The sequence below is a fragment of the Phaseolus vulgaris genome, chromosome 8 (genome assembly GCF_051622355.1).
Source record: "Phaseolus vulgaris cultivar YP4 chromosome 8, ASM5162235v1, whole genome shotgun sequence".
NCBI lineage: Eukaryota > Viridiplantae > Streptophyta > Magnoliopsida > Fabales > Fabaceae > Phaseolus > Phaseolus vulgaris.
The window spans coordinates 28,300,191-28,372,279 of record NC_143505.1 but is presented as its reverse complement, the minus strand read 5'-3'; the positions used below and the strand labels follow the sequence as shown (position 1 = coordinate 28,372,279).

Genomic DNA, 72,089 nt, shown 5'->3' with positions numbered 1-72,089 from the left:
AGCTTCAACAGGCTATAACTGAACAGCTTTTCAAGACTGCAGAGCTGATCGATGCCGGTAATCTGGAACTCGCGCACGGGATATTGGCGCGGCTCAATCACCAACTTTCCCCCTTTGGGAAGCCTTTTCAGAGGGCTGCTTTTTATTTCAAAGAGGCCTTGCAATTAGGACTTCATTCAAATGCCAACAACAGTTCTATGACCTTCTCACCCACTGGCCTTCTGCTCAAAATTGGTGCCTACAAATCATTCTCAGAAATCTCCCCAGTTCTGCAGTTCGCCAATTTCACTTGTAATCAAGCACTGCTTGAAGCTGTGGAAGGGTTTGATCGCATTCACATAATAGATTTTGATATTGGGTTTGGTGGGCAGTGGTCTTCTTTCATGCAAGAGTTAGCACTGAGAAATGGAGGTGCACCTGAACTCAGGATCACAGCATTTTTGTCACCCTCCCACCATGATGAAATTGAGCTCAGTTTCACTCAGGAGAATTTGAAGCAATATGCTGGCGAGATAAACATGTCCTTTGAGCTTGAGATTTTGAGCTTTGAGTCTTTAAATTCTGCTTCCTGGCCCCAGCCACTTCGTGATTGTGAAGCTGTAGTGGTTAACATGCCTATTGGCTCATTCTCAAGCTACCCATCATATCTTCCTTTGGCCCTTCGCTTTGTGAAGCAGCTCATGCCAAAAGTTGTGGTTACATTGGATAGAAGTTGTGATCGAACTGATGCACCATTTCCTCAGCATCTGATTTTTGCACTTCAATCTTATTCGGGGCTTCTTGAATCACTTGATGCCGTTAATGTTCACCCAGATGTCCTTCAGATGATTGAGAAGTATTATCTTCAACCAGCAATGGAGAAGCTTGTTTTGGGCCGACATGGTTTTCAGGAAAGAATACTTTCTTGGAAAAACCTTCTCATGTCATCTGGGTTTTCACCATTGGCCTTTAGTAACTTTACAGAATCTCAAGCAGAGTGTTTGGTGCAGAGGACTCCAGGTAAGGGATTCCATGTTGAGAAAAGACAATCTTCCCTGGTTCTTTGCTGGCAAAGGAAGGATCTCATCTCAGTTTCAACCTGGAGATGCTGACGAGAGCCTTTTTGCACCTTTGAACTACCAATTAATTTTTAAATTCAAAGGTGCTTCAAAACTTACTGCTTTTTATGATCTTTCTTGCTTCAATTTGCCTTGGCCATGGTTCTATGCTAATGAACTGTTTTTAGGATTTATTTTTCAGTAAAGCAAGTGAACATATTAATTAGCAACTGAATGCCAATTTATGAATTATGATATTTAGTGTATTTCTATAAATATGGGCATTTTATTTATGCATTTTGCCCCATTTTTATTGCCTAAAGTGATGGACTTTTCTTGTATGCTTGACAAGTAACACTAATTAGCCTGTAAAGTTGAGGCTTTGTTTGATCCTTGATAAAGTCTCTCTTTCTCTCTACTAGGTCAATTTGCTCTATGAAACTACTCATGTAGTTTTAGATAGCTCATGAACAGCACCCTATATTATTCACTGTGACTTCTTCTGTTAATTTGGTAGTTTGCAAAATTTCCATTTGATATACATTTTGTCTGCATACCCTTCCCCTAGAAGAATTCATATGAATACTTATTGTGGTTGCTGAATACTGATCTGATCACCCGTTCATCACAACTTAGTTATGAACCGAATCTGGTATTAGTGTTTCTATTCTACATTTCATAGCATTGACACTTTTCCCATTTGCACTTGCATCATTACCCTTATGTCTCGTTAAGAGCCTGCTACTTCAATCAAATGCCTTAATTTGTTTATTATTACTTAGTAAATCTGCACAAAGAAGTCATAGTTAATTGCCATTTGTCACGGCTGATCTCAGGAGATTGAAAATTACTCTAGATACTAGTGTAGTGTTTGGTTGCGGCAATACTTTTGGATCATCTTTTCTCTCTCATATAACGATGGAAAGAGTGAGGATCCCAAATCTATGCTAAAATCTAATTGAAAATGAATCTGATCTAAAATTCTGTAACTGCTGGAGTTTTGAATTCCTCGTTATTTTTACTCTTATGAATAATTACGAAGGATAGCCTGAATTTTTTTTGTAGGATCGTGTCACCTAAATTCTCTCAAACACATGTATCTATAGGGTATAACTAATCTTCATTTTATAATTCTCCTATGGTCAATCATAATGGGTTAAGTAAGTTGCTGGATTCATTACTCTTTTATTACCATTATTAGTATTATGATTATTAATATTATTAATAATAATATTATTATATATGTACGTCGCTGAATATTTAAGACATTGTGTATCATTTTATTTGGGCATGCCAACGCTTGTATTATAAATTTATAATAATACTTTGAACTAGAAGTTGTTGGACTAATTGTATTTTAATGAATCCCCTAATGAAATCACATGGGTGTAGTGTGACTGGACCCCACTTGAAATTAGTTTAAACTCTTCATTTAACTATGCTTTCATCAAACACAATCATAATATTTAATGATTGAGGCCATGTTGCATGAGAGAGATGTTTGGCTTCTCATTGTGATTATAATTATTCTTGTCTTTAGTTTTTTTGATAAAAAAAAAAAGAATGGCAAACACGTCATTTTCCTGAACAATAAGGTACTTTGCTAGCCCAGAACAGATTTGCAAAATGCATTTTTTTAATACTATAATCAATTTTCAGTACTGTGATATAACCAAATATGGTACTTGTTATGGGGCATTACTTGTTTTTCTTAAGCAGGTTGCAAATATTTAAACTATGGCTCACAAATAGAAGATGAATACTCATTTTGTTAGCTTTGTGGTCCTTCAGAGTGTCCCACGTAAAATAAATAAATAAAAGAAAATGGAGAGGACCACCCTTCAATCTTGGGCAAGTCATCACTATAATAATTAAAAAGGGGGAATGGTGGTGGTGGGTTCCTTTATCATTTTGTTTCTTTCTTTCTTATTTATTTATTTTTTAAGTAAAAGAAACATGGTGGATAATTAAAAGAGTGGTACATGAATAAAAAGAAATATGGATAATGACATGAAAGGAGAATAAAAGGAGAGATGGCAATAGGGAAGAGTTATTCAAGGATTCGTTACAAAAAGTTTGAAAGGAAAAAAGAAATATTATGCAGAGTTGTTTTTTATAACGGATATTAAAAATAGATTCAATAATAAAAGGTTAATCTTTTATTTTAATTTTAACTTTGCTTAGGGTATGCCTTTCAAAAGAACAATAGTTTTGTTATGAGATCTCTTGAATTTTTAAAGGTTCTATTTAGTTTGTTAAAAAATTGGTTTTGCGTTATGGTGTCAATGTTGACAACGTCACCTTTTTTGGTACTTTGTTACGTATCATTAAGTTGAAAAAATGAGAATGATAAATGCAAGATTTGACTAATTTAGTTCAAGATGTGCACTTAAGTGGTTAAAGTTAAAATTTTAAATTTAGGAAATTAAACTATAAAAACAGAATGAGGCGCACATATTTTTAATTTAACAACAATAACAAAAAATAATTCAATGTCAAAATAAATTAATGTTTTCACTTAATATATTTTCACTTTTATTTCACGAGCTAAAAATATTCATGTGTTAAGATGATTTTGTGGAGATAAATATTAAATATAAGTATATTTTGATCTTATTTTTATTTATATTTGGATATTATTGTTATTTTATTTTTAGTGATTTTTATTTTAGATTCAATTTTTATTATGATTTTACGTTATGTTTTGTTTATTTTCTGGGAAAACTAGTCCCACGCACGGGTTTTGTTTTTCTTTTGTAAAATTTAGATCATAAAAGTAATATGATTTGTTATATTTGAATTATGAAATCCAGAGTAGTATGCTAATTATATTTATATATATGGATTATGTAATTCGTTACGTTGACATTCATGATGTATAATTTGTAGATATAACAATCAAATCATACATTTAATAATTAAAAAAAAACTAAATAACAAAATAAAATTATACTTAAAGATATTTTCAGGTTATGGTTTTAAATGAAGGTGTAGTTAATTCTAGATAGCGGTTGAATAGAGATTTAAATGTCAACAAATTCTCTAGTAAGTAATAGATGATATAGTATGATGGTCTAACATATTGTCAAACAGTAAGAATTAAAATACAAACAACAAAATAATGAGAAACATAAAAATTATCCTGGTTCACTCAAGTATAGATTATGTTTAATCATTTTAAACAACTATTTAAGAGTTTTCACTAACCAACTCGTTACAAATATTCTCACATCTTCAAGTTACAACAAATATTATATCTCTCTAGGTGAATATTCTTAATTTTCATATCAAATTAGGAAATGAATGGATTGTATGTAAAATATCATGAAAAGGATGCCTTTTTACACAATAATCATGCTTGACCAAAAGGAGATAAAGGAATGTATTAATTGAAGGAAACATTAAGGAAAATGAAGAAAACTGCAACAAAACAAAGGAGTAGCAGAATGACCAATTCCCTTAGCCTAGCGTATTAGAAACAAAGAACAATGAAATAACGAATCTCTAAAGCGTTGAGTGTCAAGGAAAGTGTTGAGCGTGGAGGAATGCGCTGAGCGAATCTAAGCTAGAGAATAATCTCATTTGTAGAGTTTGGGAGGTTGATTGAATTCAAGAGGCACTAAGAGAAAAGAATCCTTCAAGTGCAAGAAAGTCTAAATTCGATTAGGCTTGGCTTTAAGCTAATCCAGAGCAAAAAAGGTTTCTTCAAGAGTAGGAAAAATCCAAATCGCTTGAGTTTAGCTTGAAGCGGATCCAAAGCCAAAAAGTTTCTTCATGCTTAAGAAAGATGATTTCGCTGAATCAAACTTGAAGCGAAACCTTAGATTTTGTTGAGCCCATCACAGACTTTGAGCCAAAAGGTTTATTAAAAGTGTAGAAATCCAATTCGCTGAGTGGATCGGCTTGATGCTGAGCGAAAGGTTGATTTGAAGGAACTCCTCACTAAAATTCTATAAATACAAAGGTCTTGGTACTTCATTTGGAGGTTCAAACATATGTGTACTAAAGTCAGGAAAACTACCTCAACTGGCAAGCAATAATCAAGGCTCCTTGTCCTTTGTTACAAGTTACTCATGTATGAGTTTCTGTGTATACTTTATCATGAGTAACTAAATTTATCTTGTTGGGATTGAATAACAATATAATATTTCTTAAGTTGTTTTTATTTATGAATGTTTGTTTAAATTCAATTCTTATGATTTGATTGAATGCTTAATGCTTATATGTGAGGAATCACCATTCATGATTTTGGAAATTGGATGATGTTAGGAAACACATTCATTTTCTTAACTATTTCAAATCAACCATGTATGTCAATGTATGGGAAGAAAATTGAGTATTTGGCTTGAATTGTTCTATCTTAATGCAAAAACGGGCTAATTGTAAGGCAGGGGATTGATTATGATAGTTTGTTGTTCTAGATAATCATGATTAAGGGATTAACTTGGTTTGGCCATAAGGAATAGTGAACTTGAAGAACAAAGCATTTGTAAATAACAATAGCAAAAGATATTTACAAAGTGATTCAATCCCAACATGTGTTGTGAATATCTAAACTTCTCCTTTTTGCATCTAGTTTCAATCTCGTTACTAATATTATTTATAGTTAATTTATTATATCTACTACATATCTCATATGTACCCATAAATAATCATATTTTTGTGAAGACTTTAGATGATCCCTTGACTCCCTAGATGATCTCATGATAAGATACTTTAAGTATGTATTGATGATAACAGAAAACTATAAAGATGTGATATGATATCCAACAATATTAAGAGAAAAGTTACCAAAACAACAGATGTTGTCCAAGAAAGAAAAAGATTATCTTACCCAAGTATTTAACATTGTCAAATACTATATATCCATGAGAGATAATGAAAAGAGTAAACATAGTCTTAGTTGAAAACGTCATACGAAGTCAAATAAACTCACTAGACAAATCACATAGAAGAATTCATAAAGCAAGGCTAAGCAATACAAATGAAAAACGATGTCTCAAAGGACTCATTAGACGTTGAGCAAACGATGAAAGAGTTATACGAAGGTCTCACCAAGCATGGTAGAAGATCTCTACAGAAGAACTCCATGGACCAATACACAAGTATTAGAAAGAGTTAACACTCAAGTTCTAGACGATGAAAACTCTGTAATGTGATAGACGATGATCAAGTCATTATGACAGACGATCACGTGTTGGATAATCATTTGATAGGGAAGTTTCCATACTCAATAATTTAATTACTTACATGATCAAATGCTTATCAAATGTTTTCTAAACTCGTTTTGATACCGTGAGTTCATTGAAAATAAATTAAATCAAAATGAATTGTTCAAATCAAGAATAGAATGTGTTTGCAAATTAATTTGAAATACAATACATAACCGATTTTATGAAAATACATGTGCTTTAATGTTTCAAGGAAGAAATATAATTCCGAGAGTGATTATAAACTGATTTCGAATATTAGCTATACATTAATGATTAAACTTTGTATTTAGAATTATATTTATATAAACCAAATTAAATCTAATTGTTCTCCAATGTTTTGATTTGAGTTAAACCAAGAACATCTTGATAATTCTTTTGAATTTATATCTAGGAATAGAAAGACTTGATAATTCATATATATTTGAAGATATTGTTTGTCTGAGATACTCATGCTTTAATATAAAGATTATATTAATTAGTGATATTTATTATATTTGGATTATGTAATCCAATATAAAATGTATGTTAATTATATTTATGGATTATATAATTTGTTACATTAGTAATTGACATTCTTGATGTATAATTTGTAGTTATAACAATGAAATCATAATTTAATAATGTAAAATAAAGAACTAAATAAAAAAATAAAATTATTTGTAAGATATATTAAGGTTTTGGTTTTAAATGAATGTACACTGGACTCTAGAAAGGGTTGAATAAAGTCTTAAACGTCTAAAAAATTGTCTAGTATGATTGTTTAATAGATCATTTAGTATGATTTCCTAACAAATTTTCAAACAGTAAGAATTAAAACACAAGCAACAACAAAAGTAATGAGAGATCAACACAAAATTTATCCTAGTTCGTCCAAATTCAAACTACATCCAGTCTCCTTAAGCAATTGTTTAAAAGCTTTCGCTAACCAACTCGTTATTACAAGTATTATCATCTCTTCAAGTTTCAACAAGTATTTACACCTTTTTATACCTTCTTAACCTCCTTCCAAGATTAAGAACTCATAAGAAAAACACAGAAAAATACAAAGAAAAGCTCACACTAATATAACTTCACAAAATGAATAATTGAAAAGATTTCACACTCAACCCAAAAGACTAAATGCTCTAACAACTAGATTAGGCGCTCATTGCAACTTTAATATTTTTAATAAGATCATGAATAGATTGAATGTAGGTACAATTGGCTCCAGAAAGGGGGAGAGTCTTGAATGGAGCCTGAAATCAAATTGTTTTTTTATCAAACACGATAAAACAAGTATAAGTGATACAAATCAAGTCCACAAAGAGATGACCAAGGATGCTAAAGTACTTAAAGAGAAGTCATCTCAAAGTAGAGACCTCACTAGAGGGAGAATTGAACGGATGACCAGAGCATCTAAAGTTCTTCCTGCTGGTCTTCTTAATGATTACAAATATGTTGTAAATAATTGAGCTCACTTTGGGGGTCCAAATAGCAAATATAGGCTAGAATAAAGTACCTTTAGCATAATAGGGGGTGTGAGTAGCATTTTAGCTTGTTTCTAGCCCATTTGAAGACATTTTGACCTAGTTTCTAGAAGGACAAGCCTAGGACGCGGGATTGACTTAGTCAAATCCTAAGGCTGCCCATTTTTTCCATTTTCCCATCCTACCCCTTTAGCTTGTTCTCTAAGACTCCTTCACCTATAAATAGGAGGCCTACCTAGTGTATTTTACAAGTTAAATGAAATAGAGAAAAGTTACTCTACACATTTTGTGTGAGATGCTAGTGAGACTTGTTTCTCTTAGTCATTAGTCTTATCTTGTGAGAATTTGAGAGCTCTTAAGTGGTGGCTTCCAACACTTATCTTGGAGTCATTGCATCATCCAAGTGGCGTGTTCATCTTCTCAAACTCCATTTCTCATAAGCTTCATTTTCCTTCATCTTTTCCATTCCATTATCATTCCATTTCAATTCATAAATATGTTCTTGTTTTGCTTCCTTGTTTCTATTCGGTAATTTCCTTTTGTTATTGCTTTCCTTGCTTAATTCCGCACCATATATTGTCATCATCATCACCTTATAATTGTCTTTTCCTTTTGTCTTTGTGAAATGAACTTTCACATCTACTTAACCACTTGGTTAAGTTAATGTCCAGTGGGGATTTTCCTTAGGTTTTCACTATTAATTGCTTAACAATCTCAATCATAAATCTAAAGTGTCACCTAAATGAACAATCGTAAAATCAACTCACATCAATAAAGGATAGAGAAAAATACACACAGAGATTTATATTGGTTCACCCAAACATAAGGACTACGTCCAGTCGCCTTAAGTACACAAATATTCTCCACCTATTTAAGTACACAAGTATTCTCCACCTCTTCAAGTACACAAGTATTCTCCATCTCTCTCTGCAAAGAATTAAACACCTCTCAAGGAGCAAGTATTGAACACCTCTCCAAGAAGCTATATCGACTAAAGTGGATGGATTTGATGTGCTCATAGCTCAACCTTGAAGTTTTCAAAGTTGTGGATGTGTATGTGTGTGTTTATGATGGAGATCAAGCTCAAGTGGACATGGAGGCCAATCAACAAGATCAAGAAGAGGTAGAGGCTCAAATGGAGGACGCCCATCGAGGTCAAAGCCCACCTCAAAGGCTTACAAGAAGCATGTTCAAAGCTTTAGGAGCTAGGGGACAATTATTTTCTCTTTTTGTAATTTCTTTGGTTGAAGGTGCTTAGAGGGAAACATTAGAAACCTCTATTGTTAAAGCATCTTTTAGTCTTTAGTTAGGAGCTTTAGGAGGGGGGTGCGTTAGTAGATAGTTGTAGGTGTAAATAAGGAGGTGCCAAAGTGAAGGAAGAGGTCACACCTTCCTCATGCATGGGTTTAGGCGTCGGTTCTAGTAGCTTTTAGGAGGGAATTTTGAATTCTTTTAGTTTGATTTTCAGCACCTCTAGGCTATAAATATAGGTGCTTCCCTTGTACATTTCAGATTTGAATTTAGACTAAAGAAACTATACTCAAATTTTGAGAGAGCATTGGAGAGCTTTGTGCCTTCTTCACTAGTCTTATCTTGATGGTTCCATGGTTACCTCAAGTGGCGGCTTGCACACTCATCTAGGAGTCTCCATCCTTCTAGTGGTGTGATCATCCAACCATACATCCATCTTGATGAGCTTTCTCTTCTCCTTCCTTCCTTCTTTTTCATTTGTTCATGTTTAGCTTGTTGTTCTTGAAATTCTGTTCGGCAGTTTTCAGTTCTTATGTGTTTTGGTTCAGTTCCTTGGTTTCTTTGCTGTTCATTGTTGTTCTTCTTCATTTCTAGCCTTTATGTTCGGTTCATTTCAGTTCTAAGCTAATTCTATTCGGTGCATTTGCTTCTTCTTTCATTTTAATCGGTTCAATTTGACAATATTTGGAACTTCCATATGAGTTTGGATTTGGTGCTAGTTTTGGTGAGTTCTTGACTTAGAACATTGATCCAATTCTAAGAAAAAGTGCCTAACTATTGTCCAACTCAAGTTGATTCCTAAGAATGTCAAGAATCATTCTCTTCTTTGCTATTGGAATCACATCATGTGGTATCAAGAGTTTAGGTGTGTTCTTGTTTAATTTTTGAGTTGTGTAGCACTTTAATTTCAAGAGCTCTTTAATTTCTTGCAATTTTTGGTTCTGTTTTTAGGCTTATTTGAGTTTGCTTGTTGTTTTAATTCTTTTGCCTATCATATGTTTGAGTATTTTCCTTTTTGAATCCATACAAGTTTTGTCTTAGTCTTGTTTTTCCATAATTGTCATCACTTCTTGTAGTACTTTTATTGATTTTTGTTGTTTCTTGCTTTGGTGTCATATAATTTTTCTGAGTTTGATATTTGATCCTTTGTGCATTTTCTGTTTTAGAATTGAGTTCATACTTGTATTCTAGACCTATACAAGTTCCTATACATCATTTTCCATTATGTCTTTGCTAGTTCATAATTCTGTTTTTCATTCCTATTAGGATTCCTCTGTTTCTGAAAACGTGCTTACTGTTTTTCCTTATTGCAATTGATTTACTCACTGGAAAATTCTGAAATTCTGGATTTGTGATATTCAAAGTGTTAGAAAAGAGTAGATAAAAGAATTACTCAAAAATTCAAAGTACACAAAAAATGATAAATAAAATAAAAAAAAGTGTACAATTCTGCCGAAAAGAATACGGTAATCTGGCAGCGATTTTGAAAAATTTATCTCAATTAATTGGCTTACTGTTTTTAAGTGATTCCAGTGCCATTATTGAGTTAACATCTTGAAGTTTCTGTGGTTTAAATTTCATAATCCAGTTCGCTCTATATCATTCCAGTTAAATCAGTGAACATCAAGCACAATTTGCATAAAAAAAAATATTATATTTTCCAGTAGCTATTTTTTTTGTTTTCTTCATCTACTCTAGTACTTTTCTTTAGGTATTCTTTTGTGTGCCTACTTTCTCATTGAGTTCTTTAATTTTCTTGCTTGTCTTTTGTTAATTAATCTTTGAGTTTGTCAAACATCTAGTTTTCCTTTTGTTCCAGCCTTTCTTTGATTATACTTTTTCTTGTTTGTCTTTATTGCTTCATTGGTTTTGTTGTGGTTGGCTTTGAGATTGGTGTGCTTGCTTTGACATCTTTCATTTGAGGATTCCAAGGCCTCAAGATCAGATTGGTGCAAGGACATTATTTCTTTGAGAGTGACCTAAATTTTTCTGCCTAAATTCACTTCGGCATTTTGCTTGAAACACTCACTATTTTTGCTAATTTTGTTTCTTGACTTGTTTGCTGTTTTGTGTGTTTGCTGTTTTTAATTTCAAATGGCTGGATTTTCAAGTGATGCATCCTACAAGCAGAATTCTCCTTCCAAAGCTTCAATCCTTGGTGAATTACATGAAGCACAAAGAACTATTAGACGCTTGGAAGAGAAAATGCAAAAGATGGAGGTCCAACAAGCTAAACCATCTCCTTCAATCCATGATGAGCATCATTCACATAGACCTTCAACAAGAGCCTCTTCAAATGATTTTGGCCGTGAAGAAGAGCATAGGAGAAGGAGAAATCCACCCCAATTTCATGGACAAAGACATCATCACCAAGGGGAAAGACAACACTACGGCAATGGCTTCTATCAAGATGCAAAGTCTAGGCTTCCTTCGGTTAAGCTTCCTTGTTTTAATGGTTCTAGTGATCCTAATGTATATTTAGATTGGGAGGCTAAGTGTGAACAAATTTTTGAGATCCATGAGATCCAAGATGAGCATAAGCTTAAGCTAGCCACCTTAGAGTTTAGTGATTATGCCATGAAATGGTGGCATGGTGTTGTAAAGGACATTATCTATCACAAGGGTCCTCCCGTGGACTCTTGGAACTCTTTAAAGGATCACATGCGCGCTAGATTTGTGCCCCCACATTTTAGGAAAGACCTCATGTTGAGACTCCAACGGTTTCAACAAGGCACGCTAAATGTGGATGAATATTATAAGGAGCTAGAGACGCTTGTGCTTAAAATTGAATTAGAAGAAAGTGAGGAAGCTATGATTGCTAGGTTTGTGAGTGGACTTAGGAAGGATATTCAAGACATTGTTGAGTTACAAGAGTATTCATCATTGGGTTCTTTAGTTCATCTTGCAATGAAGGTGGAAGCCCAACTTGCTAAGAAAAATTCTTTCAAAAATGCTCCCAATGATGGTTACTACAACAAGTCTTGGAGAAACAAAAAGTCTTTTTCTAAATTTCCTTCCAAAGAGTCTTCTTTCAAACCCAAGGAAACTAAGCCATCTACCTCTAGGCCTAAATCACCCACTAGAACGTCCAATACTAAATGTTTTAAATGCATGGGTTATGGTCATATAGCTGCTAATTGCCCTTCCAAACGAAGTATGTACATGCATGAAGGCATTGTAGTGAGTGAGCATGATTCGGATTCTCCTAAGCATTCATTGCATTCTAGTGCATCTAGTGAGGAAGAGAGTGAATGTCCACTTGAAGGGGATTTGTTAGTTGTGAGAAGACTTCTTGGACAAGTTTCACAACCTTTTGATGAAAGTCAAAGGGAAAATATTTTCCATACAAGATGTCTTATTCAAAACAACATTTGCTCTTTGATAGTGGATGGGGGTAGTTGTGCAAATGTGGCTAGTACAAGAGTAGTAAATAAGCTTGGATTGCCTACTATCTCTCATACAAAGCCCTACAAATTACAATGGCTTAGTGAAGTAGGAGAAATAGTTGTCAATAAACAAGTCCTCATCCATTTCTCCATTGGAAAATACAAAGATGAGGTATTATGTGATGTTGTGCCCATCGAAGCCACTCATATTCTTTTGGGAAGGCCTTGGCAATTTGATAGAAAAGTTTTACATGATGGCTTTACCAACAAACTTTCTTTTGAATTCCATGGTCACAAGGTTACTTTAAAATCTCTCTCTCCAAGAGAAGTCCATGAGGACCAAGTTATCATGAAGAAAAAGAGGGAGAGTGAAAAAGATCAAAAAAATAAAAAGGATAAGAGTTCTAAGCCTACACTCCTTGTGTCTAGGCGTGACATTGAAAGGGAAATAGTGGCTCATCATCCTCTTTTCTTAGCCATCCCTAGAACTCTTGGAGTAGAATCACTTGTTGATAGTCCTCATTGCTTGGAAAATTTGGTAGAAGAGTTTCAAGATGTGTTTCAAGATCCTCCAAATGGACTTCCACCTTTGAGAGGGATTGAACACCAAATTGATTTGATACTGGGCTCTTCTTTACCAAACCGTCCAGCATATAGGACCAATCCAAGCGAAACCAAGGAAATTCGCCAACAAGTTGAGGCTTTGATTGAGAAAGGGTGGGTGCAAGATAGCATGAGTCCTTGTGCTATGCCTATCATCTTAGTGCCAAAAAAGGATGGCACATGGCGAATGTGTTCGGATTGTAGGGCCATCAATAACATAACAATTAAGTATAGGCATCCCATACCTAGACTAGATGATTTGTTGGATGAATTACATGGTTCAAAAATCTTTTCAAAGATTGATCTTAAAAGCGGCTACAATCAAATCCGTATCAAACCGGGTGATGAATGGAAGACGGCTTTTAAGACCAACTTTGGTTTATATGAGTGGTTAGTTATGCCCTTTGGTCTAACTAATGCACCAAGTACCTTCATGCGCCTCATGCATCATGTTCTTAGACCATTCATTGGTAAGTTTGTTGTTGTTTACTTTGATGATATTCTCATTTATAGCTTATCTTTGAATGACCATAGGATGCATGTTAGGCAAGTTTTTGAAACCCTTAGGAAGGAACATTTGTATGCTAATCTTGCTAAATGTATGTTTGCTCTTGATCATATAGAATTCCTAGGGTTTGTTGTGAGTTGCAAAGGGGTCCATGTGGACAAAACAAAGGTGATGGTCATTCAAAATTGGCCTACACCGAAATCTTTGAATGAGGTCCGAAGTTTTCATGGACTTGCTTCTTTTTATAGAAGATTTGTCCCAAACTTTGGTACCATTGCCGCACCACTCAATGACATAGTGAAAAAGGATGTGGTCTTTCAATGGGGAGAAGCACAACAAAAAGCTTTTGAAACTTTGAAAGAAAAATTGACTAATGCTCCCATCTTGGCCCTTCCTAATTTCACTAAAACCTTTGAGATTGAGTGTGATGCTTCAAGCATAGGTATTGGGGTTGTTCTCCTTCAAGAGGGCCACCCCATAGCCTATTTTAGTGAGAAATTTAAGGGAAGTCATCTCAATTATTCCACCTATGATAAAGAATTATATGCACTTGTTAGGGCTTTGTTTACTTGGCAACACTATCTTTTTCCCAAAGAGTTTGTGATACATAGTGATCATGAATCTCTTAAATATTTGAAAAGCCAAAACAAGCTTAACAAGAGGCATGCTAAGTGGGTGGAATTCATTGAGCAATTTCCTTATGTGATCAAACACAAGCAAGGCAAAGTAAATATTGTGGCGGATGCTCTTTCTAGAAGATACACTTTGCTAAATCTTTTAACCTCTCAATATCTTGGTTTTGATCACATTAAGGAACTCTATCATGATGACCTTGATTTTTCTCTCATCTATCAAGAGTGTCTTAAGGGAGGACACAAAGATTTTTTTATACAAGATGGCTTTCTTTTTAAAGAAAAACGTCTTTGTGTTCCTCAATGCTCTATTAGATTATCTCTTGTTAGAGAAGCTCATGGGGGGGGTTTAATGGGACATTTTGGGGTTGCTAAAACTTTGGATGTGTTGCATGAACATTTCTTTTCGCCTCATATGCATAAACATGTTCATAGTTTGTGTGATAAATGCATAGCTTGCCGCAAAGCTAAGTCTAAGATGCATCCCCATGGTTTATATACTCCTCTTCCTATCCCTTCAATGCCTTGGGTAGATATATCTATGGATTTCATCTTAGGATTACCCAAGACATCAAAGGGAAAGGACTCCATTTTTGTGGTAGTGGATCGTTTTTCAAAGATGGCTCACTTTATTCCTTGCCACAAAGTGGATGATGCATGCCACATTGCAAACCTCTTCTTCCAAGAAGTGGTTCGCTTGCATGGGATCCCTAGATCTATAGTGTCCGATAGAGATTCCAAGTTCTTGAGTCACTTTTGGAAGACCTTGTGGGGCAAGCTTGGGACTAAGCTTTTATTTTCTACCACTTGCCACCCACAAACTGATGATCAAACCGAGGTGGTGAATAGAACTTTGGGACAACTATTGAGATGTTTTTATTTCGGGGAATCCTAGAGTGTGGGAGAATTTACTACCCCATGTTGAGTTTGTATATAATCGTGTAGTAAATTCTACCACCTCACATTCTCCTTTTGAGGTTGTCTATGGGTTTAACCCCTTAACACCTCTTGATCTTCTTCCTATTCCCCTTCTTGGAGATGTCTTGTGCAAAGATGGGGATGAAAAGGCTTCTTTTGTGAAAACTTTGCATAAAGACATCAAGAAGAGAATTGAGAAGAAGGTTGGCAAGTATGCTGAACTTGCCAATAAAAGGAGAAAAGCATTGTTGTTTGATGAGGGCGATTGGGTTTGGCTTCACTTGAGCAAGGATCGTTTTCCTACTCAAAGGAAGTCCAAACTAATGCCTCGAGGGGATGGACCTTTCCAAATCCTCAAGAGGATTAATGACAATGCTTATGAGTTAGATTTGCCTGATACATTCTTAGGTAGTCATACTTTTAATGTCAGCGATCTAACTCCTTTTTCTGTAGGTCTTCAGAATTCGTGGTCGAATTCTCTCCAACTCGGGGAGTATGATGGAGATCAAGCTCAAGTGGACATGGAGGCCAATCAACAAGATCAAGAAGAGGTAGAGGCTCAAATGGAGGACGCCCATGGAGGTCAAAGCCCACCTCAAAGGCTTACAAGAAGCATGTTCAAAGCTTTAGGAGCTAGGGGACAATTATTTTCTCTTTTTGTAATTTCTTTGGTTGAAGGTGCTTAGAGGGAAACATTAGAAACCTCTATTGTTAAAGCATCTTTTAGTCTTTAGTTAGGAGCTTTAGGAGGGGGGGTGCGTTAGTAGATAGGTGTAGGAGTAAATAAGGAGGTGCCAAAGTGAAGGAAGAGGTCACACCTTCCTCATGCATGGGTTTAGGCGCCGGTTCTAGTAGCTTTTAGGAGGGAATTTTGAATTCTTTTAGTTTGATTTTCAGCACCTCTAGGCTATAAATATAGGTGCTTCCCTTGTACATTTCAGATTTGAATTTAGACTAAAGAAACTATACTCAAATTTTGAGAGAGCATTAGATAGCTTTGTGCCTTCTTCACTAGTCTTATCTTGATGGTTCCATGGTTACCTCAAGTGGCGGCTTGCACACTCATCTAGGAGTCTCCATCCTTCTAGTGGCGTGATCATCCAACCATACATCCATCTTCATGAGCTTTCTCTTCTCCTTCCTTCCTTCTTTTTCATTTGTTCATGTTTAGCTTGTTGTTCTTGAAATTCTGTTCGGCAGTTTTCAGTTCTTATGTGTTTTGGTTCGGTTCCTTGGTTTCTTTGTTGTTCATTGTTGTTCTTCTTCATTTCTAGCCTTTATGTTCGGTTCATTTCAGTTCTAAGCTAATTCTATTCGGTGCAATTGCTTCTTCTTTCATTTTAATCGGTTCAATTTGACAATATTTGGAACTTCCATATGAGTTTGGATTTGGTGCTAGTTTTGGTGAGTTCTTGACTTAGAACATTGATCCAATTCTAAGAAAAAGTGCCTAACTATTGTCCAACTCAAGTTGATTCCTAAGAATGTCAAGAATCATTCTCTTCTTTGCTATTGGAATCACATCAGTTTAGGTAGATTTTGTTGTATATTCATCACTATGCATTATGGTTCAAGACATCTCCAAGAAATCATTTTTAAAACTTGTTATGTTTTTAAATCAGTTGATTCAAGTTTTTAATCAGTTAAAATCAATTAAACTGAAGCCTTATGATTTTAGTAAAGTAATTTTAGAATCGTAACTTTAATCAAATACAAGACTCAAGGACAAAATACATTGAGATCGAATATCATTTCATTAGGGATTATGTAAGTAATGGTAATTGTGAAATTCAGTTTGTTGAAGAAAAAAAAACAATTGCCTAATATTTTTCTCTATCCTTTATCTCTTAAAAAATTAATTGGGTATTCTTGATTAAAGAAATTTATCTTAAATCTAAAAATTCTCCTTATTTCTTAATTTTTTTTTTTGTGTCTTATTTTGTTGCTTGTCTTTTCTTCTATCTTCTTTGAGTATTGTCATTTTTCCCCTATCACTTTATGTTTGCCTTTCTAATTTGAAACTCACCACTTTTAAGATAACATCTTAGGTGTTTATGGAGAGATAGTGGAAAGTTCCTTGCATACAAGACTGTGGAGGAAAAAGAGTACTTCTGTGAGAGGCTTAAACACTTGACAGAAGGCTTGACCAAATTTTCTTGGTGTTCATTTTGTGCTTGTCATGAAATTTTGAAGTTTTATCTTTGATTCCTTTGTAATATTTCTTTTACTTTGATGTTTGGGAAAACTCCTTTAATGCAATTCCATTGAAACTTTGTAATAGCTATCACATGTTAGTTGTGAAAATGTGTCAATGGACTCTAGGTGTCACATGCATTTTCACTTAGGAATTCGTTTAGTTTATTTGTTTTCTTTACCTTGCAAATTTTATTATGTTTCTTTGTTATTTTTAGGTCTCCGTGACAACTAGGGTAAGTTTCTTAAATAGTACCTTTCTTTGGTCAATATAACACTTTGTACATATTATGAATTTTTATTTTTTTTGAAGTTTTTAGGAAGGAAAATTTGAAAAGAAATCTAAATCGATCTTATCTTGTGAGAAATTAGCTCTCAAGTGGCGGCCTCCCATGCACTCATCTTGGTGATTCCATCCCATCAAGTGGCGTGTTTCATCATAGCTTCACTTCCATAAGTTCTTCTTTCATATTCTCTTCCATTAATCCATTACATTTTGATTGTGTCAATTCGGTTTTCTACTTTTGTTAATTGTTTTGTTTTCTTGCTTACAATTCGGTCCATGTTCTTGCTCATCTAGTGTTTGTTAAATTGCCGCACCATATTGTCATTATTCTCACCACTGAATTGTGTTTTTCCTTTACTTTATGGAAATGAACATTCATATCTACTTAACCACTTGGTTAAGTTAATGTCCAGTGGGAATTTTCCTTAGGTTCTCACCTATAATTCTCTTAAAATCTAAATCTATGTAAAGTGTCACCATACAAATGAACAATCCTAAAATCAACTCACATCATGTGGTTATCAGAGCTTAGGTTCTTGAGCTTGTTTTGCTTTGAGTTGATTGACACTTTACATTCTTTACATTCAAGTACCTTTAATTTCTTGTCTTTAAATTCAAGTACCTTTAATTTCTTTCTTTTACATTCAAGCAACTTTAAAATTCAGCCCTTACTTTCTTGCTTTTATTTTTCAACACCTCTTTTATTCATTAACACTTCTATTTCGCTTTTGAATGTTTAAATTGTTGTCCAATTTTTTTTTCTTACCTCTTGTGATTGTGTCATATGTTCTTAGTGTTCTAGGTGTCATTACTTTGATTCTACTTATTTTGCTTTAAATTTTGAAGTCTAAAAATCACTAGAAGTTTGTTTAAAGTAGAGGTAGATCTTTGTTCCACACATAAGATTTCAAGTGATCAATTAATTTGAATCCAACACTTTTTGTGAGAAATTGGTAGTAAATAAATATGCATGAAAAGAATTGTGGACATCTTATTTCCATAAACATCCAATTAGTATAAAAAAAAAACAAAGAAAACAAAAGTAGACGCCGCCATATTTTTTTGGTCAAATCACTATTTCTCAAAGCGGATTCATGTTATTTGGCAAATTGATTTCAACATTGTGGAATTGATCCTTTTGCTTTTACATTTTTCTAGCAATAGTAAAACTTCATTATTCAAGGCTAAGTAAGTATCTTAGAGTCTTTTTGTGTGTGTTTTTCTTGCTTGTCTTCCTTTTCAAGTTTTGTCATAATCTCTTTCTCCAATTTGGTTTAGTTTTTCTTGCTTAAGCTTTTCTTGTTTGTCTTTTTATTTTCTTTTCCTTAATTTTTGTGGTGGTTTCCTTTAAGATCAAGTGTTGAAGACTTTGTACTTTTTCATTTGAGAGTATTTCAACCTCAAGAAAGACCTTTGTTAAGGGAAGAAAATTTTCTTTGAAGTGCTTTGAGTGTTCTCTTCTTGAATTTCACCAAAAGTGACGCAAACGTAAGGAGTGTTTAAATTGTTTTCACTAATTGTTTGTTCCTTTGTGCAAAAAGTATGGGTCATTTGTCTTTAGGTAAATCTTCAAAACCGCAATCGTATCACAAAGCTCATCTTTTGGGAGAACTTGTGGAGATTAAGAAGCGACTTGTCCACAAAGACGAGAAAATAAGCCAACTAGCGAAAAGATTGCAAAGACTAGAATAAGCTCAAGCGAGGCAAAATCAAGAAGAAGAGGAAGAATGGAGATTGAACAATTTTGACAAACGACACCATCAACACCAACCACAACCATAACATTCGTTTTATTTTGTAAAGTTACCTAGTTTTAGTGGTCCAATGACCCTACTTTGTATTTAGAATGGGAAGCTAAGGTTGAACATCTCTTTAATGTGTATAAGGTCATCGAGGACCAAAAGGTTAGGTTAGCTTCCCTAGTTTTTTTAGACTATGCCATCCAATGGTGGCAACAAACTGTAATGGACATTATGCTAAACAAGAGATCAATCATGGTCTCTTGGTATGATTTGAAAGCATGTATGCGCGCGCGGTTTGTTCCTCCTCCTTATAGGAAGGAACTCTTGTTAAGGCTCCAACAACTTTATCAAGGACCTAGGACGGTAGATGAATACTTTAAAGACTTTGAAACAACTTTGCCTAAAATTAATATGCATGATAATGAAGAGTCAAAGATAGATAGGTTTGTGAGTGGTTTGAGGAGAGAAATTCAAGATATTGTAGAATTCTATGAGTACTCTTCTTTAAAGAAAGTGGTTCACTTGTCCATCAAGGTGGAATCACAACTTTTGAAGAAAACAACTTTCAAAAATACTCATAATGATGGCTTCTACAAATCTTCATGGAAGGATACAAACAAAAATTCTACAAAAACTTCTCCTTCCATTTTTTTCAAAAGAAACCACTTCTCACCAAAAAGTTTCTAACCACAATCCTTCTACCTCTACCCCTAAGTCACCCACCAAAACTTCAAGCACAAAATGTTTTAAATATTTAGGTTTTGGGAACATAGCTGCCAATTGTCCAAATAAAAGAACCACAATGTTACAAGAAGTAAAACAAGACCAACTTACAACAAAAACCAAAAGTGAAAATGAAAGAGAAAAAGAAGGACAAGATAACATGGGTTTCATCCCTTCACCTCCAAGGTATTTTTATTTCTTGTCTTTTCATTACCTAAACATTCTAAATACTTGACATATTTGATTAAGAAGTTTAGGGATGATATTCCAAAACCTCCTAAAGGTTATCATATGAACCTTCTAAGAGGATTTTCCAAAAATCATTTCATCCCCAAATATTCTTTCCAAACACGTCCTGTAGCTAGAATTCACACATGTTATCTCCCTAAGCTTCATGAACATAAGTTTGATTCACACCTACCATATACAAATCATGTGAACAAATTCACTATGTTATTTGCAGGAGTACTAAATTCGAGGACGAATTCTTTCACACCTGGGGAGCATGATACAAACCAACAGATGACTCAAGCCACAACGAGCAAATCCCAAAAGGGTCGGTCATCTCAACATCCAAAGTCGGGCCCCACCAAACCTCGAGACAACATCAGCAGAAGAAGAAGCTATAAACTAGAGCACATAAAGTTCTTCCTGCTAGTTTTCTTAAATGTTTAGAATATGTTTGTAAATAATTTTGGCTCACTTTAGGGGTCCAAATAGTAAATATAGGCTAGAATTAGGTACCATTAGCATAATAGGGGGTGTGGGTAGCATTTTAGCTTGTTCCTAACCCATTTGGAGGCATTTTGACCTAGTTTCTAGAAGGACAAGCCTAGGATGCGGGATTGACTTAGTAAAACCCTAAGGCTACCCATTTTTTCCCTTTTCCCATCCTACCCCTTTAGCTTGTTATCCAAGGCTCCTTCGCCTATAAATAGGAGGTCTACCTAGTGTATTTGACAAGTTGAAGTTATGCCCAATTTTTGTGTGATTTGTGAGTGAGTGAACCTCCTCCTAAATTGGTCTTATCTTGTGAGAAATGAGCTCTCAAGTGGCAGCCTCCCATGTACTCATCTTGGTGATTCCATCCCATCAAGTGATGTGTTTCATCATAGCTTCACTTTCATAAGTTCTTCTTTCATATTCTCTTCCATTAATCCATTCCATTTTGATTGTGTCAATTCGGTTTTCTACTTTTGTTAATTGTTTTGTTTCATTGCTTACAATTCGGTCCATGTTCTTGCTCATCTAGTGTTTGTTAAATTACCGCACCATACTGTCACCATTTTCACCATTGAATTGTGTTTTTCCTTTGCCTTGGTTAAGTTAATGTCCAGTGAGAATTTTCCTTAGGTTCTCACCTACAATTGTCTTAAAATCCAAATCTAAGTAAAGTGTCACCATACAAATGAACAATCCTTAAATCAACTCACATCACCAAGGGATCTCTAGCTAGGAAAATTTTGATATTTAAGAGTGTTTGTTAGAACCCGCATCTTTTTTCTCTGGGAGTGAACTAGGAAAAGTTTAACACTTGAGCCTTGTGAGAAGCTTCTCCCTTTAAAACCTTTTGTGAAAACATTTCTCATTAAATTTTTGTGAAATTTTTTTACTCATAAAAAATTAGTGATCGTACACATCTTTCGAATGTGCATGGGATTCTTAGGGATAAAGAGGGAGAACATATGAGGGACGAAATTCAAAATAGAAAAAAATATATAAATAAAAGAGCTAAACCTCATGTTTGGTTAGTAACATGCATCAATAAGCTAAATCTAAGAGTAAACATGAAGAATAAGGTAAATCTAAGAGTAAACATGAAGAGGAGTCAAGGAAAACACGTGTGCTCTCTTATTATCAAAGAAATACACTTTAACAAAGAAAGCATGAGTGTGGAAGAATATAGACAATAACCAACATACTTTTTGTGTTCTTCGTGCTTCTAGCTAACCAGCTCCACCAACTTAGATCCCATAAGAGCCTTTATTTCCCTCGATTTAAAATCTTGAATTCTCCCAAGGAAATCCCTTTTTTGATATTGTGAATCCTAACCTAAGCCTTTCACTGTTTTGCATTAGTAGTACAATGTGGTCCAAATAGGTTGTTCATATTCCATGCTTTCAAACCAAAAGTAGCATTGTTAAACCATGTCCATCTAAAGTGTTTATATTATTTTTTATATAAGGTGAACCAAATTAATGTATTGGATCACATTGAAATTCATGAACTAAAATTTGTTAGAAACTTTTATAGATTTTCTGCAAACAATAACAAACTTGGCATAGTTAAGTAGTTTAACAAATAGAGAGCAAGGTCAAATAATAAATAGACAGGTAAACTTTACGATAGTTCTTCTGGCATTCCAAAATTGTTCATAAGTTTTAGTTGTATTTTTTTCGTTTATAATATTATAGGGGTTGCAATGCAAACTATCTAGCTCGCCCTGTGTTTGACTCGCAAAATACAGGTTGGGTTGGTTTGCCCCACGCAATGATGCAGACTCATTTCACTGGCCTGCCCCGCATAAGAGGTAACCCGCGAACCAGCCCACATAAGAAAAATATTTTAAAAAAAATAAAATTTTATTAATTATAAAAAACCTATTCTGCTACTTCAAAATTAAAATTTTATCAATGTTTAAATTCATTCAATTAAAATAAAAATATAAAGGAATTCAAGTATGAGGGTTGTTATAAGGCTTGATTGAAAATAATTAAAGTTTTGTTTTGTATCTATTTCCCTCAAAATATATGTGAATGTATGAAAGTATCTTATCAAAGTTTTTTCATAAAATACTTAATGAAGATGACAGAGTTTTTAACGAGTATCTTATTGAAATCTCTTATTTATATTATTTTTTCTTAACAAATTTTAAATATAAGATTTTACTTAAAACTAAATCCACTAGCACTCTTAATATTAACTTCTTTATATGGTTAAAATAAAACATTCGTTTTTTAGTACATTAAATTTAATTTTTTAAAATAAAATAAAATAAAGATAACATTGCAATGATGTGTGAGTGTGGTATGATTTTATTTTTGCAAATAAATAAATAAATTATTTTTTATTTATGTGGACCAGTGGACCAATCCACCCCATCTCGTTGTTGGTTTGTGCAGACTGCGAGTTAAGCGAGACAGACCTAAACGGATCAACGAGCTAGATTAGTGAGCTCGTCCCACATTTTTTTGTAACGGACCGTAGACCAGCCCGCATGACCCGTCTCACATTGTCATCCCCATATTATTATAATCAGACTAGTGGTCTATAATTCAACCGCATGAACCAATATATTATAAAATAAATATTTATATTAAATATATAATAAAAATACTTTTTCTTGTCTAATACATTAAAGTTGTCTTTTCATATCCTACAATTCCAAATGACTTGTGTTTGATACTTCCTTTCACAAAAATATTTTCTACTTGTAGTTTTTAAATTCAAATGACGTGAAAAATTAGCATTAGAATTTTTTTAATATAGATATTATCACCAGAGTTATAAGTTCAAAATTTAAATTTTATAAAATATTTTTATTAGATTATATTTGACATAAAGATTAAAATTTAAAATTTTAAATAAAATCTCATATCATAAAATTATAAAGTTGATTTTTAAGTTGTAAAAAGTTAAAGTCTAAGTAAGAAATTAATCAAATATGAGTTTTATGTTATTTAGAATCGAAACAAAAGATATAAATATTCTTTTAAAGTTATATTACACAATTAAATAACGTGAAGTAAAATAATATCTTATAGTATAATGTCTATGATAGTTGGAGCGTCTACGGGGGAGTGTCTACACCAGAGCGAGCGTGTACAACACAGATAACACTTGCAACTTAAACATGTACAAGTGAAAGTTTAGAGGGAGCGTCTACTATATGGAAGAGCGTCTATTATATTTTATTGTATCATGTTTTTAATTATAATTATTATTACTCATTTACGAATTGTGTGTTTAGTTTTATTATAAACTAAAATTTTTCCTATAGTGTTTATTGATAATTTGTTGAGTTACCAAAAATCATATATGCTCACTTTCTTTCAAAATTCCAATATTTGAATTGAAAAAATAGTAAATTCATTTTTAAATACTTTTACATCAATTACCTTTTTACAATATTTAATTGTTTTTTTTATAATGTTTTTTAATTATTATTACTACTCATTTACAAATTATTTGCTTGATTTTATTGGAAATGTGCAGTGTTAAATGATAATTTACCGAATTACCAAAATGTCAACTCTATTCACTCTGTTCCGATATTGAGATGTCGAATTTAAAAAACAATAAATTTGTTTTTAAATAATTTGCATAAATTACCATTTTACACTATTTAATTATTTTTAATTATTACTATTACTCATTTTTTAATTGTGTGCTTTGTTTTATTAGAAAGAGATAATCTTTCTTCCATGTTAGGTGATAATTGGTTGAGTTACCAAGATGTCATGTTTGTCCACTATCTTTCAATCGTGGAGAGATGTTCCAATATTTGATCTTAAAAAATAATAAATTTGTTTTCAAATATTTTCACATCAATTACTTTTTTATAGTTTTTTTATCGGCAATAAAAAATCAATAAATATGAACCAGTTTATGGGTGATCCAACCCTTATACATGAAACTCAACCTTTAACCTTCCCCTCTTATCTAAATTCGGGAAAAAAAACACCCAAGGCTTTCACTCATACACCTCAAAAGGCACATCATGAGATCATCCCAATGCAAACCAAAGGATCAAGACACCAATCAGAGAAGGAAAAATGCACAAAATGTGACTTGGATGTAACCCAAGACCAAGCCTTAAGTTGAACCAAAGCAAACACTTCCAATACATCTACTACCCCCCTTTAAAATTTACATTGTTTCTATGCTTCCAAATCTCGTTGACAACTGCAATCCAAATCGCTGCCCAAACCTCATTTACCGAAACAGACGCATTACACATCCTAAATTGGGAGAAATTTAGCAATGGAACGTTATGGAGCACATTCTGCACGCCTAGCCATACACAACATTGGTTCCACAATACCCAAGCAAATTTGCATTCAAAGAACAAATGGGTACTAGTCTCCTCCACCGCCCCACAAAGACTACACATAGAACTTTCAACTGTGATTCCACGTTTTTCCAAGTTAGCCTGGTGGAAGAGGCCCAAACACAAGCCCCCATGCAAGCCCACCAAAGGGTAGATTTGGGCCAACCCTAGAGTTATGGCCAAGAGGATCCAAGAAGACGTTCTTTTACATGTTCAAATGCCATAAACTCTAGTGTAGAGTAGACTTTAATTTCTTGTCAAAATTAGCATAGGAACTTTATTTGTAATTTTGCTTAGAATTAATTTTGGCACCTAAAACACCAACCTAGGTAAACTTAGAGTTTCTAAAAAAACCTCTAAATTTACCAAGGCCAGTCTAGAAAGCCCATGGAGGGGGTGAGCATACAAACTAGACACACCCCTCCCCATGTGCTCATTTAGGCTCCACTTTTGGGAGGGAATTCATTTGAATTTCCCTCCACTTTCTTTTGAATTTCCAGCCCTCTAAACACTATAAATTGAGGTGCTTGGCTCTCATTTTGAAAGATTAAATTGAGTATTGTTATGCTGCCAAACTTGAGCCATACTTTACTCCCTTGCCTAAGATTTAGGTCTTAATCTTCAATCCTTTCACCTACGAAAGGGGGCTGGCCGAACCTCCCTCAATTTCCCTACTCTCATGCACCTCCAAGGCAGCCACACCTCCTAGGAGGGCCTTGATCCATCAACAAACCACTAAGCTTCCGCAAACCACCCAAAAACCACAAAAGAGAAGAGCTCAATGTCATCATAGCCTTAGTGGCTAACTTATTTACCAACACCCTCCAAGCGGTAACTTGTGCAGAAGGTACAACTTTACTCTTCCATAGCTTCTTAAACACCGTATCATTCTCCCCTTCACTGTCCCCCCTCAGACGGAGATACCCAGATTTAACCGTATACCCTGACTCCTCCCCTTCTTTCCACACCCATCTATCCTCATTTTCCAAGTCAGCACTCACACCCTAGACTTCCTAAGAAGTAGACACACTAAATGCTTTTCCCATTCAAAAAGATTCCTTATCCAAACGAAATTCCATCCCAAATTTTGTTGTTCCAAGCCCCAAATTCAACCACCGCAGAAGCTTTTGATAAACTCAAGGAAAACAACCTCGGGAAAACACTCTTCAGCGCCCCACGACCCGCCTAATTATCTTCCCAAAACAAAACTTCCTTCCTAATACCCACCTTCCATTTGATGGCTTCTTCGAAATTCTGGCCCCAACCTTCCAAACTCCAGACCTCCCTCAAATCTTTCCACCATAACAATTCCTTACTATCTTTACTTTCCTCTCTCAAGCTTCTCTAACCCCTGTACTTAGAATCAGTTACCTCCTTCCACAGACCACCTTTATTCGACCCCAGACGCCAAATCTATTTACCGAGTAACGCCAAGTTGAAAGTCCTTAAGTCAATGATTCCAAGACCACCATCCTCACGAGCTTTATACCTCTTTCCAAGAAACCCAAGCAACCTTTCTGCCATCAGAACCCCACCCCCATAAGAAATTCCTTTGAATTCTCACTATCTTGTTTGACACCACAATAGGCATTTTGAATAGAGATAGATAGAATAATGGAATAGAAGAAAGTACCAATTAACCAAGCAAATCCTCCCCGCCAAAGACAAGAATCTACCTTTCCACCTACTTAATCTTCTCTTCAATCTATCTACCACCCCATCCCAAAATGCCCTTCTCTTATGACACCCTCCTACCGACAAACCCAAGTATACAAAAGGAATTACCATCACTTCACAGTTAAGAATTGTCGCAAATCGTTGGATCATTATCTGCAAATCGCCTCTCTTGCTCTTCATAAAGTTCACCTTAAGCCCGAAAGAGAGTTCAAAACAATTCAAGCCCACCTTTATATTGAAAACACTTTTAACATTTGCTTCATTAAAGAATCCTTTTATAGTATTTACGTTAAACTAATATTAAAAAAGTAGGGATCAAAATTTGTTGAGTTAAATGATAATTTGCTAAGTTACCAAAATGTCAAATATTTTCAATCTCTTTCAATTATCGTGGTTTGTTCCAATATTTGAATTTTAAAAACAAATATTTTGAAACATTTACATCAATTACCCTTTTTAGAGTATTTAATTATTTTATTGTATTGTGTTTTTTAATTATTATTATTATGATTATTATTATTACTACTCATTTATGGATTTGTGGTTGATTTTATTGGAATCCGAAAAAGTTTTATGGTAATGTTAAATAATAATTTGTTGAGTTACCAAAATTATGTCAAATTTGTTCACTCTCTTTTAATTGTTGAGATCCATTCCAATAACGTTAGACGATATTATAAATTTATGATAGTATTTAATTTTTAATAGGTAAATATTTTGTTCGTACTGTTTCAAACATAAGTCAATAGTAGTCTTCATGTTAAGGTTTGAATATTTTAAACTCATTACATTCCTAATGATATGAATCCTAAAAATCAAATTTAATATAATGGTATAAAAAAACACATTAATTAATGAACAAACATTTCCCAAAAAAATAAATTATAATAATACATCTTACTTTGTTTAAAAAATTTATTATAATTATTATTATTATTACTTATATTATTTATTGTACCTGTATAGGCAAAGTAGGCATAGATAGTACCTAGAACCTGTTGTACATTCGTTGACGTGTCGGTTGTCTTCTCGTTCCTTCCTTCAAGTCTTCTCCTTTTATTGATGGTGCTTGGTCGGGCTTGACCTGAAAAAAGTACTCTAACGATCAAGTAAGTACTATGTGTAAAGAGTGTATATTTGTAAAACTGATTAAAGCATACCTTACACCTTCGTACAATGTTTACTTATAGTGTTTATTTATGGGCCCTTGTTGTGATGGGCCAAATCTATCAAATATCAGTTTTTAACTAATGTGTACATGATTCCTAATTTATAGGGAGATATATTAGTATATCTATATATTTTATATTTGGAGAGTATCTTCAATATCTTTCAGTTAATCAGTGTTTAGTTGATTTCTCGGAGATGCCATCCGCATTAAGTGGGACATGATCATGACTCATAAAGAATTTCCATAATTTTCGTTGTTGTCATTTATTAAGTGCCTTAAATATGTTTTGACACGGTTGGTCGGTCACCGAGGCCGAGTGACTGGCTCGTTCAGTACCGACCGGTACACTTGCCCCTTAAGATCGAGGAACGTTAGTTTTTGAAGAGTCGAGATGTGACCGTTGGGTGTCCCAAGGTGAGATGTGACTTGGATGCATTCAATGTTGTGTTAGAGATGTGACTTGCCCATTTTGAAGTGTCGTTTCGTATGTATTGTTTGATCCAAGAGATCTAACAGTTATTGACCCATCCTGGTTCATATACCAAGCGTTGTGTGCCCTTAGATGTGAGGTGATCTAACGGTCCGAGAGACAATTGTCTTATTCTCTCTGTACATTGACACTCTATAAATAAAAAGGTTTGTGATAGTTTCAAAGTTTGTTGCATCTTGTTTCTGCTTAAGTTGATTAAGTGTGGTTCGAGTGTTGAGTCTTTGTTCAACTTTTCTTCCGTTCGCTTTTGCCTTCATCAAGGTTAGTAATAGTTTCTCTTACTAGGTCTTCTAAAATTAATTTTTGCTCTGAGTCTTTTGAGCATAGTCACTCCGCATCTGGTAGTGTGAGAGACGTAAGTGGTTCAAACCACTAGGTCGACCTTGCGTTTGACGATCCAAATTACGAGTGGGTTGATCCATGCATCTTCGATGTCCCTACTTGTTTTAGGGGTTCTACGACTTTAGATGAATTTTTGTCTAAAGTTTCCATCTTGAAACTCGACGCCCCGTTGAACACGATTGCAAGTAATAATTGTAGCCACTTCGATGAGGTTTGTCACGGTCGGGAAAACACTCATCAAGATTTTCTTCTTTGTATATATCACATTTTTCAATGACTTGCACGTTACCCTTCCCTTCAATGAGTTTATGATGAGGTCCTTTGGATCCTCAACGTTGCCCCTACCCAACTGCATCCTAATTCATGGGCGGCTCTTCAAGCCTTTAAGACTATTTGTGATGTTTTCAACTCCCGACCAACCACCCCTATGAGCTAGCTATCTTTAACAAGTCGTCAGGGCAGTATCTGTTTTACACCTTATACCTCGTCTTGCAAACACTTCAAGGAGATGTTTCTTAAAGTTTGTATTGAGCCGGATGTTAAACCATACTTTTACGATTTGGAAGGGAGACCAAAGTTTCCTTTCCACTGGACTCGGGATCCCATGTGGTATGCTTCCTAGTCGAGGTCCTCCATGACTCCCCAGGATAAAGAAATTTTCTTCATTCTCGACCAACATCCTAACAGACTTTCTATTATGAAACTTGTATCCTTGTTTGAGTCGTCCAAGAGCTAGCGATCTGACTGGTATGTTACATTTTAATGTACATAAAATTTTGTTCAATATTTTGACAGATGCTTAATTCTTTTGTGTTTTGCAGAAATCATGTCTCGACTTAACCTTGAATCAATAAATTATTTGAAACAGTTGAAACACCAAGCGACCAAGCACCAAAAGGTGTCGTTAGAGGTGCTCGGGTCGGGAACATCGACCTCGTCGACGTGGTGCCACCCACGGTGGCCTTGCAACCTTCCACCTTGAAGAAAAGGGGTCGTCCATCTAAAATGTCCCAACATCGAACAAATACTGGGTCGTCCTCTACTCCTTCGATATTGGGCGGACGTCTTCAGTTCGCCCAAGGTATTCAAGTGGGGATGACACGTGAAGAAAGCATCCTTACCACCATTTCGACTAATGATTTCATGGAGGGAATGACCGAGATGTTAAGCCGCTTATTGGTGGTGACCTAAACGTTGGGTGATGGGATGAAGAGGAACTCAACCGTTGTGGTGGCCAAGCTAAAGGCAGAACTGGGAGAGTCCTTTAGCTCTTTGAAATCCACCCTGGAAGCCATGGGAGCACTGGACGACAAATGTCGCCAGAAAAATGTTGAGGCTGATGAGGCTAAGGGAAGAATGGCAATGCTAGAAATAGAGTTGCAATCTAAGAGAGTTGACCGAGGAAAGGGCGAGGAGGAGAAGAAAGCGCTAAATGTGAAGTTAGAGGAGACTGAAGCTTTCCTTCTACGCATCAACAAAAGTTTCTTCTTCCAAGGGGTATGCCTAGCCGCGTTCTACCATGGTATTCTGCTGGATGATAACCGGTATGATGTTGATAAAGAAGTAATTGATGGTAAGCTCATATCGCTCGGTGACGACGATGAGGATGAAGTTGAAGGCCAAGGTGAAAAAACCTTAGTGGTCAAGAAGACGAGGGCGAACGCTTTATTGATGAGTTGTTCCGTCCTTTGTAACTTTATAATTCGTTTTGTGAATTTTCTTGGGCTCGGGATGTGGGTGTTAAACAATTGTCACTTGCTTTTATGTAACTTTATTACTTTTCACTAGCCGACGACTTTAGATAACTTGCAATGTTGATCGAGCACTACTAATAATTTTTTAAATCTTTTGAAACCTCTAACTAGCAATGTTGGTAATACTTGTCGAGTACAAACGAAATAGGTTGTTATAGAGTGTATGTTGAGTTAAATTTGACCGATGCCATAGTGGACAATGCAAAGATTCCATTTGAACAATGGTTCAAACTGTAATAAATTGGTTGAGATGAGTATTTCCCACTGTTTAAGTTTAAGTAAAGTTTCCTTAATATTTATATATAAGTGCGACGTAGGTTGTATAATAACCAATAGGATAAATTCCTTGCGTATGCTTTGCATTTTTGCGAGTACCTGTTTTAAAGGTCATTGGTCGTTAAGCGGTAAGGGTTGCTAGTAGTTAAGTAGCTGCCTGAACTGAATAGGTGAATAGTTTGGCAAGGGTCGTTAGTTGTTAAGCAACTGCCTTGACCGAGTAATTGTTAGTCCGTAAGGGTTGCTAGTTGTTAAGCGGCTGCCTTAACCAAGTCATTGATCGGTCACTAAGGGTCGCTAGTTGTTAAGTGGTTGCCTTGACTGAGTCATTGTCCTTCGGTAAGGTTTGCTAGTAGTTAAGCAGTTGCCTTAACCGAGTAGTTGTTTGGTCGGTAAGGGTCATTAGTTATTAAGCGGCTGGCTTAACTAAGTCGTTGGTCGGTCAGTAAGGGTCACTAGTTGTTAAGAGGCTGCCTTGACCGAGTCGTTGTCCTTTGGTAAGGGTTGTTAGTAGTTAAGCAACTGTCTTAACTGAGTAGTTGTTCGGTTCGTAACGGTCGCTAAACCTTCTTGGTTGAAAACCCTCCTTAGGGTTAAAACAACCGAGTGAGGAAAGAGTACATTATTTTATTTAGAATTTTCAACTGTAATAAAATTTGAGATGCGTGGCAATCTACGTTCTCGGTACAAATTTGCCTGATAAGAATTCTAAGTAATAAGATTTGTCGACCGCTGTGTCTTTAACATAGAAAGGTCCTTCCCAATTACTTAAGAATTTGCCTTTGTTTTTCCAGACGTCGTTCCGCATCCTCTAGACTAAGTCTCCTTTTTGAAAACTTCGTAGCATCACTTTTGAATTGTACCGCCTTATCGCCTGAATATTGCAATCTTATTCTTTTATTCTGCTTTTGTCTCTGAATTCATTGATCAGGTCGAGTCCAACCAATAAGCTTTCTTTATTGAGGTTTAAGTCGAATGTTTGTCGTCGTAGAGAGGGTTCTCTGACTTCAATTGGGATCATAGCCTCTATTTCGTACGTTAAGTTGTACGATGTTTCTTGAGTGGTGGACTGTGGTGTACACCTATAAGCCCATAAATCTTCAAGAAGCTCTTCAGTCCACTTGCTTTTAACTGGGCCGAGTTTCTTTTTTAATTCGTTGAGAATTATTTTGTTAGCGGCTTCAACCTGGTCGTTGGTTTGGGGTTGCTCCACTGAACTCGTGATGTGCTTAATGTTGAGTTTCTCATAGAACTCAGCAGGTCCTTGGTCGATGAACTGCCGACCATTATCTGTGATGATGATGTGCGGTATACCAAAGTGACAAACGATGTTTTTCCATATGAAATTTTGAACGTTCCGTGTTGTTATTGCTGCTAAAGGCTCGGTCTCTATCCATTTAGTGAAATAATTTATCCCAACCAGCAGAAACTTACACTTTCCTTTACCTGGGCTGAAAGGTCTGATGATGTTCATTCCCCATTTTGTAAATGGCCATGGAAAGAGAATATAATGTAAATTCTCAGGCTTTTGGTGTGATAAGGTGTCGTATTCTTTGCACTTTATACATTTTCGGACAAATTTTGTGCAATCACCTTGCACGGTCTGCCAATAGTAACCTTCTCTTAGTATCTTAACCACCATTGTTCTTGCCCCCGAGTGAGTTCCACATACCCCCTTGTGTATTTCTCGCATGACATAGTTTTCTTGTTCGTGAGAAATGCATTTTAAGAGTGGTCTAGTATACCCCTTTCGGTAGAGATCGTGACCGATGAGGACAAACTGGGCGGTTTGCTGTCTCACTGTCTTTTCTTGTTGTGCTCTGCAGTCATGATTGTCTAGAAACTATTTGATGGGTGTCATCCAGGGGGTTTGTATCTCAGTCGTCATACATTCGTTCGTACTAATGTTGGGATTCTTGAGGTTGATGTAGATGATCGACCGATGGAGCCCTTTCTTCTTGACGGTGGCTAACCGTGAAAGCATATCAGCTCTGGTGTTGTGCTCCCGACAGATATGTTCGATCTTCACATTATTGAATTTGGCGATCAAATTTCGGACAAAGTGATAATACCTTTGTAGTAGAGATTCTTTAACTTCAAATTCTCCTTTGAGTTGCCCGAAGACTAGTTGGGAGTCACTTATGCAAACAAGTTGTTTGGCCTCCATGTCCAGTGCTAGATTAAGGCCAACTATGATAGCCTCATATTTGACTTGATTGTTTGATGTTTTAAAATCAAACTTTAATGCTTGCTCAAGGAGGATGTCGCCCGGGCCTTCGAGCAGTACTCCTGCGCCACATAATCTACTGTTAGAGGACCCATCAACATGTAGGTTCCACTCGAGGTCCTCATCCCCAATCTGATGAGGGCTAAGTTCTGCTATAAAATTTGCCAAGGCTTGAAATTTAATTGCCCCCTGGACACTAAACCCTCTACGATGGACTTAGTTTTCTCTGTTAACTTTGGCACAAATCTGAAGAGGGTTGTTAGTCAATCGATTAACCTTTGAATTTCTTTCACATTTTCGTGGCTACGCATTTCAGTGATGGCCCTACATTTTTTTTGGATTTGCTTCTATGCCACGATGAATGAGCATAAAACCCAAAAGCTTTCCTCCTTCTACCCCAAACGCACATTTGTCGGGATTGAGGTGCATGCCATGGTCTCGAAGTGATACAATCCAAGCCAACAAGGATATGACCAAGGACTCAAATTACTATTCATACTATGAGAAGTCATCTCAACTTTCAAGTGAAGACTCTACCATGGATCTAGCATGCATCACCAGAATGAGAAATGAGTAAAGACCAAAACATCAAATGTTTTTCCTTTTGGTCTTCTTAAGAATGAAACAAGATGTAAATAAATTGGGCTCACTTCGGGAGTCCAAAATAAGGGGGTGTGCTTATCACTTTAGCTTGTTTTCAGTAGAATAAGGTACCTTTAGCATAATAAGGGGGTGTGTTTATCACTTTAGCTTGTTTTCAGTAGAATAAGGTGTCTTTAGCATAAGAAGGGGGTGTGTTTATCACTTTAGCTTGTTTTGACCTAGTTTCTATAAGAGTGGGCATATAGGGGCAACATTGACTTGGTCAAAACCTTAGCCGCACTTTATTTTGATATTTCCCATCCTATCCTTGCTTCTTGTTTTCCAAGGCACCATCACTAATAAATAGGATGCCTTCCTCCTTGTATTTTCACGTTGAATTCGAATATAAAAGTTGCGGCACAATTTGTGTGAGGTGTTTGTAAGGCTTGTGTGTTTTTAGCATTAGGTCTTATCTTGAGTGATTTGATAGCTCTCAAGTGGTAGCCCTCTACACTTATCTTGGAGGAAACCACCCTTCAAGTGGCGTGTCCACCCCTCTCATATCATCCATAAGCTTCCTTTTCCTTCATCTTTATTTTACATCTTCCATTCCGCCATTGATTTTTGTGTTATGTTCTTGTTTTTACATCTTTTCCATTCGGTCATAATCACTATGTTGTTCCCTTTATGCTCTTTTAATTTCCACCTTCCATCATCATTCACCATATAATTACTAAAATCTCAATCATAAGTAAAATGTCACCTCTAAAATGGAACCGACTAAAGTCAACTCACATCACGAAGGGCTTGAAAAACTTCCTTGAGATCCTAAATATGCTGTAAATAGGACTCATATTTGACAACAATATCATTGACATAAACCTAGATATTTCGACCAAGCATCCCTTTGAAGATGCAATCCATCAGTCTTTGATAAGTGACGTCAACATTCTTGAGGTCGAGCGACATGACCTCATTATAGAAGTTGTCACAATCGGTCATGAACGTTGTTTTTTCCTTATCTTTTGGATCCATTTGGATTTGATTGTATCCGGAATATGCAACCAAAAAACTCAAAATATTGTGGCCGACCGCTCCATCCACTAGGTGGTCTATGCTCGACAAAGGATAAGAATCCTTCAGACAGGCTTTGTTGAGGTCAGTGTAGTCAGTGCACATTCTCCATTTGCCATTTGACTTCTTAACCATGACCACATTTGACCAATTTATCAGCCTCTTGTCGCACGACAACACGCTTTTCCTCACCCATTTTTCATTTTTTCTGGGCGGTCGGTTTGGCTTCTTTGTATACGAAGAGACGATGTGTGATGATGTCTGGACTTACTCCGGGCATATCTAAGGTTGTCCAATCAAATAAGTTAGCATTTTTCAATTAATGTTTGACTCACCAGTTTATTGTCGTCTGGCTTCAAGGAAGTCCCTATGTGTGTTGCATGTTCTTCGTCACGCATGGGTAAGGGGCGAAGGTCCTCGCCTGGTTCGATGCGAGCTTCGTCCAGCCGAGGGTCGAGGTCGACTAAGGCAACCATGTGCTTTCTTTTTGGGGATTTTTGCTCTCTAAACCGATTTGTGATTGACCCTCTAGATCTTGGCGAGCATCATCTTCTTCTGGTTGACCGTTTGCACGAAGATGCTTTCTAAAGTCAATTGGTTGGTTTAACTTTCAGGCTTGCGACATAGCATTCACAAGCTATTTTTTTATCAACATGGATGCTAACTATGTCACCTACTGCCGAGAGAAACTTCATTGCAAGGTATGGAGTGGACACAATTGCTTTTAGGTGGTTAATGGACGATCGACCGAGCAATATATTATAGGAAGTATTTTCATTTACCAGAAGGTACCTCATCTTTATAGTTTTGCAAAGATATCTACCTTCTCCAAACGTGGTATATAAGTCAATGAAACTCTAAGTGTCCTTTTGCTCTCTAGAAAGCCCAATAATTTGGTCGTTATAGGGCTGGATTTCTAATTCTAGAATCCTCATTTTTTGAAAGACTTCCAGTACAAAATGTCGATCGAGCTACCTTGATTCACCAAGACCTTGGTGATGGAAAATTTATCGATCTTTACGGTGATGACCATGGGATCGTCTTAGGCCGAATTGATAGCGGTAAAATTGTCATCTGTAAAATGAATTGAGGGGATTCTTGGTCAGTCTCTAGTAGTTACTGAGTGGACCAATTGGATAGCCCGAAGGAGCTTCTTACAAGTGGAACTTGAACATCCTCCCCCTACGAATCCTCCAACGATCATTTGGGACCTCTGCTTTCTAGAGAAGGACTTCGACGTGATCGTCCCTCCCTTCTGCTGCTACCTCCCAGTGGAATCCCGCTGACAATGGTATTTATGACCTCACGAACGTCACATCTTGGGCGATCATTCCGTCGAGGACATTCACTCTGAGGTTGACCCTATCATATAGGACTTTCGCTCCTTCTCTGTTATTTTGTAGGGCATTGGTCATCGTCAAAGTGACGTGATCCTTCTCGACCACGTTGAATGTTTTGCTCTTTCCACTCTTTGGAAGGGTACCTCTCCCTTTGTGGGGATTGATACAAGCTCCTGTCTCTTTGAACAAACTTGCACAAATGACTAGCTTGAATAAGATCCTCTATCTTGTTCTTCAGTGCCTTACAGCCTTCGGTCATTTGTCCGAAGTTGCGATGATACCAACTTTGTTTTGACATGTCGGCATTTCTCGAACTTTGTAACTTTTTCAGTGTCGGGAGTAGATTTGCATGCAAAGCTTCATCCATGATTTTACCCATCACGACATTTAATGGGATATAAGTATGGAACCGAGGGCCTCAGTTTTCTCTGAATCTATCATACCAACTATGTGTAGGTCGGGTACCTCAGTCTTTCTCCTTTCCCTTATCTCCTCCATTTTCAGCCCAAACATTTTTGTGAAAATCGCGTAACTCTTCAATCTGCATGAACTTGGTGGCTCGATTCTGCAGTTCGTCAAGATTCTTGGCTGGTTTCTTTATCAAACTATCAGTGAACTGGCTAGGTCGGAGAGTCGAGTTCAAGTGATGCATGGCTATCTCCGGCATGAGGTTTCTGATTCTTAGAGAGAGTTTGTTAAACCTCTCCATGAATGTACGTAAGGGTTCCCTAATCTCCTGCCCGGTGTTGTGGAGAGGTATGGATGACATATGGTGCGATCGTCTCGTTGCGTACTAGGTGTTGAACTTTACCGAACGAGTTTTAAAACTGTCCTGAGTTTGGTGGGAGTTGGGTAAACTAATTGTGTGCCCCCTCTTGGAGAGAAGTGGGAAAGACCTTACACCATACCGTCTTATTTGTGGTGTAGAGATTCATCTGGGTCTTGTAAACATTCATATGCTCGTTCGGATCTGTAGAACCATCTTAGAGTTTGATACCGAGTCCCTTCCAATTGGAGGGGAGTTGTGCCTCCATGATCTCATCAATAAAAGGATGTCCTTTTGGATCATTATCGTCATCAATCGCACGAGCCTGTTCGGTTTGTTGGGACGCCTGCTGAGTTTGCGTCCTAGCAGTCGCTGGTTTCTCTTGGTTGTGAGTGTGGTTGCCCGATCAAGATTGTTCTCCTTGATCGAATCCGTCGAGTTGTTGTTTCAAATCTTTGTTCTGCTCCTTGAGAAGGATCACTTCTTCTTCATTCCTCCGTTGATCTTCGATGCAGTTTTGGCACATCTCCTCCATTTGTGTTTTGAGTGTTTGAAACATGGCGATATGCTCTTTAGTGATCTGATCGTTGTTGATTGCATTGCTTGTTGACACCATTGTTGCTTGGCTGGTTTTGAATCCTATCTCGGCCTCACGGTGGGCGCCAATTGTATTTGTATATGCAAAGTGGACCTAGATAGTACTTAAAACTGGTTGTACAATTACTGACGTGTCGGTTGCCTCCTCGTTCCTTCCTTTAAGTCTCCTTCTTTTATTGTTGGTGCTTGGTCGGGGTTGACCTGAAAAAGGTACTCTAACGATCAAGTAAGTACTATGTCTAAAGAATGTATATTTGTAAAACTGATTAAAGCGTACCTTACACCTCTGTACAAAGTTTATTTATAGTGTTTAGTCATGAGCCCTTATTGTCATGGGCTGAATCTATCAAATATCAGTTGTTAACTGATGTGTAGCATGGTCTCTGATTTATAATGAGATGTATTGGTATATCTGTATATCTGTGTTTAACTGATTTCTCGGAGATGTCACCGCATTAAGTGAGACATGATCACGACTCATAAATTTTTTTCATAACTGTCATTGTTGCTATTTATTAAGTGCCTTAAATGTGTTTTGACACGGTCAATCAGTCACCGAGACCGAGTGACTGACTCGTTCGATACCAATCAGTACATTTATTATTATTCTAAAATTATATAATAATAAATCTATATATATATATATATATGTTATGCATGTTATTTATTATTATTTTAAATCCTTATATTTTGATCAAACCAAATTCTATAATAAATATAGTATATTTTAAAAATAAATTTCGTGCGTTTCAAGGGGTAAAAAAAAAATGCTCCTATTCCTACAATTCCAAATGACTTTTTTTTTCTTTCTTAATGGGATGCACCAGGCTCTTGCAGTAGTCTAAGACAAGAGCGATGCCTAAGAGTCCCAATAGCAAGCTAATGTAATGAACACTTTCCCTCAAAAGATAAATTTAATATTGTGTGAATTAATGATTCATATATCGGATATTAAACTGAGATACTACACTTGATATACTACACTTAAAGGCCGAAAAAAATATGATTAAATTCCAAATGACTTTATATATATATATATATATATATATTACGCATGTTATTTATTATTATTTTAAATAAAAAAGTGCTCCTATTCCTACAATTCTAAGTTTTCAAATGACTTGGGTTTGATATTTCCTTTCACATAATTAGCATTATTTACAGGAGAAGATGGAGAGATAATATACCTGTAAACCGTCAATATTCTTTTCTTCCGATGTAGAGAAAAATTACGTGAGCATGTGTTATCTCTAAATTTATCCTCATTTATTCTACTATTATAGTATCTCTTATTTTTCATTATTGTAAGATCTTTTAATGTTAAAATATAGTATTTATTTATTTATATAAGATGTGATTTATCAATTTTACAATATATGTTTAATGTTTTAAGAAATTACTTGAAGTTCTGTTTTTATTTAATTTGTTATTGTGTTTATATTAATATATTTTTATATATAATTATTATGTTTATGAGTTATAATTTATTTAATTATAATTTTTTATAAAATTATTTTTCATTGTTAATTATGTTATATTTTATTGATTTAATATTTTTTATTTTTCATTATTACAGGATTTTTAATATTAAATTTTTTTTATAAGATCTGATTTATTTTTGAATTTTATAATAGATGTTTACACTATTTTTATTTAATTTATTCAATACATATTTATTTAATTATAATTTTTAAATTATACCTATTTACATTTAATATATATTTATTTTTTTAATTATATTTTTTAAATTTATAAATACGTTTTAACAAAAAAAATTATATTTTATTATTATTAATTTTAATAGATAAAAATAAATTTATAAAATTACATTTTACCCTTTAAAAAAAATTTAAAATTCTTCTCATCATTCACCATCTTTCATAAACTTTACTAATATATGTAGTATCTCAATCCAAGTATCACTTTTTTACACTTTACTCTGTAATTCAAAGTTCACTTCCTTAAAAAACAAAACCCTTCCCTGATCCAAAGACAACCTTAAAGTTAAAAGCAAAACATAGTCCAAAGCTCACAGAGACTTTGAGAAAGATAACAACACTGGAACCCTTCTCGGTCTCTTATTTGTTTCCCCTCTCTTTTCCATCATAAACCTGATGACAGTGGCGCACGTGATCGGTTCACCACAACGCTAAATTTTGAGGTAACCCTTTTCTCCCTTCCAATGCTTCTTCATGTTTTAAATTTTGTTGGATATAAATTAAATTATAACATAGCCCTGCTCCAAACTGCAGAACCAACATAGGCATATTCTTCATAACTCAGATAATTATCTTAATCAACAATTGATCTAACTGATGCTTTGTAGCTGAAAATTCACAGTAATGCAATTTTAGCACGCTCTGCAGTTTTCGTTCGCCGTTCAATAAGCTGTGTTTGTTTTAGATTAAACAATTATTAGGAACCAATTTCCCATTTGTTATTATCATTTCTTCAATATCTCGTGTCTGTTTGTTTATAGACAAAATTAGCATTGTTATGCTTACTTTTGATTAAAATTTGCTTAGTTTATGTATCGGGCAATGGGCTTTCATCGTGATACTTGTTTCTACTTTAATTTGGCTTCACTATGGCCAAAAATTACATAAGCTGCAAGCTCCAATATTTAAAGCACAGGACAGATCCTCGAACTAGTCAGTGACCTTGGTAGCTCTTTTTAACAGTGCTCCATAGCGACATCAGTTAAAACTTGATTTTTGTAATGTTAGTTTTCTTCCTTTTTTCTTTGTCTACTTGTACATTTATAGATGACAGCACACATGTATATATTTTATTTTTGGTGAATTCTGAAATAATGTGATAAACATTTGCTTCAGTTTTCTTTTTCAATGCATTGAATATTTTAGGTGTCCTTTTGCTTTTGTGATTGAGATTTTTCCTTTGTTTGATTTCTTGTGTAGTTTGAGCTTGATAACATATCTAGCATGATTCTGCTTTTTCTGATGATGAAACTCGTGTTTATTTTGGTTAATTCGGTGATTTCTTGAAACTAATTTTAGGTTTCTAATTTCTTTCAATATGAGGTGACATAAAGCAATTTTGATTATTGACAGATTTTGAAAGTGGATCATGAAAAGGGGGATATCTTAGAGGATATTTCCTTCTAATATGTTAAATTATATTCCATGTGTTTTCTTTCTTGGTCTTCTGATCTTGTGATTCATGATAATCTTTTGCATTAGCACACTAATATGTTCTCCTCATCTGATTTTCAACTTTTGTATGTTAGTTTGTTGGGAAAATGTGAAAAATCTGCGAAGGGAATATTTCTTAAGTCTTACAGTTAGTCTTTTTTCCTGTAAGTGCAATCACTTGTGAGCTAAGACGGACTTTAGCTACTCTGTTCACTTTTTTCCAATGCGTAAAGTTTAGTGCTTGAGAGATAGATGATTTCAGTCACTTGTGATAATGTAAAATTATGAGCTGATGCATTTGTTTTTGTTGTCAATAGAGAATTGTTAGGATAAAAATATCATAATATCTCCATAGTAATTAGAATAAAATATCCTTAGAATCTTCACATTCATTCCAATAGAATTTATTTCGTTAAGAAAATGTGATTGTTACAAATACAGGAGTTGAAATTGCAATTAGCATGATTGAAATTAATAATATATTTCTTTATTCCCTCATTATTGAAGTTGTTATCAGGGCTCCTGATCTCGGGGCTCTGTTTCTATGATCACACCACTAATAATCGCATCACCTACAAAAACACCATGTGTCACCACCACACCCTATCAACAACGTTAGCATATGTAGTCCATGCGCCTTGTTTTGGTGACACAAACCCGTCGCCGCCACCGTAGACAAGGTTGTAGAGATCCCCTGAGTTCATCCAAAGGGTGGTGACATTGTGTTTGTACCCGACTTGAGTATATATAATTTTTCTGCTCTCTTAACAAAAAAGTCCTTCTTTTTGTTTGTAGTTTATTGTTTTTTCTTCAATGGCTAAGGTGAAAATTTACTCCTATGGGTTCTAGTGATCTTCCAAATGTGGTAGGTCCTTACTGGTTAGATGGTGAAAATTATTTGTAGAGGAGTCAGTACATTTGGAGGATTCTTAAAGGACGATGAAGATCATACCACATAATGAAGATGTACTGATCCTGACCTGGATGTGACATTCCATGATTTATGAGATAAGTCGGATTTATACGTTTTATCCTATACTAAAGAAATTTGGAATGACTTAAATAACATTCTCTTTCAAAAAAGATTTTGTTGCCTATTAGAACATTGAAAGCAGGGTGTTTAATACCAATCATAGTTTTTTTTATCAAAATATCACGAAATTTTGAATGGGTCGTGGATCAAACTAGATTAGTACCAAAATTTGAAGATGTGTGAAAGAAATGCTGCCACACATGATGAAACCATTGAAAGAGGAAGAATCTGTATTTCTTACAAGGTTTGAACCATGAATATGAGCTAATCAAGGTACAAATCTTAGAAACAGAAAAATTGCCACATCAAATATAGAATCATGGGCACATCAAATATAGATTCATTATAGAAGATTTGGGCACCCCACATTCAGCCATATTAAATCATTGTTCCCTTGTTTGTTTACCAAAAAGTTTGGTGAGTCTTTCAATTGTGATATTTTTCCATTGTCAAAAAACCATTGTGCATGTTATCCAAGTAGCAATAGAAAGAGTAATTTCCCTTTTGATTTAATTCACTTCGATGTTTGGGAATTTGTTTTAGAATCTATCTTTGGTGCAAAATGGTTTGTTACTTTTCTTGACGATTATACTCAGTGTCACTTGGTCATATGTTATAGAAAGTAAATCAAATGCATTTCAAATCTTAATTTTGTTGTCTTATCAGAAATCAATTTTGAAAAAACATCAAAAGAATTAGGTCCATTAATAGTAATGAATATATGAATCATGAATTCTCTAAATTATTGTCCCTTAATAATATTGTCTATGAACTAACACTCCACAACAAAATGATGTTGCAAAAAAGAAGAACCGTCATCTCCTAGAAGTAGCTAAAGCTCTTCTTTTCCATATGTTTGTTCCGAAAACATATTGGAGAGAAGTTGTGTTAATTACCATACATCTCATTCATAGGTTACTTGTGTCATAAATGACATTAGTTCTATTGAGCCGCCTTTGTCTTTTGTTCCTCTTTCTTTCTCAGTGTTAAATCTACATTAGTTCTAATATCTATATATCCTAATCATGGTTTGCTATTAATGAAAATATTACTCTGACTTTGTTAATCTTAGCAACAAAAGCAAAACTCTCCAAGTAATCCACTCCAAAGGTTTGAGTGAATCCTTTGGCCACCAACCTTTTTCTTATACCTTTTAATGGTCTCCTAACAGCTTAATGTTTTATTGTATATAAACCCTATTGATTTTTTTTTTTCAATTAGTAAGGTGACAAGTTCTTAGGTCCTTTTTTCTTCAACGCCTCCATCTCCAAATTCATGGTTTGTTTCCATTTCATATCAGATAAGGCTCCAGATACATAAGACAATATGATTGTAGTGTTTAGGTTTGTGATAAATTTTTTTATGGGTAGGAGAAATTTTTTTAAAGATTGAATTTTTTTAAAGGGTAAAGTGGTTGTGGGGTTCATGTTCTAGTTCCTTTTCTTAGAGCAATAGTCTCATATTTAGAAACAATAATATACTTCTTCTATATTTCAATAATGAGGTCATTGGACCTATAAATACATGAGCCTACTAGTTACTCTAGGAAATATAGTGAGCTAATTCTAAGGAAATAAATCCCTGTAATTGTGGGATTGTTTTTTAAATGCATAATCCTAGTATTAATAGCAAGATACACCCGTAATAAAAAAAAAATTATAGCAAGAATAAAATAAGAAACTTCCTAAAATGCATAATGAGCAGTATGGTTTTGACAAATAGGAACGTCTAGGCTAAGGTCCACATGTGTATCGAATTATTAGAAACATGGTAGTCAAAATTGAGATCTTACTCAAGATCGAAAAAAGAAATGAGTCCTACATCGAGAGATCGTAGCACAGATTGTAAGATCCTACAAATTTTATGAAAATTTATATTCATATACAAAATCATTAAATCTCACTCAAAATTCATAATTGAACTTCATAATATATAAAAGAGTACATAATTAGGTGTAAACACCACATCCTAGTTACATTGGAGTAACTCCTTCCTAGTTATAAACAATAACAAAATAATAATTTATCTAAACTATTAAGATTAAAGAAAATAAATACAGGATTGATATCCCTTGTGTAAAATACACATAAGGGTGTTTATTTATAGATGGAAATAATAACATAATAACAAAATAATATAAACTATGAGCTAAGCCCATTACATTCAACATAAACCAATACATGAATGTCAAATTTTTGGAGTTTAGGATACCCATCGCCATACAACTCCCACCAATCTGCTGGAGCCTTTAAATTAATTTATCTAGTAGCCAAGGGACAACCAAAATATTTTGCTCGTTTTTTGAAACCATCAATTTGAACATCAATGAGAGTTTGTTCATCCTTATCCTCCACCATCCTAGTTATACATTCCATTACACCTCATTTCACTTCCAAATCTACTTTAAATCCAAGACAATAATGCATTTGAGGGTTAAGAAAATAGCCTGCAGCATTGAGAGTTTGTTCATCCTTATCCTCCACCATCCTAGTTATACATTCCATTACACCTCATTTCACTTCCAAATCTACTTTAAATCCAAGACAATAATGCATTTGAGGGTTAAGAAAATAGCCTGCAGCATGCAAAGGCCCATAGAATTACTTGTCCCACCTTTCATCAATGATGTTTGACAAAGGTAAATAACTAAACAAAATATATTACACCTTTCTTAAACATGTTGTTGACGGTAGCTTCCAACAACTGAGATACAATGCTTCCAAGCTATATCACTCATACTTCTTGGAGGGTTTTTAGGAGCCACGGGTATAAAGGAGTTTGAAGTTGGATTTGAAGTCATTTTAATGATTGGGAGTGCAGATTGGGTGTGAGCAGTGATAAAGCAGAGGGAGAAATGGATTGGACTGCACTTTGGGCAGTACAGTTTGGTTTACAAACAAAGTGTTGTGGTGCGGTGCAGTAGAAAAAAGCAGAGGGACAAACTGCAATTGGACTGCACATTGGTTGTATTATAGTGCAGCTTGGTTTATTATAAACTGAAGAACAGAGTGGTGCGGTGCAATGGAAAAAGACAAAGGGAGAAAGATTTATTGGAATTAGAGTGAGTGGAGTTTTGAAGTGAAATTAAATAGTTGAAAAAGAGGAATTTTTTGTGTTTTAGAAAGAGTAGAGGGGTAGTCATTCGTGGGAGCATGGCGTGGGGTTTCTTGATATTTCTAGGCAATGGCAGTCCACTTATGGAAGAGAGGGAGTCACATCTTCTGCCTCCCAAACTTTATGGAAGATAGAGCACCGTTGTTATGCAGTTGAACTTCGAAAGTAAAATAATTAGGCTTTCGGGATACAACTCGGGTCATGCATCCTAACCTAAGAGCTGCCACAAGGAAGTGCCACATGCATGGTGCGATGAGGAGCATCATGAAGTCCATGAGAGGAGCTACCACCACAAGGTACGGCGAGGATGTGAGAGGCACCACCATGAGTAACATCGACTTCATGAGAAGCGTCACCTGCGAGAAGCGTCGCAACAAGGTATGTCGAGTCTATGAAAAGCACTGCTGCTGTGAGGAACGTCAGGGGCGAAGTGTCAAGCTTGAGAGAGGTGTTAATGCGAGTGGGACTGCATCGCGAGACTTGTCGCTCCCATGCGAGTTGCGATTTACAGCGTAGATCTGACACGATCCACTGATATTGCAACTTCCAGGTGATGCAAGATCGAAGAGGGAGAAGAAGATCGTAGACTCGTACGATCTTATGGTTTGAATTGCATATTTGACTACCATGATTAGAAACAACCACATACATACTTTATTTCCCGAAGATCAAGTTTTCTCCTTTCAAACCCAATTCTTTTGATATTAATTCCAAATTGATTTTTAATTTTTGAGACAAATTAAAAAAATGGAGCTAACATCAAATTTTTGTTTCAACAAGAAAACTTGTCACCTAGGTACAATCTTCTATGAGGGTTACAAGCCATTTAGCACCAAAGATATTAGGAACATTAGAAGGACCTCATACATTAGTATGACAAGCTCTTTTTAATGCTAATTGAGAAAGGTACAAAATTTGTGTTTCACAATGAAGGGAAAAGAGCTTTCATAACTAGAAAGGAAGGGTATCCCAAGCCACAATGAAAATTTTGAGCTTTCCTTTTGCTCGTCATGGCAAACTCAGACATGAGGGAGTGACTCTTGGTTGGAATTTTTTGATTCCCCATACAATAAAGGTCATTGCATTCCCTAGCATGTCCAATCGTCCTCTCCATGTTCTTGTCTTGGAATATACAAGAGTTGTTATGAAAAACAGCATTATGAGAGATTCTCTGAGTTTTTGTATACAAAATTAAATTGGTTGACCGTTTAGGGATATGAAGGACATTTTTTAGTATTATGGATGGACTTATTCAAATCTCTCCTTGTTCTGCTACAATTACAAGGGTTCCATTTGATGTGGAAATTTTCTTATTGCTAGAACATGGCAAATATGTGAAAAAGTATTGGGGGAGGGGTGTCATATGGTCAGTGGTTGTAGAGTCTAGTATCCAATAATGGGTAAAAGGCATATCTGAAACATTAAACCCAAGAGAACATGAAAACCCACTAGAGTATGTTATGAAGTACGTAGCTGTGGGTTTTTCCAATTTACTAAGAAGGGAGCTTACCCTTTCTTTATCCTCATAACTTAGCTAGAGAAATTCTTTACCTTGTCCATTAGCAACGTATACTTGCCCTCCTTTTCTTGGAGGATCTCCCTTTTGCCCCCATTCTTGCTCTCCTTTCTGCCTCCATTCTTAGCTAGGGGTTTTCCATGTAATTTCCAGCACTTCTCCTTTATGTGGCGTGGTGTGTTAGAGTAGGTACATCAGACCCCTTCATCCTTTTTTTCCATGTTGGGAAATTCACCTTACCTCTGATTAGCAAGCATGGTTGTTCCTCCTTCAACCACCATTCCTGAACTCTTGATATTTGGAGTCTCCAACATCAACTCTCTTGCTTTCTTCACTTTGAACAATGGCTACCACTTAATTAAGTCTTGGGACTTTCTCCTTTCCCACAATTTGGATTCGGATCTAGTCATATTTAGAATTTAGACCAACCAAGAAATCATACTATCTTGCTCGGTATACTCCTTAATAATTACTAAGTCTTCTGGCCATTTAACTCTTATAGGCTTGATTGGTATATTTTGTAATTTATATTGTTTGGCTGCCAAGGCCTTAGAATAGGTTTGTTCTATAGCTTCCTAGATCCCCTTTGCAGAAGTAAGGAACATGCAGGTATCATTGATTATTGTGACCATTGAATTCCGTGGCCATGCCATGATCATTGAGTTTTTTTTCATCCCATGATTGAAATTTGTCACCCTTCATAAAGAGCATTATCAATCAAGTGACCGACTTTCCCTTTTCCTTTTAAGATGGTTTTAATGCATTGAGACGGTTAGATATTATGAGATATTATTAGATATTGTTAGATATTGTCAAATATTTCTATGTAACGGGCTTAGCCCATATTTTCTGTATGTTTTTTTATCTATATATAAACATAACCCTATGTGTTCAATATACACAAAGGATTTATCCTATTTCTCTTTTCCTTTATTTTAATAGAGACCATTTGAGATCATTCTTTCCATTACGCATGATTAACATTCTACAATTCTCCAACATTCTGGGACTTGTTGTCTCCAATTTCTAGAGTAGGTTTCACAATTTCAACCATCACAAGTAGATCAAGGCACAAGGGTGTATAGGAGAATTGTGTAGAAATAAGGACTGCAATGATAATCTAAGTCGTGCAGCAGTGAAGGCTGCACATTAGATTTAGGTTGTCATGCAGCAGTAACGGTCGTGCCTTAGGGTTAGGTCGCATGGTCAGAGGCTTCTAAAGATTAGGAGCTTTGATACTATCTCAACTTTTGGAATAATCTGTGATATTTTAATTTAGGAGATACATCAGATTGATATATTTATAGGAACCTGCTGACAATTAAGGAAATAGTGAAAACTTGGGGACAAATCCCTGTTGTGATTATGGGATTGTTTCTACATATACAATCCTAGTATTCATAGCAAGATACTGAAACAATTCAGAATAAAATACAGCAAGCTAATTAATAAAACTTCCTAAAATGTATCAGCAACAATCATAGATTTGACAATTACATTAAATAGGGAGATATGATACAATTTCATGGGAAATTTCTTACCAAATTTTTCCCAATATTAGATATTGATTTTGTCTCTTATTATTGTATTTCTTCTTCATTATACACAAGAATACCCATTTATGTACACAATATGTTGAATTCAATATATTCTTTCCCATATTCTCTCTTCTCAACATGGTGACATCCTCCATGATCTGTTTTACTTGAAAAAGAAAGAATTATTTAAAGCTAATCCTTTCAAAATTTTATTTTATTTTTATTTCGGGAGGGCATAGGTTACTAATTCTCAACTTTACTAACAGTTCTGTAATCTCTTTCTAGTGCTTAATCAAACTTTGATTTGTCTCGTTCTATTTTTTTTTTAAATTTTTGTTTTGAATGTGTCAATGGTTGGATTTATGGATTGCATGGCATTTGTACAAAAAACTGCTTGTAGCCTGTATATTTTGTATGTACAGCTTTTAGAATCTTATGTGATACTGTTGTTTTATGACCTTATGGGAATGGGTTATGGTGAAACTTGCTTAGTGTTTTGTTCCATTACAAACAGCGTGTCTTGCTTAATGGTTATCACTTGAGCATTACCAGTAGAAAGCAATGAAATCCCATTCCAAGTCCTGAATGGAAATCCGTAAAAAAATTATTTTCCAATCTCATTTAGCATCTAACTACAGTAGATTTATCATTGCAAATTTCAAAGAGTAAGTACAAATTAAATGGGAGAGAAGTCTATTTTTGCTTCTTATAAATGAACTATATAATTGCATAAACACAAGGGATTGGTTTTTGAGGGTTTTGATCATTCTTTGATTATTTTATTTGTTTTATGAGGTACCATAAATGTTGAGTTTCATGTGCAGATCTTCGTATGTTATAAAGTGTTGACTGAAAAATGGAGGCACTGAAATCATGTTATGGGGATGGATCTTCTGATTCGGATTCTGAATCTGTACCTTCAGCTCCAACCTCTGCTCCCTCAGCAGTATTCACACCCTTGCCACCACCTCCTATCTCTCTCCTTGAACCGTCAACATTTATTGGTATTCCAGGTTTTAAACTTGTTTTTATTTACTCATTACTACAAGGAGAAAAGAGAATGAAGCTTTTATCTTGTTTGATAGGTTTAGGTGATCCATTAGGAAATAATAAGAATCGCAAATTTTACCACCTCAAAATCTTAGTTGATGTTACAATTCTTTTCTGAATTCAAAAACTCATTTCTTACATTGGAAGTTTCATTGTAACTAATTTCATTTCTTATTATGTGCTGGTATGCTATGTTCTTGTCGACAACTATTTATTCATGGTTTTTATTGTAAATGGCCTTTAGATCTGCAGATAGGTCAGTCAACAAGAGTTAGGAGCTTCCCTCATGTCGATGGTAACTATGCCTTGCACGTTTACATACCAAGTAAGTTAATTATGATTTTTAAAAGAACTTGTCTTTGTAAACATACCATTATATGTTTTGATGTGATGGTTTTGCTGTTGCAGTGGTTTTTATTGAATTTACTATGTACTTATTTGTCTAGCACATTAGAATGCCTCACATTTAGATTTACCTTGGACTTAGGCCTATTACTTACTTTCTAAGAGTAAAATCTAACTCAAACCATGGACAAATTAGGTCTCTGGGATCCTCATCTTTTTAAACATCTTTCTAAGAGGATATCTACTGAACTTCCTTGGTTGACAAGGGTTTTCATGATTGAGGAATTGTCAACATCCACGGTGATGACCATAGGGTCATTCTGAGTGGGGTCAATGGCCTTGAAGTCTTCATCCATGAAGAGGATCGGAGTCATCCTTGATCGAGGAGTAACCGAGACCGAGTTCACAAACTGCACGACCCGAAGATATTTTTTTCCGGGCCAAGCCACCCCTCTTCCCTTTTCAAATACTCTTCCTTGCGATTCGTGTTGCGGTTGCGACTTTGCACAAATCTTCGTAAGTGTTCGGCTTGGATAAACTCTTCTATCTTATCTTTCAGTGCTTGGCATTCTTCTGTAGTATGTTCGAAGTTTCGATGGTACCAACACTTCCTGGAAATATCTGCACCTTAGGACTCTGCACTTCCGAGAATGGGTATCAAGTCGACATTCAAGGCTTCGTCCAAAATTTCCCCCCTGTCGTTCAGTATGCTTTAAGTATGGAAACAAGGTCCCCAACTCTCCCTATACTTGTCATTTTGGCTGAAAGCGAGTTGGCTACTCTTCTATTTTTTTTTCCCTTGTCCACTCCAATCTCGGCCCGTACTTGATATCAATACTCCCGAAGTTCCTTCAACTGCATTAACATAACCGCTTTTTTCCGTAGCTTGTCCAAGTTAGTTGTTGGCTTCTTGCATAGGCTATCCACGAATGACCCTGGCTTCAAAGTTGTAACCATGTGATGCACAACTATCTCCGGACTCAGATTTTGGATGTTCAGAGATACTTTATTGTACCTCTTCATGAAGACTCACAGTGATTTGCCCTTTTCTTGCCTGTCGTATGTTTCCGAGCGCTATGGAGGTCAGATGATGCGGTCGACTGCTTGCGAACTGTGTCCTGAATTTGGAAATCAGTGTCTCAAAGCAGTCCACAGACTCGTATCTTCTCATTTTTCTGGTGTATCTCGACCATTTTTCTTTGTAGCGAAAGAAGCAAGGTCATCTGCTCAGATTTTGTCATCCTCTTGCATGCCATGTTCCTCATTGATACCATTTGCTTCTGTGATCTTCTGTACTCTCTCGGCCACACGGTGGGTGTCAATTGTTTTTGTATGAGGGGCTGAGACATCAATGGTTATTGTTGCATAATTAGGAATAATTATTTTATAATTAGTACAAATTTTGTTTTCTATTTATTAGGACAAATTTGATATCTTTTGGTGATTTCATTTGATTTGTATAGCTTTAATTACCTATTATTTCTTGCTTTAATTACCTTTTTTTTTCGTAATTAGGTTGTAAACCGTCTATAAAGTTAGACTGTAATCACATTTGTAACCACATTTTCAGAAATATATTCAATCTTCTTTCAATTTGGTATCAAAGCCATTTAGAGCTTATCCTAATAAAAGTTAATTGGGTTTATCAGACCACCCATAATATATAGTCCCACACACGAGTTGGCAGTCTCGACGTGAGGGATTTGTATTGGAGATCTCGCATCGACTAGAGATAAGGACATTTCATAGTATATAAGTGTGTGCAAACCTTACCTTATAAGTCGGTTTTATAAGTTTGAGTTAGGCTTAAAGTATCAGAGCTCTTGATTTTGGGAGACTTTGTTTCTTCATTTCTTTTGGGCAACCTTCATTGTTGCACCGTTTTTTCTGAGCAGCTTTCATTGTTGCAACCTTTTTTTCGTTGATTGTCACCTTATACCGTTGATTGTCAACCACTGTTATTGACCGCTGCATGACCGTCGCGTTGACTGCCACGTTGACCGTCACCACTAGAAAAAAATTTCAGTTAATTTTGTGAACAGATTTTGCCAATCTGCAAAGCTCAGTCGGTTTTGAGCACTCATGGACTCCCTTAGTATATCTAGCTATTGTTCCTTAACCATGAGTGGTAAGAGTTCTAGTTTCTTATCTGGATTATAGACTTTGGTGCTACTGACCATATGACACCTCATTCCTCTTATTTTTCATCCTACACTGCTTTATTTGGTAACCAACATATTATTGTTGTTAATGGTTCTTGTTCTCGTACAGAAAGGGTGATGGCAAATTCATGAAGCTCTTCTTAGAATCATGTGAAAGATGGTGCGGAAGCCATGGATGTGTATGTGCAAGATCCTCCTAGGAGCTATGGTGATCTTGAAGGTGCATGATATGTATGGGATTAGGGAGGTTCGGCCAGCCCTATGGTAAGTGAGGAAGATGAAGATTAGAGCCTAGAAACTAGGTAGAAGCAAAGCATGACACAATGTTGGCAGCATAACTTTACTCACAATAATCTTGAAAAATACAAGAGATGGCCTTCCTTTTTATAGGCTATAGGGCCGTGAAAGCTAAGCTAATTCCAAATGAAATGAGAGCCAAATGAAATGCAAAATGACAAGGCACATGGCACATGTGCTCATGACCGGCCAAGTAAACAAGTTTCTAGAATGTTCACTCATTTATGCTTTCTAGCACTACTCTAATTACTAAGCACCCCTAATGGGCCTCCATGTAACATGTACAAGGCTTTCTTCATCCAATTGGGCGTGAATGTGCTTAGCCATTGACCTTGTAATAGGGCCTAGACGGTCTAGGTCTCCTCCTAGACGCTCCATGTGTAGCCTTCCCTCATCACGTCCTAGACGCTCCTTTCTTGAGTCTAGACGCTCATCACGGTCTAGCCTTGGGTCTTGGCTTCCATGATGAGGTGTGCTTGGCCCTCCTCCATCAAAGGGACTGAGAAAACTATTACCTCCTTCCTCGGTCAGTCAACTTTCTTTCTCCCTTCCTTTCCTCACTAAGCAATTGCCTCTCCTTGACTGGCCTCCACTCCTTCGTTCACTCTCGGTCTGGATGGTACTTACAAAAGGTATTCTGATGCTCAAGTAAGATCTCGGTATTCGGTGCTTGGTGTAATTAATGCGCGATGATAGCATACCCTTTTCTCGAAATTTGTGACTATTTATATGATTATTATCGGCCCATTGTTATTGGATCGGATTAAAGTTTGGATCATAATTAAAAATACATTATGTAATGCTTAATCACTGATTAGACCTTCTAATCCTTGGCTGAGGCTAATGGTTTTGATCATGTTGGTTGGCACAAACTGGGTACTGAATCCTCTAGTATCTGTTTGACTCCGACCGCTATACTTGCTCTCCAGGCTTGAGAGGTGTCAACCCGAAGAGTCTACATGTTGTTAGAATTAGTGGCCTAAACAAGGGGGGTGAATTGTTTTCACGAGATTTTTGCAAAGTTTGAAGGTAGAGTGAAAAGTTCTGAAAAATCAACCAATTGATTTTTTGAAAAGGCCAAAACGGTGTGTTTCATTAAGATTAGGTTAGATTTTAGGGTTTTTTTTTACCTGATTCCATATTGTCATCTCATCTTCCTCACCGTGCCGCTCGTCGCACCGCGTCCTCTCCACCACGTCGCTCGTCGCACCACGCCTTCATCGCCGCGTAGCTTGTCGCTCACGAAGCACTGCAGAGGAATGCGCGGCTGCTGTGGGGTTTTTATGACTCATGGGACTTATTAGGGTTGGGAAATAGGACAAATTAGGTTTAGGGTTACGAATTATAAAATTAGGTTGAGGCTTTTTAAATTGGGTTGGATTTTTTCCCTTATTGGGTTTAAGGTTATTTTTAGGTTTAGGGTTTGGGAATTTTTGGACAGATTGGGGATTTTTGGGCAGATTGGGGATTTTAGTTATTTTGTTGGAGTATGAACTTGTTTATTTCAATATTATGGAATTGGTATCATGAATTATTATTTTTTTGTTAAATTTTTTATTTGAAGTAGACTCTTACAAGTCTACGAGTCGGGTATACCGGACTCCCACGAGTCTAAGTAGACTCTCGAGTCTGATAACCTTGATAATAATAATGGAATTGTGCCGAGAACATACTACCTATCTTTGGTTGGTCACATTTACTTGGATATTTTGATCTTTTAGCCTCGGGAGGGATTGTCGTTTAAGGCAAAGCTTCCTTAACCAAGCTAGGTCTTTAGGCATCGGGATGGATTACCGGTTAAGGTAAGCGTCCTTGGCCGAGCCAAATCTTTAGGTCTTGGGAGGGATTACCGGTTACAGTAGCGTCCTTAGTCGAGCCAAATCTTTAGGTCTCTAGAGGGATTACCGGTTAGGGTAAGCGTCTTTGGTCGAGCTGAATATTTAGGTCTCAGGAGGGATTATTGGTTAGGGTAAGCGTCCTTAGTCGAGCCGAGTCTCTAGGTTTTTAATATTGTGTGGTTCAACGTTAACTTGTACTTAACTGAAAAAGAATAATATCAATCAAAATGCCTCGTTAAAACCTTCTCGACCGAAAATTCTCCTTAGGGATAAAACAGCCGATTGAGGAAATAGTGCATAAATTTATTAACAATAATAAAATTTGAGATGCGTGGCATTCCATGTCCTCGGTACAATTTTTCCTGACTGCAATTCTAAATAGTATGCCCCCGGGTCGCTACATCTTGAATTTGTAAGGGGCCTTCCCAGTTGGACGAGAATTTGCCTTCGGTCTTCCTTGCTTCGGTCACCCCGCCCAAAAGGCCTATTGGCATTCGTTGGTCGGTCGGTCGGGGAGCGTGTTGTTTGATTCTTTTGTCGTCTCATAAGAGATTTAAAGAGAGGTTTGTGAAGGTCGTCGTTTAGCCAGAGGCGACGACCCTCTTTTTTTATGAGGGCGGTCGATCGAGGTTTCCCCTCTATTGGACTCACAAGCCTTGTTATTTCAAGATGTGGCTGAGACTGACAGAGGGTACCGATGAGGTGGAGGTCCTCTCTCTCTCTTTGATGCCATCCCGATGAAGCTTCCATGTCGGAGGCTGATCGGTGCCTATACTGAGACGGCGCAATGGGCGGTCGTTAGAGGTATGGGTTTTTATTTTAGCTTTGTCGGTCAGTCATTCTTGTGATTCGGTCAGTCTTACAGTGCTTCTAACTTGTTTGTTTTTGTTGTTTTGTAGAAAGCATGGTGCAAGAACGATCGGCCGCTGTCAGCGCTCTCGAAATTGAGGTGTTGCCGCTGACAAGGATTGACAAGGGCTCGGCCGGTCCTTCCCAAAAGTCCAAGAAACGCCCGAGGGACGATGGGAACACCGCCACTACCACTCGTTCTCCCAGGTCCTTGCCAACACCTCCACCTCACCGAGAGGTTGTCGAGGTGGCACTGCCCTCGTCCAGGCACGTAGAGCGTGCGGCCGGGCCATCCGAGGCCGGTGCTGGAGCCTCGCCATCGCCCTTCGACTTTCTGGGGGGTGGCCTCCAATTTACGCGAAGAGTTCACGTAGCCCTCCCAAATGAGACTCGGGAGTCCATCCGAGGCGTCTCCCCCTCGGACCTGCTAAGGAGCGGCTTGGAGCTGATGTGCCGCTCCATTGTCCTTTTCCAGAATGGAATTCAAGGGCGAGACCGTCAGGCCGATGACGTCTCTCAACTTGAGCATCAGCTGGCCGAGGCCACTGAAGATTTGAAGCAGTCTTTGGCTGCTAATAATGAGCTGTTGGCCAGGATTGCTCGGGAGGCGGCCAAGAGGGAGTTGGCGCAGAAGGACGCTGCCGAGGCGAGGCAGCGTTTGGCGGCGAGGGAGGCCGAGACATTGAGGGCGGCAATAGAGATTGCCGAGTTGAAGAAGATGGTCGAGGAGACAGATGAGAAGCTCTCGTCCTCCGCCACTGAGTTGGCCGCCCTCCAAGCTGCAAAGGATCAGGCCGAAGCTGAGCTTGACCAAAACTACGAGGAGTCGGAGGAATTGCTGAAGCAATGCTTCGACCGAGCCGTGCGCCAAGCCCATGTGCTTTATGGGGGGCCGCCGGCCACTGGTGAGTTCGACATTGATTGTGAAGTTCACCAGGGTCGGTTGGTCCCAAGTGCCGAGATGGGTGCTTTGGCGGCAGAAGAGGTTGGGCCGATCGAGGTTGAGGAGGGCGAGTGCATTGAAGTTCAAGATTAGGTTTGCCTTTGGCCGGGCTGTGGCCTTTTCTTGTTTTTTTGTTTCCTTCGAGGTCGGGGTGTGACTTCCTCCCTTTGCAGCTTTTGATATATCGCCCAACTTCTTTTTAATCGGTCTATTTGATTTTATAGAAACAATTTGCACAAGTTAAAAGTGTCGGTCTTTATTTGTTTGGGCGGTCGGCCATTATTGCGATTGCTTTAATTGAACAAGTTAATGGGCGGTCGGCCATTAATTGTGATTGTTTAATCAAACAAGTCAAATGGGTGGTCGACCACTAATTGTGAATGCTTAATCGAACAATTTAAATGGGCGGTCGGCCATTAATTGTGAATGCTTAATCAAACAATTTAAATGGTCGGCCATTAATTGTGATTGTTTAATCGAACAAGTTAAATGGGCAGTCGACCATTAATTGTGAATGTTTAATCGAACAAGTTCAATGGGCGGTCGGCCATTAATTGTGAATGTGTTAATCGAACAAGTTAAATGGGCGGTCGGTCATTAACGTGTGAGTTTGTTTATGCCAAGTTACAACGTTAACTTGGGTGTGTATCAATCGGTCTCGACAAAGGTGTGCCGGTTGAGGCTTCATCCAGACCAAGCCGAGAGAGAGGTGTTAGCAGGGTATGCCGGTTAAGGCTTCATCTAGACCAAACCTGGTTGATCGATCTCGGTAGGGTATGCCGGTTAGGACTTCATCCAGACCGGGCCGAGAGAGGTGTTGGCAGGGTATGTCGGTTAAGGCTTCATCCAGACCAAACCTGGTTGATCGGTCTCAGCAGGGTATGCTGGTTAGGGCTTTATCCAGATCGAGCTGAAAGAGGTGTTGGCAGGGTATGCCAGTTAGGGCTTCATCCAGACTAAGTCGAGGGGTTGCAGGGGAACAGTGCTAGTACTTTGATGAAAACGCCTCGTCAAAACTTCCCTGGTAGGGTAAGGAAATAGTGCATGAATTTATTAAATTCAGCTGTAATAAAACTTGAGGTGCATGACATTCCACGTCCTCGGTACAATTTTGCCCGAAAACCACTTTAAGTGATAAGCTCCCCCCTTTGCGACTTCTCGGACTCGGAAAGGTCCCTCCCAGTTGGACGAGAACTTCCCTTCGTTTTTTCTCGCATCGCTGCCCATTCTCCAAACAAGGTCTCCCTTCTGGAAGCTCCTCGGTCGAACTTTTGTGTTGTATTGTATCGCCTTGACGCCCGGATCTTGCAGGCGGCTTTTCGAATCCTGCTCTTGTCACGAAATTCACTTACCAAATCGAGGTTAACCGCTAGGCTTTCCTCGTTTAGAGTGAGGTCGACCATCTGCCTTCGTATGGTGGGCTCGGCCACTTCGACCGGGATCATGGCCTTGACCCCATATGTCAGGCTGTAGGGTGTCTCTTGCGTGGTAGTCTGAGGGTGCATCTGTACGCCCAGAGTACTTCTATCAGCTACTCGGTCCATCGGCTTTTTGCCTTGCCCAGACGCTTTCTCAGGTCATTGAGTATGACCTTGTTGGCGGCCTCGGCCTGCCCGTTGGTTTGCGGGTGTTCTACCGAGGCCATAACAGACTTGATGCCAGGTCATCATAAAAGGACTCCAGACCTCGGTCAATAAACTGTCGGCCATTATCAGTTATTATTGTGTGCGGGACACCGAATCGGCAAACAATGCTCCTCCATACGGTGAGCATGAAGCCCAGAAACTTCCCTCCCTCAACCCCGAATGTACACTTCTCGGGGTTGAGCTTCATATTAACCCCTCTGAGGGCTTTGAACACCTCATCGAGGTCCTTCAGATGCTGTTCGAAATAGTTGGACTTCACGACTATGTCGTCCACATATACCTCTACCGCTCGGCCGATTAGGCCTTTAAAGATTTTGTCCATGAGGCGCTGGTAGGTCGCCCTCGCGTTCTTGAGCTCGAACGACATGACCTCGTAGTAGTAGTTGGCTTTGGCCCTCATGAAGGTCGTCTTCTCCTTATCCCTTGGGTGCATGCTTATCTAGTTATAGCCAAAGTAAGCGTCCAGGAAGCTCAGAATTTTATGGTCGGTCGCCCCATTCACCAGGCGGTCAATGTTTAGGAGGGAATAGGTATCCTTCGAACATGTGCTGTTGAGATTTTTGTAGTCGACGCACATCTTCCAGTTGCTGTTCGGCTTGGTGACCATGACGACATTGGCTAGCCAAGTCGTGTATCGGGCCTCCGGTATGAATCCGGCCGACAGAAGCTTCTCGGCCTCTGCCTTTGTTGCTAGGCGTTTTCATCGCCCAAATCCCTCTTCTTCTAGGAGATCGGTCGGGCTTCTTTAAATATCGACAGTCGGTGGGTGATGACGTTCGAGCTCACCCCTGGCATGTCGGTCGGTGTCCATGCGAACATGTCCATATTCTTCTTTCGCGTGGCGTGCATGATCTCAGCCTCGACAGCTGCCATGGTCGTCCCTACAGCGGTGTTGTGCTCTGCGTCCAGTCTATCCTCGGTCGCCTGGGGGTCAAGGTCTACCAACACGACGGTTGGCTCGACTAACATCAGTCGGGCCTCCCTGGGTGAGTGGTCCTTTCGGGAGGACTTTCTCTTGGGAGAGATGTCGTTCCTTAAGGGCTCCACTCGGAGGCTTTCGGCATAGCACTCTCGTGCTTCATTCTGGTCCACGTGGACCGTAAGAATATCTCCCGTCTTCGAAAGGAACTTCATTGCCAGGTGAGGGGTCGATACGATGGCCATCAACTGATTGATGGACAGTCGATCGAGGAGGATGTTGTAGGAGGTATTGGCATCGATGACCAGATACCGGATCCTTATAGTCCTGGTATTCTTTCCCTGGCCGAAGGTGGTATAGAGCTCAATGTAGCCCTTGGTACCCACCCTCTCACCCGAGAACCCTACTACATGGTCGTCGTAGGGCATCATCTCAGTCTCGGCTATCCTCATGGCCTTGAACGTTTTCCAGTAGAAGATGTCTACTGAACTTCCTTGGTCCACGAGGGTCTTCCAGATGGTGAATCGGTCTATATCGGCCGATATTACCATCGAGTCGTCCTGTTGGCGATAATCCACGCCCTTAAAGTCCTCGTCCGTGAAGGTGATGGGTGGCATCCTTGATCGAAATGCCACCGCGTTCACCTGGTGCACCGCCCGCAGGTGTTTCTTCCGGGCGTTGTTGGTGCTCCCTCCCCCGGCGAAGCCGCCGGCTATAGTGTTGATAACCTCTCGGTTACCTCTTCTGTCGGCCTCCCTACGAGGGGGATCGTCCCTCCTAGGATGTCGGTCGTCTCTGTGATCTCGGTCATTTCGACCGCGTTGGGGTGACCTCGTCCGCCTAAGTGGTTCTGCCCGGCAGGGTGGGTCTCGGCCGTTCTTGACGAATCGGCAGAGGTGCCCAGCTTGGATAAGTTCCTCGATCTTATCCTTCAAAGCCTGACACTCCTCGGTCGAGTGCTCGCTGTTTTGGTGGTACTGACACTGCTTCCTTCGGTCGGCATTATTTGGGCTGGCCACTTTCCTTGGAGGACGGATCAACTCGGCGTTGAGAGCCTCGTCCAGAATCCTTCCCCTCTCGGCTGTCAGGGGTGTGTATCTCGAGAATCGGATTGGTCGCTCCCGGTTGTCTCTGCGTCAGTCGTTCCTTTGACTCGGCCGGCCCTGGCAGTCTTTCTCCTCTTTGTTCTTCTCTCCGTTGGCCTCGGCACGGGCCTGGTTACGGAACTCTCTGAGTTCTTCCAGCTGCATATACTTAGCAACTCTCTTCCTCAGCTTGTCCAGGCTATCGATTGGTTGCATGCACAGGTTGTCAGCAAAGGGCCCTGGTCGTAGGGTTGTCAGCATGTGATGCATGGCAACGTCCGGGCACAGATTCTGGATGCTCATTGCCACCTTGCTGAACCTATCAACAAAGGTTCTCAAGGACTCTCCCTTCTCCAAGCGGATGCCCACCAGGGCGATGGAAGTCAGGTGGTGCGGCCGGCAGGTCGCGAACTGGGTCTCAAACTTTGCCACGAGTGTGGCAAAACTGTCAATGGAGTTGGATGAGAGTTTGGTGAACCAGCTGAGGGTTGCTCCCTTCAGCGATGTAGGGAACACTCAACACAACACTGTGTCGTCCAAGGTGTAGAGGCTCATATTGGTGGTGTAAGCGTCCATATGCTCATCAGGATCGGTCGATCTGTCATATCGGTCTCGGTTGAAACCCTTCCACTTGTCAGGCAGTGGAACTTCAATAATGGTGTTGGTAAAAGGATGTCGGTGGGTCAAGTCAGCCGTCACAGTCGTCTGGGCGGACCTGACTAGGCATGACTCATCGTCCATCTCGATCTCCCGGGGTGGGACCTTGTCTCTCGTCCCCTCGGCCGGTCTTGGGCTGGGGGGAGAGGTGTAGGACCTGCCGACAACATTGGTCGGTACAACGGAGGGTCCTCCTTCCCCCAGCTTCTTTTTCATCTCTTTGTTCTCCCTACGGAGAACCTGCAACTCCTGCTCGTTCTTCTGACCAGTCTCCTCGGTCTTTCTCTTCATCTTGGTCATCTCTCTCTAGAGAGACAACAACAACATCGTCTAGTTGGCTTGTCATTTTCTCCATACTTCTGGTTGAAACCATCTACTTTATTTCTTCAGCTAGTTTCTCTCGGCCCCACGGTGGGCGCCAATTGTTCCTGCCAGGGAGATGGGACCTAGAGAACTATTGAAGTCTTTGTCTTCCTCCTTGGATTGGGCAGGTTATTGGGTGCTTGACTGGGGTCCTTCTCGCCTTTGTGCTTCTCCTTCGGCTCTCGGTCTTGGGTGAACACCGAATGGGGGGGGGGGGTATTCAGGTAGGTGCACAATAATAAATGACGTACCTTTCTCCTTGGAATGTGTGTTATTTATATTATTTTAATGGGCTTACCTTATTGGGCCTGATTAGTGAGATAAATCACATTTATGGATGCATTACCTAATTCTTAATGGCATATTAGCTCCACTGACCTTGGCTTGAGCGTTAATGGTTTTTATGTATCGATCGGTCGGCCAGATTTCCATTGTCTCGGCCAGATTCCTATGGTTTCGGTCCGGAAGACCATATCTCGGTCAGGGAGACCGAATCTCGGTCTCGCTCATACCCGTACACTTTTAATCTTATTCATTCTGATGTATGTAGACTTTCACCTATTTCTAATATATCGGGTGCAAAATGGTTTATTTCATTTATTGGTGATTGTACTTGGATTACCTGGATATTCCTTATGACATATAAGTATGAAGTTTTTCACTTGTTTGTCAATTTTTACCGAATGGTTCAAACACAATTTGGAAGTCCAATTAAGAGATTGCGTTCTAGTAATGGAAGAGAATATGTGAACCAAAACTTTTCCAAGTTCCCTTAAGGAAAATGGAGTCGTTCATGAATTAACTTGTGTGAACACCCTTCAATAAAAAATGATTGCAAAAAGGAAAATTGTTCATCTGCTTGAGGTTACTAGAACTCTACTCTTCCAAACATTTGTTTCTAGATCTTACTGGAAGGAAGCGGTCTTGATTGCCACTAATTTCATTAATATATTACCCTCGGGTTCTAGAGGGTATTACTCTTGTTCAGCTTATGACCATATTCTATCATTTCATAGTCGTGTCTTTGGTTGTCCTACTTTTGTCTATGTTCATAGTCCTTATCAGGGCAAGTTAGATCCTCATGCCATGAAATGTGTCTTCATCAGTTATGCCCCCAACAAAAAATGGTACAAATGTTATCACTCTCAAAGTCGTAAAGTCTATGTTTCCAAGGATGTCACCTTTCATGAAACAAAGTCCTTCTTTCCTAGTTCTCAGCTTCAGGGGAAAGTATTCAAGAAGCTGAGGTCCTTGAGTTGTCACCTTTTCCTTTGTTGCAAGATTTCACTCTTAGGGAGGATGACAAAGATCTTGCACTAGCATCATTACCATAGAAGAATAATAAGAACAAATATTTTGGTAAACAATATTAGCAAAGGCAACAAGAACCATCCTAGTCGAACAACAATTTCAATTGTCTGAACCAAAAGTAAGAATTCATACCCGTGAAACTCTTGAGGACACATTAAATAATGCTTTTGAACCTAATTTAGATGATTTACCTATTGTCTTGAGAGAAAAAAAATCTTGTGCCAAATATCCTATCCCAATTTGTGTCTACAAAAAAACTTTCTATGCAACACCAAAGTTTTCTTTCAACTATTGATTTTATTAGAATCCTTACATCAATACAAGAAGCCTTAAAAGATGAGAATTGGGTTCGAGCCATGAATGAAGAAATGGGTGCATTAGAAAAGAATGAGACTCGGGAGATTGTAAAGAGATCAAAGGATAAAAAGGCAAAGGGTTTTAGGTGGATACATAGTTAAGTATCAGTCTGATGGCACACTGGACCAGTATAAGGCAAAGTTGCTTGCAAAAGGTACACCCAAACCTATGGAATCGATTATGAGGAAACCTTTTACCCAGTGGCAAAAATGAATACAATCAGGATTATTCTCCCCTTAGCAGCGCACTTTGGTTGGGATGCATCAATTTGATGTTAAAAATGCCTTCTTGCATGGAAGCTTAGACAAAGAAGTATACATGGAGATTCCACTTGGTTATGGTGCCAATAATGAAAGGAATAAGGTGTGCAGACTTAAGAATGCCATGTATGATCATAAACAATCACCTCATGCTTGGTTTTGAAGGTTTACTCAAGCTATGGTATCTTCGGGGTACCGACAAAGCCAAGGTGACCATACTCGGTTGATAAAAACATTCTTAGGATGGTAAATTCACTCTATTTTTGGTCTATGTAGATGATATGATTATTGCAGGTAATGATGAGAATGAAAAACAAACTTTGAAGGAGAGACTGACTACTCAATTTGAGATGAAGGATCTTGGGAAGCTGAAGTACTTCCTTGGGATAGAGGTTGCTTACTCTAGACAGGGCATCTTTATTTCTCAAAGAAAATACATCTTTGATCTTCTCAAAGAGACTGGTAAGTTGGGATGTAAGAACACTGGAGTGCCAATAGAGCAAAATCATAGGAATGGGAATGATGAGGAAAGCCCAAAGGTGGAGAAGACACAATATCAAAGACTTAGTGGAAAACTCATCTATCTATCACACTAGGCCAGGCATAGCCTATGCAGTTAGTGTTGTTAGCCAATTCATGCATGATCCAAGAGAAAGACACTTGCATGTAGTAAATAGAATTATTCAGTAGTTAAAAGCCTCTCTTAAGAAAGGATTGCTATTCAAAAAAGGGGAAAACTTATCCATGAAAGTATATATTGATGTTAACTATGTAGGATTAGTTGTTGATAGGAGATCCACCACAGTCTATTGCATGTTCTTGGGTGGAAATCTGGTGACATGGAGGAGCAAGAAACAAAATGTAGTTGCAAGATCGAGTGCAGAGACAGAATTTAGAGTCATGGCTCAAGGGGTTTGTGAACTATTATGGATGAAGATCATACTCGATGACCTCAAAATAAAATATGAAACTCCTATGAGTTTGGCGTGTGATAGTAAGTCTGTCATCAGTATTGCAGAAATTCAGTTCAACATAACCAAACAAAACACATAGAGATAGACTGACATTTCATTAAGGAGAAGTTGGATAATGGTCTTATAATGTTTACCAAAGAACTTCCCACAAAACATTTCAAAGATCTTACTTGCAAGCTGTGAATGATGGATAATTAGGAGATAATTATTCAATAATTAGGAGATAATTATTCAATAATTAGGAGATAATTATTCAATAATTAGGAGATAATTATTCCATAATTAGTGCAAATTCTATTTTCTATTTATTAGAACAAATTTGATATCTTTGATTTGATTTGTATAATTTTAATTACTTATTATTTCTTTCCTTAATTAGGTTGTAAATAATTTGTAAATTTAGACTGTAATCACATCTCTAAGCACATTTTCAGAAATATATTCAATCTTCTTTCAATTGTCAGTGGTTGAATAATTGATTCCTTCTCTTCGGTCGTGCTTCGCTTCTTCCCTCCTTTTCTCCTAACTTCCTGACTTTGACTCTCGGTCGGGAGTGCACCTGCAAAAGGTACTACGACGCTCAAGTAAGTGTTTGGTATTCGAATGTAATAATTGTTGTAATAATGACGTACCTTTGTCTTGGTTGTAGTGCCTATTTATAGTATTTGATGGGCTCTTTTACGGTTGGGCCTATAAAGTGTGTGTGCCATAATTAGCCCTTGTATAACCTAATTGTTAAGTTATTTTAGCTAATTATGATACATTGCGTGATTCAGTCGTTACCGAATACTGACAGGTCCTAGGCCATTTGGCACCTGGCGGTACATTTCATATTTTCAGTCTTCAATGATGTGTTCAAAAGTTTTGAATGGTAAATTTAGAAGGTGCAGTTTTTCTTTACAGTTAACATCTCATCTCCATCGAAGAAAGAAATATCTGCTTTCTTGAAAAAAGTTTCATCTCAGGAACCAAGTCTTAATGTTGTTGATGTTGATGTCCCATTAAACATCCTCTGCCAAAATGATGAGAAGCTCGAACAGGTTGCCTTAGGAAGAGAATTTCACATAAGTTTGGGAAGAACTGTTCCAATACGAGTGCACCAAATTGACTCAGTGATCTCAATGCTCAAACAGAAGCTTCAAATTCAACGCCAGTCAGTTTTATTTCTTCTATTTTTCACTTATGAAAATGGAACAGTACTTTTGTTTCCACCTGTTTTTCTTATTGTTTCCTGTTTGAAGTAGGTTTTGGATAGACTTTAACAAGTGGGAGGTTTTCCTTAATGATGATCACACGCGCACCTTTCTCTCAGTAGAAGTTGTTCAAGGAGGTTTAATAGAGGTGTGATTTGTGGCTTTATTTTCTTTTTTGCATGCCCTGTTGCCTGTGTTACTTATAAATCATATCCCTGAAATGTGTGTTGATAGTGTTTGTATCTTAGTTTGCTGCCTATAAAGCTGCTGATTTAAAACATATTAATAGAACTTTAGGAAGTTTGGAAAATTGCATTTGAAACTGAATTAAACCATTAGAGTGACATGAAAACTGAAATAAATAAAGATTGAATTGTAAATTTTCAAAAGCCTCGTACATTCTTTTGGTCTTGCATGGAAACTCAAAGAATTGGGAAAAGGCTAGAGATAAGAGAACATCTGCAAAATAGAGTTAATATCTGAAAAGATTACTGATTGCTCACTGTCTAATCTCATGCCAATTCATTCTCTCCATCTAGTTTATCCATTAATGTGAAATATGTTCTTTCTTTCCAATTAATTGCAGATTACAAAGCAAATTGAAGCAGTGAATACAATTTACAGACTTCATAATCTTCCTGAGTTTTACAAGGTCGGTAATTTTATTGAGTAATGCTGCCACCGGAACAACTTGCATCATAACTGTTGCATAATATAATTAGTGTAGATTCCCTTTTCTATTCAGTATCTTTTGGAGTTTTGATTTGCATAGCTTTAATTACCTATTATATCTTCCCTTAATTAGGTTATAAATAGTCTATAAATTCAGATTGTAATCAGATTTGTAAGTACATCCATAAATGCATTCAACCTTTTGCTTTGAACTCAGTATTGTCTTAGCATTATTTGAACTTGAGGTACTGTTTACAGGATCCACGTCCCCACATATCCTTAGCATGGGCACCGGGTGACATTGGCCATTCATTGAAGAAAGTTGTGGACGAGGAAATGAAGTGCAGTGTGGGGAAATCTTTCAAAAAGAGTATTTTTAGCTGTAAATTCAAAGGTATTGAATGTAAGGTTGGCAAGAAAGCATATGCAATATGCAATATGCAAAATTTCTGATGGACAGTAATTTATAGCATGCGATTTATCTAAAATGTTGGGTTTTCTTGGTTTGGTGGCTACTTGATCATAAAGAGTTTACGAGGGTAATGTGAATATGTGACTTTGTTATTTATTCCTTACGAGTTTTAGTCTTAAACCAAATGCTTGTACGAGTTCATCAAAGCTTTGTAGAGATTACTTCGTGAAATATTATTATGACCAATATAAACACACATAGACGTGATATATGTTCACATTTCTTCTATTGCATTGTTGTATATTTTTTACTAAATTAAATTAAAATAAAGTAATATTTGCATTGTTTGAAAGAAAAAAAAGACCATAAAAAATAGAGAGTAATTGTTTAAGGGTGTTCCTTACATGCTGGAAATTTGGATTCACTAATTTGGAATTCAAAAAATAAGCTCCAGATGGACCATTACTGGAAAAGTTTGCTTACGGAATACTCTCACTTCTAACACTGTCCTTTTAAATAAAACTCACAAGATTAATTTCGATATTTGGTGCAGAAACAAAAATGTAGAGGTATAGAACGAAACATCCAATTTTTTAAACAACCGTTCAAGAAAGGCACTTATGTGGGCTGCGTTTAGCTATTCAAATTAATAAATAATAAGTATTTGTATGTGAGAAAAATGTAACATGATTAGGGTAATTTTTTTAAAAAACGAATGCGTGGGGTAGTTTCCTTATTATTGTTATAAATTATAAATTATTATTTTCATTATTATTTGTGAAAAACACGTGTTTTCGTCTCCACTTTTTTTATGATAAAAGTTATATATAGGCAAAAAATTAATTATTATATAATCATTATTAGAATAAAAAATTATATGAAAATGAATCCTTTTATTAATATTTATAATGTTACAATTATATAATAAAAAAACTTACATTTTTTCATCGCAATAACTATATTATTTGTCGTGGGTAGTTTTTACATTATTCTTATATATAAAAGAATTATTTATTATAACTTTTTTTTTATTTCCACAAATTTGTTTTTATTTTATTTTTATTAATATTTTATTTTATTAATTTATTTTGATTATTTTGTAATTTCATTAGTTAAAAAAATATTTTTTTAGTTTTAAAAAATTATTTTATTTATTGTCACTTGCTAGTTGTGGACCATGTTATTCGGAGAGAGTGAAAAAATTTGGTACGCTACTGTTTTAGACTTTCTTTTTTCAATTGTTATTATACAATTATGAATTTCTTTTTTTTTTTTATCAGCAAAGAATGAAATTAAAGCAAACAGAGAACAAGACCTCCAAACTTCTCCAGCAACCAAGAGACCTCCATGGTCCACTTACTGTGCATCATCTTCATCCGGATGCTCCATGTTAAGCTCAATACAACCTGTGTAAGTACTTATAGCCATTCTTTACAACCTGGTAAACCTGATGGCCTCAATCTAGCGCACAAACAACTAGACATAACCTCAGAGCCTATACATACACCTCAAATGCTGCATAAACCAGAACAACAAGGGAGACAACACCAACTTTTGCAGCTTTGAATCATCAATCTGCTTTCTGCCAATTCCTTATTTAATCCTTATTAATATTTTATTTTATTAATTTATTTTGGTTATTTTTGTAATTTAACAAAACAGTTTTTTTAGTTTTAAAAATTTATTTTATTTATTGTCATTTAATAGTTGCTAGATGTGAACCATGTTATTTAGACGAGTGAATAATCTGGTACGTTGTTGTTTTAGCCTATTTTTTTCAATTGTTATTATACCGTTATGAATTTATGAACTTTGTGATTGATTTTACGTTGATTGTTTTCAATCAGATTGATTATCACATAAAGTTTCTTATTACTTTTTTAATTTTCAATTTGATTCAAATTAATCACAAAATAGTTTGATTTTGAGTTTTGATCCATTTGTTTTGGAAACTGCTTTTTTATTTTAAACTGATTTTCTTCTCTATTTTTAAAATTAAAAATATTTGTAAATTTATCATATATATATATATATATATATATATATATATATATAACTACTATGTTAATTATGTTTCCTTCACAATATACCAATGACTACACTTAGATAATTTATGTGTCTTCTCTGTTGGGTATGAAGCCATGACCAATTGGGTTGGGCTGACTAGCCACCATGTTTAGTGGGTTGGCTTAATCATTGTGTCCCTTTTATAATCTCTATTTAAACATATCATTGTACTTGTAATTGGTATGCAACATGATATAATGAAAACCTAATAGTTGTCCGTGTGGATGTAGGTTGCAGTTGGCGACCGAACCACATTAAATCCTGTGTTGTTTATTTTCTGCAGTTGATTCCTGATTATGTGTGTTGCTTCCGAGTTCGTTTTTCCCATTATTCTCAAGTGTATTTATATTTATTAAAATATACTATAAATTTATATTGTTAATATAAGTGTTTGAATAATAATATTATTTATTTAAATTTTAATATTAGTAACTTTGTTTATAAAGGAACAACAAGGGACAAATACAATTTTATAAAGGAAAACTAGCATGAAGAGATAATGGAGTCCGACAGGGGTTATTCTAAAAAAGTTAAAGATATTGTTAATGATAGGAACTCAGTTTTGGATGAGATTAGGTCTTAGGGTATATATATATTTTTTTTTTCTTTTTATCAGCAGGTCTTAGGGTATATACTACGGCATAAGGTTAGATATGTGTATCCTTTGTAAACATTATTTTATTCTTTATTAAATAACCTTGCATAAGCTTAAAATCGTGAAAAAGTGATATGAATCCAAATAGACATGACAATAAAATTGGGAATTTAGGGTTACGGAACGGAATAAATTCAAAACAGTAACAATAGAAACCTGGATAAAGGAAGGCGCCACAAACAAAGTTTGATAAGCCTAAGGATGATCGCCACAAGAATTGTTGGATTCTTGATAAGATCGCAAGATACAGGGAAAAACCCTAGCAGAGAAACACTCTAAAATTATCAAAATATTCGTCCCCCTAATCTGAGTTTCAACAGTGTATAAATTACAAAGGTCTTTTCTTGTTTGTAAGAAAATAAGACGATACTACAATCTTTATATTTCAAGAATGATCATTTGTCCCAGTGGTTAGGTTGATACTCTGTACTTGGTCCTGAGTTCAAATCTTAACTCCAAATAAAATAATTATTCCAATCTTGTTGTGCGTGGCCCTTGGGCTTGGATGTCCGCATCATTCCCTCCCTCTTGAGAAAGACCCTGGAGGATGTCCGCATCAAAAAGGAAATTCTTTTTTATGGAGTATTTTTTTTGTTGATAACTACGTCTATTGATGACTCTTTTTTCTATCAATACGTTTTCTTCCATCTTTTTTATTTGTCGGGTAGGTGTGTTATGTGAAGATATTTTATTTAAGTTGTAATATAAATAGTTCATGGTAGAGACAGGTTAAATTTTTGAACTCGACAACCTGTATTGGCCCGCCTAACCCGCCAACCCGACAGGTCACAAGCGGGGCAACTCGCTTGTCGTTATTTTTTACACTTTTAAAGAGGAATCTTGTGTTTTTGCAATTAAAATTGGTGGTGGTCAATGCTTTATATAGAACTTTATTTAAATTACTACAACCAAGTAAATAGATCCAAAACAAAATAATTTTAAAAAAATAAAAATTAAAAGGTGGTGGGCCAGCTCACCAACCCACCCTCTAATAGGGAGTGTTACTAATTTCGGCCCGTGTAATCTTGGTGGACTAGTGGAGGATCGGAGCAAAACGGATCGGACTTACCCGTTTTGTCATCCTTAATCGAAATTGATGCAAGGTGGGACCATGGAATTAGAGAAAAAAAAACCAAAGTTGTCCAAGTTGAGGAGCTCAATGAAGAAAGCTTTGGAGACTAACTCTTCTATTGGCAACCAAGTGAAAGATCTCCAAACTAAAAGTGATAACCTTCTTATTGAGTCGCCATCATTAAAGAGTTGGTGCTTACAACCGAAAGAGAAAGGAAATCAATATAAAGAGGAATTTAAGTGATTTATAATAAAGCCTGGTCGACATGACATTGGTGAATCTTGAGGAATTGCATGCTCAGTAAGACTGAGAAGAACTAGAATGAGTTTAAGTGGTTCCTTCTCAATTAAAAAAATAGACTTTAATATGGTCATTCAATTGATGGCTTCTCTATATCAAAATCCTTTGGATACAAGAAAATTTGATATCAAATGAGTCAGCTTTGTAAGGGCATTGGTTCCATTTTAAGACATCCCATATGAGGACGAAGAGACATTAGGGAATGAGAAAGGGTTTGTCATTCCACTAATGTCCAATAGTGACAACAATGTCAAACTAAATGTTTAGTTATATATTTTTTTGTCATGTTATGACTCTTTTTGTATGTTGGTTGTTAGCGTTATTGTGAATGTTTATGGTATCATACTTTTAATGGTGTAAGTTGGTCAATAATGACTTTTTTTAATATATCTTGTTTGCAAAAGTTCTTATCTTGTTTCATTTTTGTTTAAGTTTTTAATGATGTCATAATGATTTAGACTTTTTCTTTTGCATGTTTCTTTATTTTATATCAAATCAATGTTCTTCGCGTTTGTAAATGCACCACTCAAGAGAGATAATGTGGAGTGAAGCTTTTTAGATTGAGTGTACATTGTACTTTTATCATTGGTTGAGATATGCATGTTTTACTAGCTTCTTAAATAATATCTGGAATATGAATGTGGCTCGAATAAGAGACTCTATTAAAAATGACTAATTATTTTTTTTAAACTAAATTAATCATCAACAAAATTTTGCACATTTCATACTAATAATATGATTATAACAATATTAAAACATAAAATAGTATATTTTTCTTTTAATCTTTGAATTGTGAATATAGTTAAAAGGAAATACTCCATTACAAACAATTAATCAAATTTTTAAGATGACGATTACAATTATTAGATATTAGATATGACTATAAAAAAATTATGTAAATTTTACATGATTTTATTTTTTATTTTCATTTTCACAATAATAATGTGAAAATTAATCTTATTAAATAGTTTTCCAAAATATTGTCGACATTCAAACAACAAAATTAAGAATAAAGAAATTAATTCCTATTCATCATACTAAATCTTCATATAAAATCACTCTTAGTTAAAAGAATAGAGAAACATAAATTTTAATATTTTTTTTTATGTTATAAAATAAAATTGATTTTCATACGCGGAGTTGGTGATAGAGAGAAACGAAGAATGTTTGGTAGGTTTTCAAGTCAATAGGAGAAATCTTGAACATTTTTTTCAATCCAATTTGATCCTGAGATGGCTTTTTCACACTCTCTTTGTAACATGCTCTTAAAGGAAGGTTTGCTTGAAGCCATTGATGTTTTTGGCAAAAGCTATAATTTTTTTTTACTGAATTATTCTCTAATATCCCATTTACATACTAATTGTTCTTTATTTTATTTTGGTGTTGGTTTGGTGATACATGCTTGGGCAGTGAAAAATCAATATTTGCATGGAAGCCAGAGAAGGTATAAATCTACTTCATAGGCTTTTCAAAAACAGAAAAACAAACAATACCATTTGACATAAATCTTTCATACCCAACATTTAACCAATCTTTAAATATTTAATTAATATTAGATATTATAATTAATATTAAAACTGGATCTTATAATTATAATTAATATAATTATTATAATTTATGTCAAAGCTTCATTTGACATATCAAACAAAATTAACATAATTTATTATTAAAGATATATTTTAATTATTTTCACACTACAAATTTAGAATTTAAATTAAGAATAAAAATCAGTATCACATTGACAAACTTTGTTTTGTATGCATATATGTGGGTGAAGAGTGCGAAATAGATATTACCATAAATATTGGTTTTTGATTAAGAATTTGAGAGAAACAAGTCAGGATCAGCGTTTGTAGAAACTTGAGGGAATAAAATTGTAGATATCAATGACCTTGTTTTGTAGTACTAATACATATCCAAATATAAGTGGTTCTGGATCATGCCATTCGCATCACCACAAGTCTACGCCACTCTAATTCACAAAAAATATTTAGACCCATAAAGCTGAAAAAAAATCTAGAGTTTCTTTTCTTCTTTAATTATAAGCTTTTGCAATCATTTATGCTACCAAATTTCAAGGTTCAATATGTACTAAATTATATCAAATTAATAGTAAAATTTAAAATTTAAATTTTTTAAATAACAGATAGAATAAAACACAACTATGCTCTTTTTAAACTATTTTTTAACTTATGAAATGAATATGAAAAATGTTTACTTTACATAACAATAAATTTATTAAGTGAATCTTTTTCAAATACTTAAGTTATAATGTAATTAAATTTTTGATATAGTTAGCGAATATTTTTATAATATAATATTAAATAGAAACAGACTAAACTGAAACGGATAAGTTAATAACTCTTCCGTCGAAAATATTGTAAAAAATGCTTTCATTGAAACTAACTCTTAATAATATTCTCAAACAATTTCTTTTAAAATTTCTATATAGGAAGAATATATTGAAGCCAAACTACCAATCCTATTTTGGTTACTATATCAAAGAAGCAATGTGTATAGTAGTTTAAATCTACATTTTCATCTCAATAATTTTATTAATATGTAGTTTGGATCTTTTTAAAAAAGTTTAATAACATATTAGTTATTTAATTTTAAAAAATCAAACAATTTTGATCTAATACTTCTATATTATTAAATTATTACAGAAAAAATAATGTGTTTTTGATTAATAACATATATTAATTTTTTATAGGGACTAAATTTTATATTCAAAGAATTATGAGGAATAAAAAGAAATTTAAACCTATAAATAATGTTACTTTGTAAAATAATTGATTTAGGAGAAAAATGAATGAGTTTTTTTTAAAGATAAATAGAGAACGTTACTCACACTCAATTTAGACATGTACGGATTATCTTTAAGTACATAACTATGAGAATACAAATAAAGGATCATACGGCATTACAAAAGAATAACTTGAAACCAGTTTTATCTATTTGATGTTTAAACGAATTACTATTTTATTATAATATAATATTTTTAA

The 72,089-nt window shown here is 36.3% G+C and overlaps 3 protein-coding genes and 2 non-coding genes across 7 annotated transcripts in view; 4 read left to right on the top strand and 1 right to left on the bottom strand.

The window, feature by feature from the left end:
- LOC137823642 (scarecrow-like protein 22) overlaps window positions 1-1,330 on the top strand; it is a 3,048-nt gene extending 1,718 nt beyond the window's left edge. For all 3 annotated transcript variants that reach the window (XM_068628857.2, XM_068628858.2, XM_068628859.2), the window contains exon 2: window positions 1-1,330. This exon is cut by the window's left edge. In XM_068628857.2, the coding sequence (XP_068484958.1) occupies window positions 1-1,091 (1,091 nt within the window). In that variant the 3' untranslated portion in view covers window positions 1,092-1,330.
- Window positions 1,331-38,117: 36,787 nt separating this feature from the next.
- On the bottom strand, window positions 38,118-38,308 carry LOC137827380 (U2 spliceosomal RNA). Its single transcript, XR_011083749.2, has one exon. It is a non-coding gene; the product is annotated as a U2 spliceosomal RNA (small nuclear RNA).
- Window positions 38,309-39,282: 974 nt separating this feature from the next.
- On the top strand, window positions 39,283-65,267 carry LOC137823458 (uncharacterized). Its single transcript, XR_016514752.1, has 7 exons — window positions 39,283-39,465; window positions 48,482-48,670; window positions 48,952-49,032; window positions 63,617-63,866; window positions 63,958-64,054; window positions 64,493-64,558; window positions 64,837-65,267. It is a non-coding gene; the product is annotated as an uncharacterized LOC137823458 (transcript).
- LOC150025536 (uncharacterized) lies at window positions 53,939-55,367 on the top strand. The gene is made up of 2 exons (XM_068628599.2): window positions 53,939-54,153; window positions 54,249-55,367. Exons 1-2 carry the CDS (start codon window positions 54,087-54,089, stop codon window positions 55,232-55,234), a joined length of 1,053 nt encoding a protein of 350 aa, XP_068484700.2. The 5' UTR covers window positions 53,939-54,086; the 3' UTR covers window positions 55,235-55,367.
- A 6,748-nt stretch (window positions 65,268-72,015) lies between the features above and the next one.
- The window catches only part of LOC137823311 (protein ACTIVITY OF BC1 COMPLEX KINASE 3, chloroplastic), a 10,287-nt gene continuing 10,213 nt past the window's right edge, over window positions 72,016-72,089 (top strand). The window contains exon 1 of the mRNA XM_068628393.2: window positions 72,016-72,089. This exon is cut by the window's right edge and continues 550 nt beyond it. The gene's annotated coding sequence lies outside the window, so the exon portion shown is untranslated.

Coding starts and splice junctions, on each gene's coding strand:
- LOC150025536 (XM_068628599.2), top strand. CDS start 54,087: ATGAAGCTTCCATGTCGGAGGCTGATCGGTGCCTATACTGAGACGGCG. Junction 54,154..54,248: donor GCAATGGGCGGTCGTTAGAG/GTATGGGTTTTT, acceptor GTTGTTTTGTAG/AAAGCATGGTGCAAGAACGA.